Genomic DNA, 51413 nt, shown 5'->3' with positions numbered 1-51413 from the left:
GCACCTCACAGCAATTTTCTGAAAATCTGCTGTTTCCTCGTGACTTCGTTTACGGTTGATCTAACTCCTGCGAGTCCGATCGTCCTCAAAGAAAATGTACAAATCCTACTACGGTGAAGGTTTGGGTCATGAATATTAATTAGGTGTCGTTCGACCAGTTGGTCTGATTGGTCGCAAAGTCAAGGATAGTAAATAATCGCCGTTGGTTCCTGAATATTCATTGGGAGGGGTATCAAGCAACGTAGGTATGCTTTAATTAATATTCATGAGATAGTTATTCACCATAGTGGGATTTGTAATCTTGTCACTGCAGATAAATTAGTTTGATCAGTGTGAAAAACAAAAAAATATTTATGTAAACGCCTTTCCTATTAGGACCCTGAGAGCCAATCAGAGTGAACTAAGCTGCTAAAGCGGGGGCGGGCGCTTATGTTACAGTAGGAAATGAAGGGTTTACCTCCTCCTTGTTGTACAAGACGTTGACATGTGCGTGTTAGAAAGTTACACAACAGTTTATAAAATAAATGTCTCGGACCGGTCGCAGGTTATGCGTGGAGTACCAGTGTTCAGCTGAACTGCAGGGAGGATGGCTAACGATATGGAGCCAATAAACAAAGATGCGAAAAGCAACCCGGCCGCAACAGCTAATCTCTTCTCACAGATATTTTTCTGGTAAGCCTTTACGAATCTATAAAGGAGAGAAAGAGAGGGACAGATGATCAGTTTATAAGCTATTTTGTGTTTTCTGTCGTGAAATTTAAAGCCTTAAACAGAGAATTTAAGCTTTGTGGTTATTGTTTCCTTATGTGTATTGTCTCAAACTAAAGATATTATTAGTTCAACCTATTAAAGCTTTTCACACTGATGATAAAATTCAGTGAACTTTGTGTTCATGTTGGTTCAAAGCATTTCTGAAAAACGTTTCTAATTACTTACTACACAGACACACACTCACACACACACACATATATATATATATATATATATATATAAAAAATGTATACTTATAAGATATCAGGGCGAAAACAAATGACCTGCTTGTTGGTTATACCAGACTGACTTTGAATTGTTGGATAAAAGTCTTTCAAATAATATTTTAAAGTAGAATTTCTCGACTGTTTTTTTTTTTAAGAAAATAAATAATTAAATTAAAGTTTCAAACAAAAAAAATATGCCTTTTAATTGGATTTTTTTATTTTTTTTGCCATCTCTGAACAGTTACACCACCTTTGGCTTTGGTAGGCATTTTTTTTAATCAGAAAATATTTTAAATAGACTTTTAGAAATTTAAATCAGGTTTACTTATCATTATGAGTCACATTTTAGTACTGTTATTCTGTATTATTTTAACTTAATAGCCTAGATCTGAAAAAATGAAGCGTCATGAGCCGTTTGGCTGTAATGTCAGTCAGAGTGGTTTTTAGGCTTTGCTTTCAAATCCTTGACTCTCAGGAACACTCTTTGCAAAGCTGATAGAGGAGAACATCTGTTACTGTCATTTTAAAGAGATTGCCTACCTGCATGTGTGTTGGTTTTGTTTAATTACTGCTTTCACTGTCATGAAACATGTGGTTTGTACACTTTGTACACACCTGTCATCATCACTCATCAATAATTTAGCATCCTTTTATACACCTTTAAAGCATTCTTTTGACCAAATCCTTTTTTCTCTTCTCAATCAGCTGGCTGAACCCTCTTTTCCATATCGGATCTAAGAGAAGACTTGAAGAAGATGACATGTTTAAAGTGCTTCCGGAGGACGGGTCCGAGACACTTGGGGAGAAACTGCAGAGGTGAGTGAGCCGCTGGGAATAAACCGATTAAACAACAGGCTGTTCTCCAACAAACCCTCAGAAGACTTATGGTGAAATATGAGAACAGAGGCTGGTGCGATTCCCATTAGATGTTGGAAAGGTGATGCTCCCACCGTTTGTGCATTGAGTGCATTATGCAATGTTGAGTTTTTGTGAAAGTCATTCACACATTAATGATGAATGCAAATTGAAATTAAAAATAATTAGTTTAGGCTGGTTTAGTACTCCTAGAAGCAGCTGTGGGTGGGCACATGGCTTAGTGGATTAAGATCTGGCCTGGTAACCCAGGAAACCGTAGGTTCAAAATCCACAAGGAATACCACAACTGTGCCTTGGAACAGGTTGCTATGGAAGGCTGTCACTGTGGGCAAAAAAGTTTCCTTGGATAATCGGCCAGGTGAAAATGTCAGATCACTTAGAAAAGCAATAGAACACCCTTTCTCAAGCCACATGATTTGATGATCATTCATGTTTGTGGCACAAAATGTGCGGGACAAGTTAAGTTACACATTAAACTTTAGTATTTAGGGTTAGGATTTTTTTAAGAGGCAATATAATGCCTTTTTACAAAGTCTGGGCTTTGTTTTTGGGGTCTACTGGAGTAGTTTTTCAATCTTGAATGTTCAAAAAAAACGTATTTTTCACATATTTTAAATTCTATCCTGTCTGTCAGTTACGCTCTGGTTATACCAAAACATCTAGATCTCAAACAGATTCATTAAAAGAAGTTATTACTTCACTAAGTGCGTGACATCATTAACCAACGTGGTTGAACTACCAATTTGCGACAGTATGGTTTTGGGAAACAGTCGTGACTAGCTAATTGATTTCTTCAACGATGCATCAAACTATGGTAGTGAAGTCACGTTACGTCGTTGTACGGGAAACACACCCCTATTAAGTTCCTGTCTGTATGAAGCCCCTCCTTCCGAAAAGCACAATGTGCTCTGATTGGGCAGCTGGATCATTGTGTTGTTTCAGATATGCCACACCCCTTACCATAACCACGAGATCCAACGCACTAATAAAGCAACTCAACCAGGCATCGTCCCTCTTTTTTTTCCCGTACACATTGGCGGGGATTATTTAAACGAGGGATTTTGTGTTGTGTTTGTTCCCAAAAAAAAGACTAGACTACAATGGAGGTGTTTCAGGGAGTCCAGAAACAGTGCTGATTGATAAAGAGAATGACACCCTTTGGTGTAACTTTGTGCTTTGTACATTTTCAGACCTATTTCATGCTCAAACAGCAGCATCACACACTAAAGTAAGTTGAACATGCAAAAAAAGCGTAATAGGTCCTCTTTAAGCAACTCTCATAATCTGTGGAGCCACAACAGAAGGGCACATAATTTGGAAGGTTTTGCTGTTGCTATTGCTGGAGCAGAACTCTTGGCAGAGGATACAGAGAGCAGGACGCGAGGTTAACAGTCTGTCTGGTTTTCCTGCTCGCTTTTGTTTTATAGTGTTCAGGAAGAACCTACTCTGAAACTGAAGCTACATGCTACTCATAATGAAAAGTAGTGCAACAGAAGTTAAGCTACACATTTGAAAAAATAGCTACAACTACAAAGTTGTTTACTACATTAAAGCTATAGCTTTTTCTAACATAATTATAGACATGTACATATACATTCATACATATTATATGTATGTATGTGCATGTGCATATATATATATATATATATATATATATATATATATATATATATATATATATATATATATATATTAGGGGTGGGAATCTTTTACCATCTCACGATTCGATTTGATTCCGATTCTTGAGGCCACGATTCGATTCAAAATCGATTTTCGATTCAAAAAGATTTTCGATTCAAAACAATTCGATTTTATTCATAATGATTTCTAATCAGGTTTCTGATCATGATCTACTCTCATCTGCTTTGCTATACAGAATGACAAACATAATGACAGACATTAAAGTGTCTTTTTCACATTTATTAAGTTCAATTCTCAGGGAAGTGCCTTTTATCAAAAACATTGAAAAAATGTTTTTACTTGGTACTTTTAAAGCAAAGTATTTATGATGACCCATAACGAACTTACTTCCAATACTTCCTATATTAATTTTATTAATAAAACAAATGGAAGTGATTTGGCAAGTCAACTGTAAGGTTACATTTGCCAGCATATGTCCCAACATTGCTGAGAACCAACAGGAAAATAAATGTGTGCTTGTACTAGCAGCATACTTGTAGTAAATTAATACAAACTTCAGCATATTCTGAATCTCTAGCATAGTAGCATTTAATAATAGACTTCTAACCAACATCCTTGTTATTTCCAATGAGCAATATAATCCTTCAGACAAAAAAAACATTTTGCTGTAGCAAATTCACAAACAGTTTTCGTTCAAAAATATAGAATTATGTACCAGAAGCTATCATAACGTATAATGCTTGTGGACATATTCTGAATAATTAGTAGCCTAACATACAAAGTCGCTCTTGACTTATACACAACTAAATAATAAAGAGTTATGACTTGAAATGTTTGCTGTATACCACAATCAAAAACAGCTTATACAAAGAAAGTGAATGAACATCTGCAGAGAGTAGGCTAACTTACAGTCAAAATGTAACTTTTTGTGACTGGCATTGCACATTTGGCGCTCAGCCATCATGCGTCCGTTATGTGCGCGTCTCTGTTATGTGCACGCCACAGACTGTCCGCGCACGTGCACGTCCGCTTCAGAGTTCCGCCTTTTGCGTTCCGTCAATGTTACGTTATTAGAATTTTTTTTTTTTTTAGAAAATCGATTTTTGACATTTGTGAATCGATTCAGAATCGTCCACGTCCCGAATCGCGATTCATCTAAGAATCGATTTTTTCCCCCACCCCTAATATATATATAATATATAATATATATATATAATAAATATATATGAATACAGGGGCGCAACTACCCAGTGTCAGAGGTGTATGCAGCAACAATTTTGGCGCCCCCCACCCCACCCCACCCCACCCCCAAAAAAAACAACAACAAAGAAATAAATATGTTGTTTACTCGTAATAAACATAAATACATTATTTTCATATTTGTTGTACATAATTCACCCGAACTACAGACAAGGTGGAAATGACGCTGAATAAAAATATTCAGTATAAAAGCTTGACTTACCTTGATTTATTTTCTTGTGCTGAAGAGCACATGTGCCTGAAGTTTCATCTTCAACTAATACATCCTTTTCACAGTTATTTCCATGATTACCAAGTAAATAAAATATTTAAGGTGGGTCTATTAAAGTGGATTTTGTTGAGGGAGGTGGAAATGACGGAAAACTTGGGGACAGACGTATTTCATTCCAAAAATAGTTTAAAAGTATGACATACATATGGAATTTCGATGGTATGACATTATTTTATTTGTCCTTAAGACAAACATGTTAAAAAATATTTTTAAATCGATCCTTTAATATAATTTTCTAACATTCAAAGAGGGCCAGTCTGGGTTGGGGACAAGCATAAAACTGCAAAATCTGCTAATAAACAGCCATGCAAAAGCATTTTTAAAAGAAAAAAGGGGCAAGATTTGGTGGTTACTAGGATGTTGGAGCATGAACTTCATAATGACAGTTTATTTGTGCACTTGTTTGTTTATTTATTTACAAAAAAAGGCCAGGGACAACAAAAGTGCCTGTAGTTGGAGAATCACCCATATATATATATATATATATATATATATATATAATCAGATCCCAACAATAAGGACTGCCCGATGGCCCGGGGTCGGTATGAAAGACGCTCGGGACAGTTGAAAGGACATCGTCATGAAAATGTATCATTTGCAATGTGTGTCTTGCCAATTTAAACATAAAAGTGATTTTAAACCATTCAAGTGCAAGAGGACGTGAAAGGGAACTCAATTCAGTATTCGACCAGAGAAGTATTTATCGGACACAAACAAAGTGTATTAATTAAACAGTGAGTGCAAAACTAGAAACCACCGTAATGTATATAACCTACGTAAAAAATAATAATAAATAGCAGCATTTGAATAAATATTAGGCTATATTACTTTGTAAAATAATTGTAATGTTCTTTAATATATTATTGCAAAAAAGGTGTAAAATGCTTTTATCTAATACTGATTTAATGCTCTTGAGGTGACTGTGCATCTTATTTGACCATGAAGTCAACGTGAAATCATACATTAGTATTACTGTAACTTAAATGTCCTCGTCTTATTGCGAGCAATTCATCAGTCTTTGTAAACCTTAATTCAAATACAGCTGGTCCACCTCGGAAACATCTTTCCTTTTTTGCTTCTATGAAATGCAGCCATTTCATAACTTCTCATTACATTACATTTGTGCGTTTGGTAGACACTTTTATCTGAAAGTGACTTAAGCTTATATTTGGACTAAACTGCTCGATTCATATGGATTAGTTTTATGATCTCTTTATTAACTTTTTGAAGAATCAAAGTGATAGTTGCGTAGCTGTCAATGGAGTGACAGAAATCTCTCAGATTTCATCAAAAAGATCTTCATTTATGTTCCGAAGATGAACGAAAGTCTTACGGGTTTGGAACGACATGAGGGTGAGTAAATGATGACAGAATTTTCATTTTTGGGTGAACCGTCCCTTTAAACTACATTCAAGGTAAACATTTTTATCAGTTCATCATGTATTCCCTGGGAGTCAACCCCATGTCTGTTTTGCCTACGTTCTGGTATTGAATGGCCCCTTTTCACCATCCAGTAAATTAAATTCCCTTTTACTTATCCAGTGTCATGTTTTATCTTATCAGGTTTTTTTTGCTCATTGAATATCCTGTTACATTCCGAAATATGTCACATTACAAAAGTAAAATGGGTTGCGTAAAATGGGTTACTTCGGTTTTCCTGGATATTTGTTACTGTGCAATCCAAGATTTCATGGTTGTTATTTTGTTCTTTTAGGCTTGATTTTACTAATTGTTCACACAGCAAATAACACTCACTGTAACATAAAGATCACTGCTCACCCATTATGATTTAATCTATCATGTTAGTGAAGGTTTTTCTTCACCTTGAGGTTTTATTACGCAAGAACAGATAAGCAGATGCAGGATTTGCTGACCCTTTGTACAGTAGTCAAAACCACTAACAATCAGCAGTCTCCCACAAAGTTCCCATATAATCATATTCTCCAGCCGTGAAAGCATTGAAATGAATGACGATGAACACAATCCCGTCGTTCATTAAAAAGCACCTCCACACACAGTGTTTCTCTAGCCTCTAATCATGCACTTTAAAATGGATCATTGCTGGTTCGTTTAGCACAGAGCTCTGGGCTACGACACTAATTAGTGAAGCTTTTGTTGCGATCAGCAGCATGGAGCCGTGGCGTAAACACAAATGTTCTGCCTTGAAGTAAACTGTTATTTGCAGATGTAGAATTTACTGCCGGACGTTGCTGCTGGAAAACATCAACTGAAGAGTCTCAGCAGCTGTTTTGAAGGAGCGCTTTAGTAGTTTTCCTGATTTGGCTAGAAATGCCGTAGTTTCTGCTCAGGATTTGTTTCTTATGTGCTTTGGATGTTGCTCATGATGTTTTTCATATGGCCTGTATGCTACAGTACATATATCATGTTGCCCACATGGAATGTACAACATACACCCATCTTATGTTACCTGTTCACCGGGTGGCCCTTGTGGTCCAGGACTGGACCTGGTTTGGTCTGCATTTTTTTCAATTAAGCTGAGTAATAAACAATCAAGATGTTTAATGTCACAGATGTCTACGATAGTTAAATCATTTTGTGGACAAGGAGTGAACAAGTTTATATGTTGAAGTAATCATATTGTTATTGTATGTGAGATGACATAATGTAGGTAATAAAGGAGAACTATAATTCTCAGATTGTTTTATGATATCCTCTCTCTGTACAGTAATACATTTTCGATTTACAGACTAAGTAACATTAGATTTAAGTAACCTAGTAGTAATTGTAATAGCTTCTCTCTCTCTCTCTCTCTCTCTCTCTCTCTCTCTCTCTCTCTCTCTCTCTCTCTCTCTCTCTCTCTCTCTCTCTCTCTCTCTCTCTCTCTCTCTCTCTCTCTCTCTCTCTCTCTCTCTCTCTCTCTCTCTCTCTCTCAGCCTTTTTAATTTAGCCTTCCTCATCTTTTTCTTTTTCCCAACAGCTGCTGGGACCAAGAAGTGGAGAAAGCAACCAAAGAACTCAGGAAACCCAAACTTACCAAAGCCATTATCAGGTGCTACTGGAAATCTTATGCAGTACTGGGAGTCTTCACTCTTATAGAGGTACGTTCTGGGGCCGTATTCACAAAGAATTTTAAGGCTAAAAGTAGCTCCTAACTGGCGAATTTAGGAGCAACTCCTAAAAATAATGGGCGTGTCACTCGTAACTTTAGGACTCCTAATTTTTTTCACTAAGAGTAATTCACGAAGCATTTTAGCCCTAAAAGTAGCACCTAAGTCTGGGACAGCTTAAAAGAAGTCGAGAGGACTCCTAACTCACTAAGACCTATTCACAAACCGCTTTTTGTGGCATTTCACGTTGCGATGTTTTGAAATGCGTATATGCGGCGGCAACAGGAGCTTCCAATCGCGAGAGAACAATTTTGCATTGTAGGCATAACTAGGGATGCAATAACGCCACCAACAACAACCAAAACTAGGCTACTCATTGCATGTAAACTAATTGTTTCATTGTGAATCAAATTAAAATGTTCTTCTCTTTGCAAACGTAGGCAGAGGCATATAGTGACAGATTAATTCAATAATGTTGCAAAGATATTGCATCAATCCATATGTTTCATTAGGCTACTAGGCTATTTGTTTTGCCTTACTCTTTATTCATGTAGGCTATTTATTCAGTTATTCATCATCTTCCGTCCTTCGCACTACTTGTGTAGCGCACGCATTCTCAGACCTGTCACCTGTCACTCATCATCGTAGGGGAGGTGTTTGGAATCATTCCCGCGTTACAATCATCAGCCAATCAAGGTGGTCACTTCAGTCAAGCTCGTGCATGAGTAATGACGTCATCCATAGCAACGAAGACTCACTCTTAGTTTAGGAGTTGTCATTTTTCTTTACTAAGAGTAGGTCTGAAAGGTGTTGTGAATAACTTTTAAGAGAAAACTCCTAGCTAAAATATTTTAGTGCGATTTAGGAGTACTCCTAGTGGTAAGATAAAATGCTTTGTGAATACGGCCCCTGATCTGGAACTTTGCATGATGTTCTTTTTGTAAATGGTGCACAAGGTAAAGGCAGTAAAACCCCGCTCTAGTTAACTACTAATCTGGTGTGTATGCACACTACATTTAGTTTAATTTTTAAACCAAGTTCGCTGGCTGTCAAATGACACACCGCATCTTATAAATTCTGTTGATGATTCACCGTCTTGCTGTGAGTCACCTGAAGTGCATCACACAGGAGTCAGTTTTAAGAGTGTTTATAGAAGATCGAGTTGAAGTACATCCATGAGATCCGAGAAAGAGTGGTCAGACATACAGGGTTTTTTCACTATTGCTTGTAATTAGATTATTTGTTCTTATTTTATCAGTCTGTTTACTTGTCTTCAGTAAGCTTAACAGTTTTTTTTTACTTGGTAGTATTATTTTTTTGTGATGTCGAAATTGGTGATGAGAATTATGAAATTTTAATGGTATCATGCATTTTGATATAACCTTATTTAAGGCAAAAATAACTATATTGTCATATATAAATATATCATTATCATTAAATAAAATTACTCCCATCGTGATCTAAGATTTTGGTCCTATCGCCTATCCCAAGGCCTTATGATTTCCATGATTCAGAAAACACAGAATCTAGTCATAAAATAGAATTTACAGTATACGCAGATTGTCACAGAATTTTCAAAAAAAAAATAGGGCTGTACTGTACACTTTTTGTACACTTGTTCTGTATGTCTTTTGTGTGAATGTTGCAATTTTGTCTCCTACACATACTCAAGCATGTATGAAGCTTGTGTTTTTAGCATCTGCCGGCCTGTCTCACTATATGAGGACAGCATCTGATAGTTTACCTCACGAGTATTTACCCATTTCATTTGATAAAACTGTTGTTAGATACACTGAAACTCAAAGGTCTTCTCTACAACCCACTAAAATAAAAGTTCGGTTTAACTTTGAGAAATTATGACAGACATATATTACTATTTTACAGTACAATGTACTTCTCAAATGAATAATAACAATATTTTAAGGAATATCAAGTCAAGTCACCTTTATTTATATAGCGCTTTATACAATACAGATTGTTTCAAAGCAGCTTTACATTGATAACAGGAAAATAATGCATTTTGTCTGTTGTTCAGCTGAAGTCAGTTCTGTCGATTCAGTTCTGTTGTAAAGATCATCGATTATTAAATTAGTTCATTCATCTGTAAAGCAGTTCTGCAAAAAATGATATCGTCATCCAGCTCAGTTTAGTTCTCCTACAACAGCTTCAGAACAGTCACATTAATAATATTGTTGAATATTAAGTGTCCCCAACTAAGCAAGCCAGAGACGACAGTGACAAAGAAACCCAAACTCCATCAGGTGGCAGAATGGAAAACCTTGGGAGAAACCAGGCTCAGTCGGGGGGGTCAGTTTTTCTCTGGCCAACGAATAAACGTGGTGTGATTATGATTCAGGATGCATCACAAGTCAGAATTTACATCGGGATCGGTAGCATTCAAATATTCATCCAGTTCCTTTTGCTTGAAGATTCCTCACGCCAGTATGGAGCAGAAGCTGGCCATAGGGTATGTGCAGAGGACTTGTCTGGTTCTTGTGGTCTTTGCTGAGGATCTGTGCCGATGGCTGTCATGTCGACGAGGCCTTCACAGGGGATTGTCTTGTAGACACGGTCTCTGCTGACATTCAGGGCTGTGTTTTGGTCGTGTCTAGGTGCAGGTCCAACATCTGATCTGGATATGGACCGGATCCGGATGACTACGGTAACCTCAGGGAAAACAGAGAGACTTATATTAGCGTAGATGCCATTCTTCTTATGATGTAACAAGAAGTACATTGGGTGTTATAGAAGGTGTTCCTGGTTCCGGTTGAACTCATTTATGCAGCCTAACAATCATTTAACTGATTTGAAATAATAGAAATTGATCATGTGTTATTTGTATGCCAGGTTAAAGAGATGTGTTTTTAGTCTAGGTTTAAACTGACAGAGTGTGTCTGCTTCCCGAACACGGCTAAGAAGACTTCCAGAGTTTAGGTTCTAAATAGGAAAAGGATCTACCGCCTGCAGTTGATTTTGATATTCTAGGTAATAATCATCTGGCCAGAATTTTGAGATCGCAGTAGACGTGAAGGACTATAATGCGTTAAGAGCTCGCTCGAGTACTGAGGGGCTAAACCATTTAGTGCTTTGTAAGTAATTGGAAAGATTTTAAAATGTATGAGATGTTTAATATGGAGCCAATGCAGTGTTGACAGAACAGGGCTAAAATGGTCATACTTCCTGGTTCTAGTAAGAACTCTAGCTGATGCATTTTGGACCAGCTGGAGTTTGTTTATTAAGCGTGCAGGGCAACCACCCAGTAGAGCATTACAATAATCTAGCCTTGAGGTCATGAACGCATGAACTAACTTTTCTGTATTTATCACTGAGAGCAAATGTCGTATTTTGGACATCTTTATAAGATGGAAAAATGCAGTTTTACAGATGCTAGAAATGTGGCTTTCAAATGAAAGATTGGTATCAAAGAGCACACCCAGGTTCCTAACTGACAACGAATACTTGACAGAGTGCTAGACAGTATTGTAGGTTATTACGTGCAGAGGTTTTTGGTCCAATAATTAGAATCTCTGTTTTTTCAAAATTAAGTAGTAGGAAATTACTAGTCATCCAATTTTTTAAAATCAACTATGCATTTCATTAATTTTGTGTTCACACAATAGCACGCAATATAAAAAAAATACAGATTTCATAGAGCCCTATACTGTACGTATGTAGAACAGGATAAAATGTCAATTATTTTACATTGTTATTATCTGATGTTATTCTCTTCCCCATTATAGGAGGTGATCAAGGTGATCCAACCAGTGTTTTTGGGACAACTCATTCGGTATTTTGAGAGCTATGACCCCAATAACATGCCAGCTTTGTACGAAGCTTATGGATATGCAGCAGGTGTCTCTCTATCCACTCTGTTTCTGGCATTACTCCACCACCTCTACTTTTACCACGTCCTAAGAGCTGGAATGAAAATCCGCATTGCAATGTGTCACATGATCTACAGGAAGGTAAGATTTTCTTTAAAAAAAAATTAAGAGCCTTCCAAAAAAAGTGCTGAAGTGTTGCCAACATACAGTGTCAGTATCATATGGTAGTACCATTATTTTATTTTTTAATTACCATATTTGTATACCATGTCTTGATTCTGAGGTTCTTCAAAGAATGGTCCAAAAAGCTCCTTTGTACTTTTATTTTATGTGTACCACATCTTAAATATATATATATATTTATTTATTTATTTATTTATTTATTTATTTATTTATTTATTTATTTATTTATTTATTTTTTTAATTTTTTTTTTTTTTTTAATAATGTGTCTGTAGATGTAAGCGATACAAATTATTTTATTTTTTTGGCTGGGCTGAGGGTAATTCCTTATCACAATTTCCCCTACAAACCTCTGGAATCTTTTCTTCTTGTAGGCGCTGTGCCTTAGTGCCACAGCTATGGGCCAGACCACCACAGGGCAGATTGTTAACCTTTTGTCGAATGACGTCAACAAGTTTGATGAGGTAGGAAATTTCCATAACTTCTTTGTCTTCCTCTTAAGTGTTATGGTCACAGGTTGTCCATTTCCTGTTTTGGAAGCAGGTTTTTATCAGTGAATTTATTTATTTATTTAAAGAATTGGACATGGCACTTGTTTGATCAGGCAATTGTTCAATTTCCAGTTAAAACAGCCAAAGGCAGCACGAGTGATTTACTGTAAAAGGGCTTGTGTTACTGGGCGGGTAGCAGATTGGCCAGCGTTCAGAGGACAAGGAGAAATCACAAATAGTCTCAACCTATTGTGCATTTACAGCCTGACTCCAGATCATTAGGAAATTAAAATTAAACTTATTCATTGTGGTTTCTGACATGCATAACTCTCCCATTAAGAGGAGTTTCCCTCAGATGGTCAATCATCAAGTCTCAACATTATGTGATGGACAGTTATGTAAAGTGTTGGCTTTGTGGCGTGCAACATTACTTTACAGCTCCATAAACCACACATGACCTCATTTTTAACCATGTACTTGCTTGCTGAGCAGTTATTCTGTCTAATCAAAGTAGGAATGTCATTGTTTTAAATTTGTCCGTTGAGGCGTTTCTCCTGTATTCACCAGCAGACATCAGAGGGGTTCTATGAAGAATTACAGGATGTTCTGTTTTTGTTCAGACCGTGTTACAGAAAATTAGATCTTTGAAGTTCAAGCTCTTTTTGTGGATACTGAAATAATCTCTTGGGCTGTTTAAAATATAGGACTACAAATGCAGTGCATTGTGTATATCCAAGTACTACACTAAATGATTTCCACGTGAACTTCAACATGCAAACGTTATGGTTGTGTGCCACTCTTTAAAAGCTTAAATAAATTAACACTGATACATTTTATTATGGCATCCAGAATTTTTTTGTTTTGTTTTTAAATAAATGTGTACTTTTATTTAAGCAAGGTTGCATTAAATTGATCAAAAGTGATAGTAAAGACATTTAAAATGTTACAAAAGATTTTAGTTTCAAATAAATGCTGTTTTTGTTTTTTTAAACTTTGATGCATTTTTTCAGGATTATTTGATGAATACTGTTTCCACAAATATTATTTATATCACGTATTATCACATTAAGCAGTACATCTGTTTTCGAGATTGCTAAAAATAAGAAATGTTTCCTGAGCATCAAAACAAAATATTTGAATGATTTATGAAGGATCATATGACACTGAAGACTGGAGTAATGATAAATATTTTAAATCTTTGAATGGTAAATGCCCCAAAACAAACATGGTGTTGCTTTAGTGCCACATCAAAACCCCATGGTAATAACATAGTACTTTTTTTGATAATGAAATAATTGTGTGCTGTTTTGTTTACGTCTGTATTCCCAGGTGACTATTTTTCTGCACTTCCTGTGGATAGGACCTCTTCAAGCCGCAGCTGTGACTGGTTTGCTTTGGCAAGAGATCGGACCATCATGCCTTGCAGGCATGGCAGTTTTGGTCTTTCTTATGCCACTTCAGACCATGTTTGGGAAACTGTTTTCCAAGTACAGGTACAATCTCAGGATTACACCTGACAGGGATTTTTTTTTTTAAATGGATCAGAAAAAAGGAATTGTGAGAAATTGAAAGGTTTAATCACAGTCACAAGATACTCCTCGTGTAGTGTCATGTAGACTTCAGAATCATATGTAAAACACATTTATTATCTCTTAAAAACCTCTGCAAAAAAAACGAATGATTGATTGTGTAAAGATGGTGTATTTTTCTGTTACGTTCTGTCCATAATGAGATGTTAGTCATCTCCAAGCAAGTCATTTATAAGAATTTACTGTGGTCAGTCTTAAGTTACACATTCAACCACACGCTCTTTCCTTCTGGGGTTATGCACTCTTTCTGTGTGAGGTCTGAGTTCAGGTTTCTACTCCATATGATTCTTGAGTTAGAGGAACTTTTGTGTCACGTAATATGATTTTAAAGAAAACATTCCTTTAAAAAAATCTGGTTACTTTAAAGGAAAAATAATACATAGATAATATTATGATAAATACTTGAGAGATAAAAGGTTAAATATTTCAGAGTTTCTTCATTTTTGACTTGGACGTTATAGTAAATTCCCTTTTATAGTAAATGAAAGTGTTAAATCAGGAAAATGTATTTTTCTTTTCAATTTAGTTCTCTTAAGAAAACAATGCCCCCAATTCTCCTGTCATTACAACCACTTCAAACATTTATACAACTTTCATTTTTCATAAAAATATCATTTAAGAAAGGCCAGAACAGGTGTCTGACAGTATACAAATCGAAAAATGTAATCTTTAGATTTTCACATCATAATCTGAGACCTTAATGACCTTAATCATTATTATTTGAACATTTTAATTCAGAATTTCTTGCACTTTTAGAAGTTAATTAGCAAGTCCAAAGCTTTTTAATTTTCTTGTAAAAATGTTAGTACCAGCACACATCGCACACAATATCAAAAATCCATTTCAATGTTGATCAAGGCCATGGTCAGATCCAATTCTAGGTTGTGTAATGTGTTTTAACAAAGATTAAACCTAATAAGATGCTCCTAATTGCAGGATAATCGTTTATGTTTTATTTAGAATATAGCCAAAAAATATTCTCTTTCTCTCTGTCTCACTCTCTGTCTGTTTCTCTCTCTCTCACAGAAGTAAGACCGCAGCCTTTACTGACAATAGGATACGCACTATGAATGAGGTGGTATCTGGTATACGTATAATTAAGATGTACGCCTGGGAGAAGCCATTTGCAGCGCTGGTTACTGATGTACGAAGGTAAATTATATACTGTGGGTTTATTTAGTGTTATTACACTGCTATGGCTCTGACATAGGTCAGCAGAATTCTTCACTGAAGCCAGCACATTGCCAAAGGATTTATGGGCTTTGATTATCTCTTTTGATTTAAAGTCTTAAAATGACTTTATTTTAAAGGTCTGTAAAATCTCAGGTCAATCAAGGGAGTGATAGAACATGCCTGTGCCGTTAAACTGGATTTGTTGTTATTCATATGGCTATATATAAACGGTTTTACTAGTTTATCCAACTTTCTCAGCAAAAGTCTTCTAAGACTGTTGTTCTGCCATGACAGTAGTTGAAATGAAAGTGAAAACTGACTATAGAAGAGAATACACAGCATATACAGTCCAGTGCCAAAACGTCACATGGCTAGAACTGGTTGTGTTCACATTCTTTCATAGCATGTTTCAGTAAATGCTAGCATGTCAAAAACTTAATGGGTCTCATTCATGAAACATTCGTTAATATGTGAGTGATTTGCGTGTAAAGAGACCTTCCCGAAAACTCTTCTACTGATTCACAAATACTTCGTAAACGTCAGATGTGATAGTGAAATGTGTGTGTGTTAATGAATTCCAATCAGTCGTAAATGGGACACACGTGCACGCTCATTCTCAATTACCATAAATCCCGCCCATTAAATCCGACTGACAACTATATATGGGCATCATATTATGACACCAAACGAAGGATTTCAACATGTCTTCTCGAAAGCGAATGAAAAAGAGAAATTTCTCAGATGCAGAAATTGACGTTTTATAATCAGAAGTTCGTTCAAAACGCCACATTTTATTTTCAAGCGTACATAGTGGCGTATCAGGTCCTAAAAAAAAGGAAGCTTGGCAGCATATTACAGATGCAGTTAATGGAGTTTCATCTGTTAATCAAACAGTCCCAGAAGTGAAAAGAGTCCCAACCCTATTGAAAGCAATTAATTATTTGATTAAAGTGTTCCGTTTGCAGATGCTATTACTGGCTCTCATAATAAAAGTAAAATGAAAAACCGTATGTAATTACTATAATATTTTTTCAAAATGCTGTGTAAATATGTACCCGATTAAGGTGAATTAAAATGCAGCCTATTAATGAGCAAAACATTCGGATGTTAAACACACTATTTACGCGTGGCTGGGAGCAGGTGTAGATTTCTTTTGTACCAACTAACATTTGGAAAATACGAACATTTTAATGAATCCGAAAATTTACGCCACAACCACTTTACACACGATTTACACAAAAATTCGTTCTGCTCGTGTTTCATGAATGAGACCCAATGTGTTTAGTGATGTGTATTAAATTTAGAAGCCATGATATCTCAGATAAGCTTTAACCTTTCAGTGCCACAAACAATACTTATTTTAATGTTATCTGTGTTATTCTGCATTTGATCTGTCTTTTTAACTTTCTTTTTAAAGGCCGAATGAATTTTTATTGTGCAAACCGTCCTTATGAAGTACTATGCAGGGCCGCCCAGCTCTAGGACGTAATATATTAGTGATTCTTGGGCATGAGTGGATAAAGCTCTTATTTTTTGTTTCTTGTAGGAAGGAGATCTCAAAAATCATGAATAGCTCTTACCTCCGTGGCCTGAACATGGCCTCATTCTTCACGGCGAATAAAATCATCCTGTTTGTGACCTTCACCGTGTACGTGCTAGTGGGCAACACCATCTCTGCCAGTCGTGTGTTTGTGGCCGTGTCGCTGTACAGTGCCGTCCGCCTCACCGTTACTCTGTTCTTCCCCTCTGCTATCGAGAAAGTGTCTGAGACTGCCATCAGCATCCGGAGGATCAAGGTACAACCTCTATCATTAGAAAAACTGTCTCAATGAAGTTACACGGTCATGGAAAACCTAAAGTTATTTCTGGGAAAGTCATGGAAATTATTAGCCTGTCTAACGTCAGACCTCTTCTCATTGAGACGTGGTCTGGGAACCACATGTTCATTTTCTCGTATTTGAGGCGTGGTTTACGAATGCCCAGAGCCGTTTATTGGGCGATACGAATGTCTATCAAATGCGCCTGTACGTAGCTCATAGCCAATCGTTTCAATTATACCAGATGACGTATGTAGAGCGACAGAAATTCGACGAGGAAGAAGACGAAATAAACTTGCGTTCTAAACTACTTAGAACACTATCTAAGGCTGCATCGAAAGGTAACTTCGCGTCTGATGCCATGTTGGATCCATAGATATAAACAAACTGCTTCGGTGTGTCGCATAGACGTCGTCATCGTCTTGCTGCTCCCTCCCCGTTCTGTGATTGGTCCCCTCGCTGAGGCGAAAATCTGGTCCATGGAATCGAGGCCTAGCAGCGTGAATAAAATCGCGCTGTGCTCAAGGCAGCATGGGGAAACCCAGTCTAGGAAATTATTACAATCTCGAAAAGAAAAACTAGAGCATACTACACAATATTGTATCCCACAATGCAATGTGTTTATCATCTCTTTTATGACTCTATTATTTTATCCCTGCCAAAATATGAGATTTTGACAACATTTTTTTATCCAAAAAGTAAATTTCCAAGTTGGCAACAGGACGCCACTAACATGCAACATGGTGTCCAAGAAGTCTCTTCGTGTTTTCTTTTCTTGATGTATTAATTTGCCATGACAATTTTTTTAAATTAAAAAATGTATTAATATGCAAAAAATGAGGGAAAACCAGATCTTGTTGGGCCAAAATTTGTAGGGCCTGGGCATTGACACACATTTAAAGATTCGATTCAGTTTTAAAGTGCCCCTATTATGCTAATTTAAAGGCTCTTAATTTTGTTTTGGAGGTCTCCTACAACAGGTTTACATGCATCAAAGGTAAAAAAAACAGTTTATATACAAAAAACCATAATATACATTGCACATCACCACATTTTTAAACGGATGACGGATGATTCAGTCTCTCTAAATCCCTCCTTCCGCGAGCTACTTCCTAAGTCCTCAGTGATTGTACACTCTGTAAAGACCATAATGATGACGTCGATTTTACCATATCAATCCGAGCGCGAATCTGATGATGAAACGGTGGAAGAACTAGTTATTCAACCTGAACCTCCATGGCAAGACGTTTCTCACTGATACGCTACTCGGTTTGAGGTTAATTATGAGTGTTGCAGCTGTTTATAAATCAATAATTATTCATACTTGCAAGTTGTGATTCTGAGGAGCGAGCTGGTCCAAATAAACTGAGTACTACTGACCCATCTTTTAAGAGCAAGCGTTTTGCGAATCTTGAACTTGCTTGTGAATCGATTCAGTTTTGATTAAAAAATATCTCGCTGAACTAATGCTGTAAAACCCTGTCAGTTGGTGCATTACTGTAATATTGAAGGTTAAAATTAACAACTGATTTGTATACAAATGTTTAAATTGCACACAAGGCAGTTTTGATTATAATAATAACTTTTTATTATAATATTGGATAACATATTTAGCAAATTTTCTAGCTAACTATTGAGTTTATGATCAATTGAATGGCTTTTCTGAGGTGAATGTAACATTACATGACATGGTTTACAAGCTGTTTTATTGCACCTTTCCGTGGTTGAAACACTGATTGAGCGATAACATGAGATATGATATGGATTTCAATAAGTTGTATCGGATCTTTCAACATTCCTACTGATGTTCAGTCATGTTTAACTAGTAGGCTAGTAAAGCAGATAAGATGATAGTTCACGTGCCACTTAAAGTACAGAGATCTGTCACGACATATTAAAGAGCCACAAAACTGTAATTATTGTTAGACTTTTGTAATAAAATTGACATAATTTGAGTTGTTTCATATCAAAAGTAACAGCACAAACCACAAAGCTTATTGTGATTTATTGGATGGGGGGGGTGCGCTACAAATAATGGGTACGTCTCAATCAGCTCCCTAGTTTGTTAGTCACTGATCAGGGAGTCGGCCATTTTACGGGCTATCTCAATTAGCCCGTACTCAATTATTCCAGTGCACTGAAATGTTTGCTCCCTAAAAAGTCCCACAATGCACTGTGAAAACCAGGGAGTATCGTTGCTCACTAGGTTCCCTTACCAGAAGTTCTGAAGCGCGAAATGTATGTCACGCGAGGCAAATAATAACACTATTACAACTAACACTAACACAACCCCTTCAGGCTGATTCAAGACCCCTCTGCTTCGCGTCAGGATCCTGATCTGCCTGTCGGGGTTGTATTCGCTATAACAACCGCCTCGCTCTTCATTATCCCTTACATAACGGTTTGTTTTTTCAAAGCCTCTATCCTGTGTTATTATGTGTAGTGTTATTATTTGCCTCGCGTGACATACATTTCGCGCTTCAGAACTTCTGTATCCATAGCAACGCTCTGTTTTTCATGGCAACGATGTGTTATACTTAGTAGCGGTCTGTTATCAAGAAATAACAGACCGCATTCTACATTAGAATTCAACCAAGCCATGTAATAAGTAAGGGATAATGTATAGTGAGCCGGTTGTTATAGTGAATAACAACCCCGACAGGCTGAACGGGATCCCGACGCGAAGCGGAGGGATCTTGAATCAGCCTGAAGGGGTTGTTATTCACTATAACAACCGGCTCACTATACATTATCCCGCTTATTACATGGCTACCTACAAAATAAATAAATAATTTGACACAAATTATTTATTTAAAAAGGAGTTTATTGATTTAAAAACGATTGTATTGCTTCCGCCAAAGAAAATAGTCCGTTCCGCGTCCATAGCAACGCGCTGTTTTTCATGGCAACGGTCTGTTATACTTCGCAGCGGTCTGTTATCAAGAAATAACAGACCGCATTCTACATTGGAATTCAGCCAAGCCATGTAATAATTTATTATATTTCAGCATAAACATACATGGCCAGACAGGTACTTAACATAATCTAGCTAACATTTATAATGAATCTATAGCTGAAATGTTACAGGTATATGTATCGATCAAAATATTTAACATAATGTACTTTAAATAACATTAAAAACATAAATGCTAGAAAAATATCAGTTATGCTGTTGTTCATAAATACAAGTAGTGACGTCATGTCACCATCAGGGTCCAAATGTGTAGTGATCAAGTGTCGTTAATGTCCTTACCGCTGCCCCAGTTTGTGTACACGATAAACTGATACACCCATAGTTTAGTGAAGTTTTGTACACATGAACTGAAAACAGCATAGACTGAAAGACAGATTCTTGGGATTTAAAGGGACTGTGTGTAGCTTTTTAGGTATTTTATTATTTAAAATCAACATTTTTATTAATAAATATGCCCTCAATGATGTACAAATACCTATGCCAATGATCAGACTAATCCTCGTAAACGAAGAATTTATTATCTTTATATACATGGGACGGGTAGGTCCACGGAGGCTTCCATGTAGTTCCGCCATCTTGAAAAACTATAATAGCAGAGAGGGACAAAAAGTACTAGGCCAACGCGTTTCCACAACGCGTTTTCGTTCAGAGCCAGGCGTCACGTGACTGAAGCCAGCAGAAGCGGAGGAGCAGAGCAGTGAGAGGCGCTTGTCACTGCCGCGGCAAGTTTAAAAGGCTGCACTGCACGGTTATTTATACACCGTTCATTCATACATATGCTGAGTCACAGGATAAGGAGTCCTCGTCGTCGAAAAAGTCCAAAATAGACCGTAAAAGGAAACGTGACCGGAGATTACAAAAACAAGGGTTAATGTGGGGATAGCTAATGCAGGAGAAAGCTTTTAAAAGAGACGCTGAAGTTGCCTGCTTTCTTCTCGACAGGTAAGTCAATGTTACGGTCTTAATTACAAGCTTTTTTTTTCATTGCTTGGTTGTGTACTTTATTATATAGACAGTAGAACATTTATAGTAAAAGTTAAACAGGCTCTTTGATGAATAGCAGCTATTGAGTAAAGTAACGTTAGAGAAGGCTCTGATGATGATGATATCTAACAATGCACGTACTTCAAAAAATATAACGAATAAAGGCGGCATTACTACTAACTACCATAGTTAATGTTTTTCACAGTCAGTAATTCATACTGTAACATTCTTTTTTCGTTGTTTCAAGTTTCAGTTTGTTTTAAATAACAAACCTGTTCACCCGAAGAAAAACTCGAAGTGCTATTATAAGACATCCTGTCATAGCTTTTTGGTACATAACGGCTACCGTAGATGCAACGCGCATTTGAAAAAGTGAGGCGCTGGAGAGCATTATTCGTTTGAATGCAAAATACAATTTCACCACTAGATGGGAGAAATTCCTACACACAGTCCCTTTAAGAATCGATTCCGGTTCATCAAAATGAGAATCAGTTAAAATCGAGAAGTCTATATTTCCAACCCAATCTTGCACATTAGAAATGAGCAGAACTTATATAACATGAATATACAACTTTCAATACAAATAACAAATAAATGAAATGTTAAGACTATTTGCCACAAGTAATAGCATACAAATCTCTGTCGTCTCTGGTTGTGCTGTTGGTATCATTTTCAGGGTTAATTTTAGATCTATTCTAAAGTTTCCACTGACGCAGCTACTGTTGCATAAGTCCAACATGAACGTGCAGATTTTGTAATCATGGAGTGTCTGTTTAGAAAAAGCTGATTATATTTATTTTGTTATGTGAACACACTGAACTCATTTCTTCTGCTTGCTGGACGATCCTAGTTTGGGTTAACCACAGAAACTCAATTACTGCAACTGCACTGCCAGTGAGTGTTATTACAGCAGTTTTTTGTGTGATGACCTTGTGTTCATACATCATAAGCGCCTGTGGTTTTTCTTTCTCGTGCAGAAGTTCCTCTTGCTCGATGAGCTTGTGAGAACCAACGCCCCCCTTTCTCAGGAGGAGAAGAAAGAGGCATCTGTGGAGATTCAGGATCTCATATGCTACTGGGACAAGGTGAGTTCAGTGTATATAAATGTATAAAGTACACACCCCTTCCCCGGAGTTATACTTTTGGAAATGCAGAACTACAAGCCGATATAGTGCCCATCAAGCAGTGCAAGTTTTATCTTGATCCCAAAAGCATAGTGTCTTTTTTTGGCTTCCTTATGTATTTTATCAAATGTTTTTGTAATAGATATTAGATCTCAATATATTAATTAGTAGATAGATATATTAATTAATAGATAGATATATTAATTAGTGTAGATGTTGTTTGTTTAAAATTTTGTTGATATTTGCAATATCATGATCAAATGATAGCAATATTGTTTAATTGACTAGTCGAATAGTCTCACACATCCCTAAATATTACGTTTATAGATATTAACACATTTATAGTCATGTATTTATTAAATACTCAATGAAATGGCTCAAGAAGTGCCGTTTTCTTCCCATTCTGTATGTTTTCAGCTGGTTAAAAAACGCTTTGCTGGACACGCGGCCTAATGAGATATCAGTGTTTTGGTCCATTTTCTTGGAAGAAAAAGACTAAATTTCTTGTTTGCTAATTTTGGCAACTTTAAGAGGTCAACTAGCCTGGTTAAAACCAGACCATTCTCAGTAGTAACTGAGTTATGGTCTGGCAAAGCTTCATTAATAACTCATTTCCAAAGGGGCGTCACCAACGGACGTCGCTCAAATGCCTCTGGGCGCAATTGGATAGACCTAAAACCAATCAGAGCGATCGTCATCGTATAAAGCCATATATGCTGTGTCCCAATTTGCCTAAGTTACACTACGCCATAAAAGTATGTACTCTTTTTGTGAAGAAAAGGTATTTACTTTTGAATATGTAGCAAAAAAGTAGGCAAGCTTTGGGACATACTACTTCGTCATCTTTATCGGACGGATCTGTCGCGTGCATCCTGTCACGTAAACTGCCCTGTCAATCATCTTGTCACAGTTAAAATCCTCTATTAAATATAATTTAATTTCCTACCTTTTCGGAGAGAAATGTAGTAGCACGTTCATCTGCCAGTGGGTCTTTCATGGAGACTGTCCTCATGTGTTTGCAATTTGAATATAATAATGCATTTAAAAGTTGGTGCGCTTCACCAACGGACGGACGTCGCTCAAATGCCTCTGGGCACAATTGGATAGACCTAAAACCAATCAGAACGATCGTCATTGTGTAAAGCCCGCCTCAACGTTTCTGATTGGTGCCGCGATTTCTATGGATTAGAAATGGGCTTGAATGAGCTCTTTGCCAGACTACTTGCAGAGCAAATCTAAATTTGCCGGAAGTTGTCTGGGTTTTCCCAGGCTAGAGGTCAACAGCAGATGACCTCAAAATTACCTTTTATAGATGTTATAGATATTGGCCTAACATTTTATTTTAATAATGAAATAAGTTCAATATAAGTTGTATATAAAGTGTATATACACAATCGTTCAAAAGTTTGGAGATAGTACAATTTTTCTAATGTTTTTGAAAAAAGTCTGCTCACCAAAGTTGCATTTATTTGATTAAAAAAAAAAAAAAAAAAACAGTACAGCAGTAATATTGTGAAATATTATTACAATATAAATGACTGTTTTCTGTTTTAAAACGGAATTTATTCCTGTGATGCAAAGCTGCATTTTCAGCATCATTACTCCAGTCTTCAGTGTCACATGATCCTTCAGAATTCATTCTAATATGCTGATTTGTTGCATTTTTGTTTAGAATACTTTGTTGAATAATAATTTCAAAAGAATAAAATGTATTTGAAATAGATATTTGTTGTAACAAAGCGTTTCACTTTTCCCCCTTTTTGCATGTTAAGACTAATATATTTTCTCCTTTCTACTTGACAGACTCTGGATGCTCCAACATTACAAAATCTGTCTTTTACTGTGAAACCTGGTCAACTTCTGGCCGTTATTGGTCCTGTGGGGGCTGGAAAGGTCAGTCACAATAATTTCATTTTTCCCAAGCTTGCCAATTAAAATAGTGATCATGTCAACCACAAGTGTTATTATTTACTAATCATGACCTGTATCCTGCAGTCCTCTCTCCTCAGCTCTGTTCTGGGGGAGCTTCCAGCAGAAAAGGGTGTTATAAAGGTCAAAGGTGAGCTGACGTATGCCTCACAGCAGCCTTGGGTTTTTCCAGGGACCATTCGGAGCAACATACTCTTCGGAAAGGAGCTGCAGCCCCAGCGATATGAGAGGGTCCTCAAAGCCTGTGCGCTCAAAAGGGTGAGATGCTTATTAGTTATTCATCCATCACACTCTTGCCTTTCTGATCTTATTCATCTACTTCCAGATTACAATCTCAGTAAGGTTCTTTATTGGTTACTTTGTTTTAAACAGGATCGTCAAATGAATTAAGTACACATGCTGATTATTTAATTTAAACAATTAAGTACATACTTTTTACATTACCTTTAAAAGTTTGGGCTCTGTAAGACATTTGAATGTTTTATAAAATAAGTCTCTTATGCCACTAAGGCTACATTTTATTTAATGAAAAATAGTACAAACGGTAAGATTGTGAAATATTATTCAAATTTTAAATGACTGTTTTCTATAATTCTAATATGCTGATTTGGTGCTTAAGGAGCAATTTATTATTATCAATGTTGATAATACACCACAATTATTATTTGTGGAAAATGTAATATATTTTTGTTCAGGATTTTTTGATGAATAGAAAGTTCACCATTTATTTGAAACTGAAATATTTTGTAACATCATAAGTGTATTTACACTTACTTTCGATCGATTTAATGCATCTTTGCTGAATAAAGGTATTCATTTCTTTCAGAAAAAGCTTACTGACTGCAAACTTTTGAAAAGTAGTGTATTTGCTGAGAGCCTCCAAAGATGACCATTCAAAGACTTTACATTTTTGTGTTAGAAGAAAGCATTTTAATAGACAATTTTTTTTTGTTGGTCTATGTACATACAGACTGGTGTATTTGGCTGTTGTGTTGTATTTTGCCTTTTTAATGTAATTTTCTATTTATGCATCGGGGTTATTTGTTAAGTGCATTAAAGCAAACATTATTGCCGTCAAATAACACTAAATTGACAGCACTAGTTTTAGTATGTGTAGCTCACTCCAAAGCTATATACTGTAAACTTTAAATTGACATCTACACCAGCATAAAGCTAAAGTTATTTTAAGCAAACTGTAGTTCTCTCTGTGTCGTATAGGACATGGAGCTGCTTCCTGATGGGGATTTGACTGTGATCGGAGACCGAGGAGCAACTCTCAGTGGAGGGCAGAAAGCTCGAGTCAACCTGGCCAGGTATCCCAACCTGTTAACTCAACCATTTTTCCTCTTCATTATTCAGTAATACAATTAAACACAAGCCCTTTCCTAACCTTAACAGTTACATTAGTGTGAGCAAAAAAAGAAAAATAATGTATATAATGCATTCAGAAGACTGCATCTTGGACATACTGATTATTTAATGTAAACAATGACACTTTGTAAGGTGTATAATATAGTGGGGAAAAAATCAAACCGTAAGCCATTTCTATATAAACAAACGGACATATATTTGCTAATAGGAAGTGTATATTTTGGAGCTGTTTTATTAGATTTTTAAGCATACCTGTTACTGTCTGTGGGTTTTAGGGCTGTGTATCAGGATGCTGACATTTACCTGTTGGATGATCCATTGAGTGCAGTGGATGCTGAAGTGGGCAGACACCTGTTTGAACAGTAAGTCTTTACTCTTCACGGATCCTGTTGCATTTTTCTGTTGCTCTTCACTCTGTTCTTTTCCATACAATAAGAGCGTTTAGTGTTTAGGGGCGGTCAAACTCAATAAAGGGCCAAATAAACCATAAAAACTTCATGAAAGTAGTTCATATGACACATCATATGATTCTTTTCCCTGAACTGGATCTTTTGAATGGTTCGTTTCAATGAATAGGCTCAAAAAAACGATTCACCAGTTTGTCTACATAATCACGCAATGACATCACGTATACAATAATGATGTGAAACGTGGATGTTTTACATGCCTCAAGCATAAAGTGAATAAATTAGTCTTAATCACTCACCTTTTTACCTAAACCATTAGAAACCATTAAAAAAACAATTTTGCTCCGTCTTTCGAGTCACCTGCTCGGTTTACGCATGCTTAGCAGCTCATCGGTTCTTCACAGACGGCTCCAACTCTGGCCTGTTTCTTTAGTTCAGTGTACAGGTGACTCGAGAACTGTTGTAACCATTAACCGACTCTTGACTCGAGAGAAATCTGCTATCCGTGTACTTTAATGCCCTGCCATGACGCTTTAAGCTTGATGTCGACTAGTCACTGTTCACGGCCTATAGAAGGCGCAACAGAATAAGAAATCTTTGAAGTCCACTTTTACGCTCCATTTTCAACTGTTAAAATGGCAAATGAATGCATACTCTGAGACTGCCCCACAAGGTATATTTGATTTTACTATCTAGATGCTCAAAATTTATCGGGTGAACTCGATAAACCGCTTATTGTACAGGGTAAGTTAAACACAGTTCTAAACTAATGCGCTGCTGCACTGTAACACACACACATACAGACAGACAGTAGCTCACGCATCCCACACAGATCGCACGCGCACAGAAACATTCAGTAGCGCAGATCAGCGCTATTTATCAATAAAACAGTTTAGAAACTGAAGTGAACTTAGTAAATGAAACCCACAGCTTCACTATTAGTATAGAGACACTGCCTGGTATAACTAATTTACACACAATCACTCACTAATGCATTCATATAAATGTTATCTTTACTGTGCTACTTTATCTGTATCTGATTTAGAAAGAGCAGAAATCTGTAAGAAATACAACAACCAAAGAACAAGACAAAAGAACTGATAAAAATAAGCTGTTATGTAGGAGCACTGTGTCATATGCCATAACTGTGCACAAGAAAACCCGAGTTCAAGTCTAAGCTCGAGGTTCAGGCTTATTTGTTCATTCATGGCGTCATCAGCGACTCGACTTCAACCACAGAAACGTTGATTTTCAAAAATGGGAAGTTGTTCAACTGCTCATTTTAAAGACAGCTCGATCATGCAGGTTTGCACTGCACAAAATCAGGAAGATCAGGCCTTTCCTAACTGAGCATGCAACACAACTTCTCGTTCAGGCCCTGGTCATTTCTAGGCTTGACTACAGCAATGCTCTTCTGGCTGGACTTCCATCATGTGCGACTAAACCTCTACAAATGATTCAGAACGCTGCAGCTCGTCCTGACTTCAACGAGCCCAAAAGGGCCCACGTCACTCCTCTGTTCATCTCTCTGCACTGGCTACCACTTGCTGCTCACATCAAGTTCAAGGCATTGACGCTTGCTTGCAGATCTATCACAGGCTCAGCTCCCTCCTACTTTCACTCACTCCTACGAGTCTACATCCCTACCAGAAACCTACGATCGGTCAACGAGCGACGGCTCGTGGTTCCATCACAGAAAGCTACAAAATCACTTTCTAGAACATTCTCATTCATAGTTCCATGCTGGTGGAATGCTCTCCCCACCCTCATCCGAACGCAGAATCCCTGACAACATTCAAAAGACAGCTGAAAACCCATCTATTCCGTGAGCATAACATACGTAACCTCATAAATGAAAAAAAAAAACAACGCATAAATAAATATAAATTCTTTCCTTTTCCTTTAATCCTCCCTTATCGGGCTTATGTTACTCTGAACAATGCCTGAACTTCATATTTTGATCACTTCTTGCGTTGTTTTTGCCTCTTCACGATGACTCGCTTAATTTAGTCCTAATTTGTAAGTCGCTTTGGACAAAAACATCTGCTAAATGACTAAATGACTAAATGTAACCGCTAGTGTACTGCTAATGACGTTAAAATGTTTCTTGAGCATTAAATCAGCATATTAGAATGATTTCTGCAGGATCATGTGACACTGAAGACTGGAGTAATGATGCTGAAAATCCAGCTTTGTCATCACAGAATAAATTATATTTTAAAATATATAAATTTCACAGTATTACTATTTTTACCATATTTTAGATCAAATAAATTCAGCCATAAGAGACTTCTTTCAAAAACATTAACAAATCTTACCAACCTCAAACTATTGAACCATGAGTATTGTTGTAGTTTTCACTCTTATGTTAACGTTTTCTTTGAGGTGATTATTAAGAGCACTGACTGTCCTTGCAGCTGTATTTGTGGTATTCTGAAGGAGAAGCCCAGGATCTTGGTTACTCATCAGCTGCAGTTCCTGAAGGCTGCCGATCAGATCCTGGTTTTGAAGGAGGTGAGCTGTGGCACTGCACACCATTCAATTTGCATTCCATCTGTGAATAAATGAGCCAAGATGTAATCGTTTTAATCTCTCACAGGGACACATGGTGGCAAGCGGCACATACTCTGAGCTTCAGCAGTCAGGAGTGGATTTCACCTCTCTGCTGAAGAAGGATGAGGAAGAGGAGGGTGGGAGTGAAAAAGGAGAGGCTCCTCGCTCCCCCCGCATTCGGACCCTCTCCCAGAACTCCAGTCATTCCCTAACTTCCTCTGTTCTATCTGTTAAAGATGAATCCGATCAGCTGCCGGTAGGTGTGCTTTTGACTTCTCCGCCACTGTCCGGTAGTATTGTGAGGAATAGTATAAAATAGTCACATTCACTCAATCTCTTGTTTTTTTTTGGGGGGGGGGGATCTTTCCCTGTACATTCACATATACAGATCAGATGGGTCAATAGCTTCATCTAGTGGATTGGTGGGATTTTAATTACTGTCTGATCATAAACAGAGACATTTTCATCTAAAATTGTTCGTAATGTGTAGATGGAGCATGTGCAAACCATGGTCGAGGAGACGCGCTTAGAGGGGACCATTGGTCTTCGCGTGTATTGGAAATATTTTCGAGCTGGAGCAAACGCCGTCATGTTGATTTTTCTTGTGCTCCTCAACCTTCTGGCACAGGTAAAAGGCATAGCAGTGCTACTGCGGTTTAGAGTTATACACTGAAAGACCTCGCTCGCACGCTGAGATTCATGCTAATGCTGTTTTCTGCTCCATAGGTTTTTTATGTCCTTCAGGACTGGTGGCTTTCATATTGGTGAGTGCTCTTTGCTGCTAAGTTACCATTTTCAGCGCATTAAAGGAGAACTCCGGTCAATTTTAACATTGAGCTCATTTTTTTGTAAATTTGGAGTGCTGTCAGTACAGAGAACAACGACAAAAATCGGTGTTGCCTACACCGTGTTATCCTCTTTTTAAAATTTGCACCCTGTTGACTTCAATGGGGCAAGTTTTAAACCTGCTTTTAGCCTCTTAACATCCTTGATGTGTCATTACAAGTGCCCAGCCATTGTGAGTGATTCCTTTAGAGTTAACACGGGTGAATCTGACTGCAGTAGATGTGAAAGATATGAATAAAAATGATGTTAATTCGGCCAGCACTCATACCTGTATTTATTTCCTGTTTTCGGTCGAAGCCCACAGTAGTCGATTGTCGAGTTCACGCACATAGGTTTAGTACCTATGATCATGCGCCCGAACTCGACAATCGACTACTGTGGACTTCAACCGAAAACAGGATGTAAATACAGGTATGTGCGCTGGCTGAATAAACATCACTTTTATTCATATCTTTCACATCTACTGTAGTCAGATTCACCGCGTGTTGACTCTGAAGGAATCACTCACAATGGCTGTGCACTTGTAATGACACATCAAGGATGTTAAGAGGCTAAAAGCAGGTTTAAAACTTGCCCCATTGAAGTCAACAGGGTGCAAATTTTAAAAAGAGGATAACACGGTGTAGGCAACACCGATTTTTGTCGTTGTTCTCTGTATTGACAGCACTCCAAATGTACAAAAAAATGAGCTCAATGTTAAAATTGACCGGAGTTCTCCTTTAAAGTACTGTAAAGCATTTTCTCCAAAAAATTATATATATTTATGCACACACACACACACATGCATATATCACACAGGGAGAGAGGATAATAGTCAAATGAATATTGACGGGTTAAGTTTAAATTTTGTTCTTTCCTGTGTTTTTTTCTGTCAGAATGTCAGAAAGCATTTTGTATTATACAATGGTTGTATTTTGTATTTTACTGTTAACACAGCCCTCATTAAATGTCGGATTCGTCTAACTTATACTTGATATTCTTTTTAGATTAAGTGATTTGTTTTGCTATTATTGGACTCCTGTCTATACATTGTCATCTGTTTTCTATAAATATGTTTGTATTGGCTAACATTTATTCAGCTAATGCATGTCCTGTTTAAAATGTGCAATGTTCAAATGCAAAGACAGCACGTCACAAATAGAAGCCCTTTTTTCTGTGGGATTTAGTATCATATTTGGGTATTGGAATAATAAATTAAGTAGCCTATCTTAAATGTACACACAATGTTCCTAGTGTTTTTTTTTTTTACTGTTTTCTAGGGGTTTCTTAATTTTAGACTAGTTGACCAGCACACATCATATGCAATATAATGCATGTACCCACCAAATATTATTATATTATATTATATTATATTATATTATATTATATTATATTATATTATATTATATTATATTATATTATATTATTTTTTATAAACAATACATTATATTCATTCAATTATATATCCTTATCTTTGCACATTTTCAATTTAAAGTCTTGTTTGTGGAAAAGTCACTCTAAAAATTGTTTGAAAAAGTATCTTAATAAATTTATATACAATAATTAAATCAAAGTAGGCAAAAATGTAAAACTCAATGGTATAACACCTAAAATGACCTTTCAATTCATTTTACTTAACCCTCCTGTTATGTGTAGATTTAAGTGATGATCAAAATGCCCCCAGACATGAATCACAGATAATTTGTGAAACAACGGATGCGGTGATGTTCTGGTTATTACTAGCTTCTGTAATGTCATTATTTTGTGATTGACAGGGCCACAGAGCAGGCAAAGCTGGACTCCACAAACATCACTTTAACCAACGGCACTAACACGACTCAACCCCTCAACCTGGATTTCTATCTGGGCATCTATGCAGGTATGCTCATGATCGAAGGCAGCCAAAGTACAAATGTATCCATGTTTCATATGTCTCCAAATTGTGTATCTTTGCTTCTCTTCATCATCAGGCTTAACAGGAGCCACCATCATCTTCGGCTTCACGCGTGCTCTGATCACGTTTAACTGTCTGGTGAGGTCAGCGGAGACATTACACAGCCGTATGTTCAACAGCATCCTGAGAACCCCGGTCCGTTTCTTTGACATCAACCCTATTGGTGAGTTCAAACATAAGAATGACTTGGTTATTATATTCCTGTGTCTGTTTATCAAGGTAGTTTGAAAGGCAGTGTTGAAAGTGACCAACAGAGGGCAGCACATCCTGTGAAATGTCCTCCTTTCCTCTTTCTTAGTCTTATGAGCAATTTATCTGTTCTTGGAAAACCTCTGCTGATGTGCAGTTACACAAACGAAATCCCTCATACACAGACTCCATATATTATCCGTCAATAATATAGGGATCAGAAGAAATACTGTGGTAGAGTGGTACCCTGGTACTTTGATAATAGATGAGGATGTTCATTATTAATGGATGATTGATTAATTTGTATAAAGTAATTTGATTAAGATTATCAATTGTTATTTAATACTCAGCTTGTAATAGTAAAGTGGACTCAACTTAAACAGTGTTGGAGTATATTTTTATAAAAATAAAAACTGTTTCCATTCACTGCGTGTGATAGTGAGTTAATATAAACATGTCAAAAGCACAGCTCATCTGTCAGTCTCAGTGTGTCATGCAGCAACACTCACCTGGAATCTCACCTGACCGGTATAGCTGTATTTTATCCATTGGATATGTACTGCGTGTTCTTATACACATCTTATACATTAAAAGTTTGCGTCGGTAATTTTTATTTGTTTTTGAAAGTCTCTTATGCTCAACAACACTGTATATTTGATCGAAAATACACTAAAAACAGTAATATTGTGAAATATTATTCAATTATTATTTCCTAATTGAATACATTTTAAAATGTAATTTATTCCTGTGATCAAAGCTGAATTTTCAGCATCATTACTCCAGTCTTCAGTGTCACATGATCCTTCAGAATTCATTCTAATATGCTGATTTGGTGCTCAAGAAACATTTTTGATTATTATTATCAATGTTAAATACATAAAACAACCATGTGCTGGTTCACATCTGTTGATTCTTTTAAAAATCAGCTGAAGACACTTCTATTTAGACAAGCTTTTATCTTTATTTTTATTTTTATTTTTATTTTTGATTGGGCTTTTATGTTTTATGTTTTGTTTTTAGCTCTGATAGTTTTATCTGTGTTTTATTGTTCTTTTATTTAAATTGTTGCACTTTGTAAAGCACTTTGTGATTTCTATCTGTGATAGGTGATATATAAATTAAGTTTACTTACTTAAAATAACAGCCTTTATTTAAAATAGAATTTAATGCATCCTTGCTGAATAAAAGTATATATGTGTATATATGTTTATATGTGTGTGTATATATATGTATATATGTATATGTATGTCTGTATGTATGTCTGTGTATGTATATATATATATGTATATGTGTGTATATATATATATATATATATATTAATATACACACAGTGAGGAAAATAAGTATTTGAACACCCTGCTATTTTGCAAGTTCTCCCACTTAGAAATCATGGAGGGGTCTGAAATTGTCATCGTAGGTGCATGTCCACTGTGAGAGACATAATCTAAAAAACAAAATCCAGAAATCACAATGTATGATTTTTTTAACTATTTATTTGTTTGATACAGCTGCAAATAAGTATTTGAACACCTGAGAAAATCAATGTTAATATTTGGTACAGTAGCCTTTGTTTGCAATTACAGAGGTCAAACGTTTCCTGTAGTTTTTCACCAGGTTTGCACACACTGCAGGAGGGATTTTGGCCCACTCCTCCACACAGATCTTCTCTAGATCAGTCAGGTTTCTGGGCTGTTGCTGAGAAACACGGAGTTTGAGCTCCCTCTAAAGATTCTCTATTGGGTTTTGGTCTGGAGACTGGCTAGGCCACGCCAGAACCTTGATATGCTTCTTACAGAGCCACTCCTTGGTTATTCTGGCTGTGTGCTTTGGGTCATTGTCATGTTGGAAGACCCAGCCTCGACCCATCTTCAATGCTCTAACTGAGGGAAGGAGGTTGTTCCCCAAAATCTCGCAATACATGGCCCCGGTCATCCTCTCCTTAATACAGTGCAGTCGCCCTGTCCCATGTGCAGAAAAACACCCCCAAAGCATGATGCTACCACCCCCATGCTTCACAGTAGGGATGGTGTTCTTGGGATGGTACTCATCATTCTTCTTCCTCCAAACACGTTTAGTGGAATTATGACCAAAAAGTTCTATTTTGGTCTCATCTGACCACATGACTTTCTCCCATGACTCCTCTGGATCATCCAAATGGTCATTGGCAAACTTAAGACGGGCCTTGACATGTGCTGGTTTAAGCAGGCGAACCTTCCGTGCCATGCATGATTTCAAACCATGACGTCTTAGTGTATTACCAACAGTAACCTTGGAAACGGTGGTCCCAGCTCTTTTCAGGTCATTGACCAGCTCCTCCCGTGTAGTTCTGGGCTGATTTCTCACCTTTCTTAGGATCATTGAGACCCCACGAGGTGAGATCTTGCATGGAGCCCCAGTCCGAGGGAGATTGACAGTCATGTTTAGCTTCTTCCATTTTCTAATGATTGCTCCAACAGTGGACCTTTTTTCACCAAGCTGCTTGGCAATTTCCCCGTAGCCCTTTCCAGCCTTGTGGAGGTGTACAATTTTGTCTCTAGTGTCTTTGGACAGCTCTTTGGTCTTGGCCATGTTAGTAGTTGGATTCTTACTGATTGTATGGGGTGGACAGGTGTCTTTATGCAGCTAGTGACCTCAAACAGAGGCATCTAATTTAGGATAATAAATGGAGTGGAGGTGGACATTTTAAAGGCAGACTAACAGGTCTTTGAGGGTCAGAATTCTAGCTGATAGACAGGTGTTCAAATACTTATAAATAGTTAAAAAATCATATATTGTGATTTCTGGATTTTTTTTTGTTTTGATTATGTCTCTCACAGTGGACATGCACCTACGATAACAATTTCAGACCCCTCCATGATTTCCAAGTGGGAAAACTTGCAAAATAGCAGGGTGTTCAAATACTTATTTTTCTCACTGTATATAACCCCAAACTTTTGAATGGTAGTTTAACTTAAATTTAAAGTCAAAGTAATGTCCAACACATTTCATCATCCACAAAGTCAAATGTTTTAATGAAGTTGTATGTGTATTTTCAATTTTTACTTTATATAAAGTAAAAATGTATATAAATGTATATACTCTGTATGTATTACACATGGTGTTTGGAATCCTCAACATATTTTGTGTTAATTGTTCCTTTGAATGACATTTAATTATGAAAATCCCTGAAAATGTACATACCAACTACTGAATGATACCATTTTTATAAATATAACATAGTGCTAGCATTGTACTCCAATAATACCTTGCTATTACCACTATACCTCTTTATAAAATAATATAGTTACCATGGTACTTTGTGGTATGTCTGTAAGTGTCTATTGCTTATTGGGTTTTCTTTTGTGTCCTGAAAATACCATGGTACATTTCCAAACGAAACATGTTACTGTAATTCCATGGTAAATTTAGCTACTTATGTTTTCCTTTTGTACGGATTGTGGCTATTGAATGTTATTGCACTTAGTGCTTCTGGGTACTGGATGACATTCATCTAGAAGCAGTCACAGTTTTTGAGGTGCACTTTGTCTGTTTTAAAGAGATTCCCAGACTTCCTCAGTGGAGGAGGAAAGTGTAAAGCTGTGTCTTCGATGTTTACCCTGGATTTCAGTGTTTACTCTGGAGCATTGTGTAAATGGCAGCGTTTTAGGCCTTTGCTCATGCAGTGAGGTACATTGGCTGCGTGAAGTGTAAAGTGTTTGGATTGAGGTGCAATCCTTCAGCTCTCACTGGCTGTTATAGAAATAGAAAATAGAAAATAGAAAAATAGAACAAAACAAAATAGAAAATGATGGTCTGGATTAGTAAGTCATAAAGCATTATTAGAACAATCTGAGCTGTAGCTTTTTATAAGCCTCTGATGGTTTTTATTGCACCTTATTTGCTATAACATTTGACCTGTATAGTAATTAATGAAATTATTTGGAGATACCATCAAAACTTGCTCTGTTGGAACACCTATCATTATAAAGACATTCCATGGGCGTAATGATTGTTATGCTTTATACGAAATACAGTAAAAACAATAATATTGTGAAATATTATTACCATTTTAAATAAATGGTTTCTATTTTAATATATTAAAAATGTAATTTATTCCTGTGGTGGTAAAGCTGAATGTTCTGCATCATTACTCCAGTCTTCAGTGTCACATGATCCTTCAGAAATCATTCTGATATGCTGATTTTATGCTCAAGAAACATTGGATAAATTATGAATGTACAGATGCATCAGCGTATTAGAATGACAGTTGTGCTAGATAATGGTGGTATCCAGATATGACCAGTATAGAGTAGTTTCTTCTCACCTTCTAAAGAGCAAACAGCAGACCTGGGTTCTGTCATCGTGGTCTCCTTATCGGGGTGTTACTGTTGATAACATGAGCAAAAGAGCATTTACAAGTCTCAAAAGTCTAATAGATAGTTTTTATGACTGCTGAAGAGTCAGTTGGAGCCCTTTTCCGTGATCCTGTTATCAGCAGCACACACACGAGGCGCAATTACTGCGAGATGCACTCACAGAAATCACATTTAGAACAACTTTTATGGTTGGAATAAGCTTGTGTTGTGGATTAATTGCCACAACTACTGTATCCTGTGTCTCTACGTTCTAGCCTTTATCGTTTATAATATATGGTCTCTAGTAATAAAGAATGGTTAGCACTAGTGGGTGTTTGTCTGTCAGTTCTTTGGAACTTGTAATCTTAGCATAATTAGCTGTAAACATTTCTGACAAATGACAAATAGATATCCAGCATGGTGCCATTGTTGATTGAGCTCTCCTTTGTTTGCCTTATTTGTTTAATCTGTCATTTATTATCCTTTCAGTGATTCAAATTGTAGGTTAAAGGCCTTTATGGCCAGTATTATCATAACCAGTTAGATAAGTGAAGGGCATTATGGGATTGTTGTTGTTTGTTGATAAAATAATGCAACCGAAAAGTTTGCCCAGTATGTCACTGTCAGCATTTCTACTTTTTAATTAGTGGTGCTTTCATGGTTCAGTGACAAAAGAGTGTCATGACTTCGATTCGATAAAGCTTATTCAAATATTAACAAGCAATAAAGCAGTTTTGTTAATTGTATTATTCTATTTGTCACTTTCTAAGAAATAACAATAGAAGATTATGCTTAGAAGATTTTATATTCAAGAATTTCATTGTATTAATGAGGCTTTTTTTTCTTGATATCCTTCTTCATGCTGTCCTGTCTAGCTCATTAGATGTTCTGGAAGCTGTTGTGTTTGCTAAATGGTTTTTCTCTTTTCATTTCAGGAAGAATCCTCAACCGGTTCTCCAAAGACATTGGCCAACTTGATTCCTTACTTCCCTGGACATTTGTGGATTTTATCCAGGTTTGCTATTGCTTAGTTTGCTTAGAAGTATTTCCTAGTAAAGCAAGTTTTGTAGTTGAGCGTCTGTTAAACACTGTGTAATTTGCACACTGGTAACGTGGCTATATTAGAGCACCCATCACTTGTGGCCATACGCATTATTATTCGCTCTGGTAAACCAAGTGTTGTAGTCTAACAACATATTGTGGCTTTTCCCCTGGCAAATGACAATGTGGTCAATGCGTGGGGGACAGGCGTCACTTTATGTGCTCAGAGCGCTATTGTCTGAAGCTTGACAGACTGAGTGGAAGTACAATAGTCTTTCTTTTAAGGAGCTTTTCATTGTGTGGGGCAGCAGAATCTTTCTTGTTCTCTCTCAGGATGAGAAAACTCTGCAGTCACTTAGCCTTTCCCACAGTCCTCTCTCACTATTGGTTCCCTTTAGTGTGGCAGCAAAGTCAGCATGCATTGTTGAATACTTCCTAAAGAATAGCATACCACTGTCCTGCTTGTACTATTTCTCCAGTGTTGGTGGCTTCAAGTCGGAATGATACATACACTGGTGACACATATACAGACACAAGATACCAGTGTCATTATCAACAGTGGGGAAACTTTGACTTTGAGATCGACACATGTAGTTTAAGGAATCGTGAAGGAAGTTAATATAATTTGTTTCATTTTCTCGTGCTAGTGCCAATACACTTTTTGTGTTCCTCTGTTTAGTGAAAGTGAAGATGAAAGAAACTTTTCCCAATGCATTCATTTTATTTTTAGTAAAATCACTTTTAAAAAAAGTTTGCCGATTTTGAACCCAATTTGTGTTGTTGCAATGTCGGTAGTATATGTAAATGAACAATGTTTACTCTTTCTCTGTGTTACCTGGGCCTTGAAATTCCTGTTTATTTGTCTATAAAAGTCTGTTGGATGTTGCATAACGTGTTTTTCGGCTGACTTTTGTCAGCTCTAGGGCTTCTATGAAAACTATAGATTGTACTTCTGCATTTTTGTATCCCTACTCATTAGACAGCCAGATCGACTGAGGGTTATTAACAAAACAGTTGTTGCAAGAGTAGGTTTTTCACTGAAAATTGTATCGTACTTTGTCAACATTGTAAACAGCATTATGGTAAAAATGGAACACTATGGTAACAGCTCTTTTACCTGTACGCGACAGCGTTTTACTTCGGCCGGGTTGAGCGGAACTGACAGAACGGCAGTGGCTTTCTGTTATTTTCCCCTGTGTTTTGCCTAAAACAGTGTCCGTTGTCATCCAGTTTGAAATGTTGACTACAAACATGGATGTTTTTCCAATTTTCTGCCACAGAGTTCTCTTCATGTTTACGAATTCACATGTCTGGAATTCCTACAACGCACTGGATCTTTCACTGGAAACTGAAAATAACTCGCTCCCACTAAATGTTTACTCTTTGAATGCTTGCACCCGGTAACACTACAAGTCGACACCATTATGATGACTAAAAGTTTGCTAAGATTTCCTATTAAAGCAAGGTGATTTTTGACTGGTCAGGTGCAGGGTTTGAAATTAACTTTTTCACTCACCGGCCACTTTGGCTACAAAATTTTTAAGTGACCGGGCATTCAGAACTTCTACAAGCCAAAAAAGAAGAAGAAAAACCAGATTAACTACGACAGCTTGACTCTGTGTTGGCAAAATCTGGTACATTTGATGTAATGACAACTTTTTTACAATTTTAATCTACGGGCAACATTCCTAGTTTCTGAATATTTAAATTTCAAGATTCTAGAAGTTTTAAGATCTGAATGTTTTTCAATGTGGGACTCTTTTTAATGAATTGCAAGACTTTTCCAGTCGTTTGTGATTAACTGGATAGGAATTAAAGAACGTTTTATTCTAGCTTTATGCATTTTTTTAATCAACACTTGAATGTGGGTAAGTTTCATAAAAAAGCAACATTTTGAGCAAAAAGCTAAGAAAAACACGTTTTTGTTAAAGACTACATCCAGATCGGATTCAGGACGATGATCAAAAAATGGATTGCATAGATCGAGTCCATCAACACCCCCAAAGCTTCACCGTCCTATAGCTCATCCTGTGTCGACATTTCATTCAGTAACGTGTTAAATGTTGATGATCACGTTATTTTACCTATGCCTCTGCTTGGATATGCTATTGCTTGTTCCTGCATCTTCTTCAACTGTGTTTTGATCTGGAGATTCAGTACTCTTTCAGAAGATGTGTAATAGCGCCCCCTACCGTATAACAGTGAAAACACGGAAAGCCGGAAAATCCAGTCAATGGCGGGGAAAGAGTTAAACTACCTTACCTATCCCTTTTTTCCAAGTCCATGAGAATCGTGGTGGTGGTTCTATATAAAAAAAAAACTTAAAATTACTTTTAGCTTATATTAATACTTGTTTTTCTTATTTTAAGGACAACTTAGAAGTTTTCGGCTTGCTGAGGCCCCCTAGTGGGCTCCGGCCCCTGTATTGAGAACCACTGGTATACATATTGTATAGACACCCCTACTGAATGCCACTTACTAAATTAAACATGCGACATGATGAGGGCATGTGACAGCAGCAATGCATACCACTTTTTGGAATTGTTGTAACTACATATGTATGTACTACTATTTTTGTGAAATAGTAGGCATACATTGTATAGTGCACACACAGTATTCTCATATTCCATTACCTGAACATGACAACGCTGGCATTTTGACCAAAGCGTTTTCTTTAAATAGTTTTAAAGAGGGAGATCTCACTCTGACGTTATTGTGGATCTTCTATGTGGCGAGTCCCAAAATCACGAGCACAGTAATGCTTTTGTCAGTTTGTATTCTGCCATAGTCTGTGGTCATTCCCATACTAACCTTAAATTGTTAACATGGTTGCAGGGATTATGGGTAATTTGAGTGAGATCTCACTCAGAAAGTGTCGAGTCATGCTGTCATGGCAGCCTCACTGTTTTTCTTCCGTGTTCTTTGATTAATGTTTGTGGTCAAAAGTAGCAGCCAAAACCACAAAGTGCTTTTAATGAGCCAGCATTCAACCACCGTGACGCAGTGTTTCTACAGCTCTCTTTCCATTTGGAACACTTTATACTTTATTTTACTGTATTATAAATTAAATGTATGTTTCAATTTTTATTATGTATATCTCTCCCTTTTTCATGCTCTTATGCACTACAGGTGTTTCTTCAAATCATCGGAACCATTGCTGTGGCTTGTTCAGTCATCCCTTGGATCTTGATTCCTGTGCTGCCCCTATTGATATTCTTCCTGTTTCTACGCCGCTACTTCCTGCGGACATCTCGAGACGTCAAGCGCATTGAATCCACTAGTAAGCATCTTCAAATGTCTTCTGTCAAATCTGAGAATAATATCGTCTTCGGTAATGTTTCTTCAGAGCATCTTTCTTTGTGTGTCCTGTACGTTTAGTCGTTCTGATGTTGATGACCGTGTGTATTTGCGTTCCTACAGCTCGAAGTCCTGTGTTCTCCCATCTGTCTTCCTCACTGCAAGGCCTCTGGACCATTCGTGCCTTTAAAGCCGAGGAAAGGTTTCAGCAAACGTTTGATGCCCATCAAGACCTGCACTCAGGTTAGTAAAGGAGTCGGTCACTTTCAGGACTCAGATTAGCTCTTACCTTGTAAGTGTGTTGTTTAAAAGGTGATGTGTACTCCTACAGAGGCCTGGTTCTTGTTCTTGGCCACTTCACGCTGGTTTGCAGTGCGCTTGGATGGAATGTGTTCTGTGTTTGTGACCATCACAGCCTTTGGATGTCTTCTTCTTAAAGACAGTGAGAAATCCAGATCAAAGCATACACACTACACACTAAAACACAATCCCCGGCATTCATGGTGGCAGTGCACTGGATCTTGAGTACTGAGACAACACAAGCTGCACAACTAGGGGGAGAAATATTATAATTATTATGCATTTCATAAAGATCTAATGGGATTGACAAAAAGTAGCTGTGAAATTAAACACTTTCATTTAAATTTAAATGCATAATGTTTATATAAAAAGTATCTTTGTTTCGAAAAAAATATTCAGTTTTTAATCTTGAGCATCAAATCAGCATATTAGAATGATTTCTGAGGGATCATGTGACACTGAAGACTGGAGTAATGATGCTGACAATCCAGCTTTGCATCACAGGAAAAAAATACATGTTAAAATGTATTAACATAGAAAACTGAAATATTATTCAAATTTAAAATAACTGTTCTTACTGTGTTTTTGATTGCGTTCATACATTTATTCTATACGAAGTCAAAATGTTATGTGGGACGTGTCTCAAGAATTAATGGTCTTTGATGGTCATATAGCTTCAAATCACCAACTTTCATTGAAAATAAATTTGTAATTGATGTTTCAAATCATTATCAGTGGAAACATCTTTTTTTCCCTAGGATTAATGTCAACCGTTTCAAGCTCATGCGTTTACAGTTGTGTACCATGTACCAGCTGAATCTTTTTTTTTTGAGACCAGTTTGTGAATGAAGTGTTGATCATGTCTGACTCTCACAGGTATGAGGGCGGGAGATGTGGGATTGGCCTTGTCTTATGCACTCACCCTAATGGGAATGTTCCAGTGGGGCGTTAGACAGAGTGCCGAGGTGGAGAACATGGTAAGAACCTTGAAGTATTTGAATTTACTGAAATATCCATTTCATGAAACTGCCTCAAACTTTGGTAAATCAAATAATCCTCCTGAACTACTATTCATAATTATTTTGATTATATAAATTACTTTTAAGAAACTCTCAATAATGGTCAATTGAATGCTTGTTTTATTTAGTAACGCAGAGTTACTGAAAATACTGTTCTTATAGGAGTATTGCATTGTTAGCTTAGCAACATGAGAACATCAAACTCATCAATTGGGAGTGCTATTTCTGTAATGTGCATGCAAGTTGCTTTCTATATGGTGCATTTTAACTCGGTTATGAAGTACCTTGCGGGTTGATGCTGATGGTAAGAATGCTGTCTATGGCTCTGTTTACACCTGGTGTTTTAATCCGTCTCTTTTGTCCACTTTCAACCACTTCTGTCCTGATTTCTACGGGCGGGTAAATGTATGGGTTTTTTCAGATCTTTTGATCTAAAAGACAAAATAAGCTTGTGCAATTCAACATATGAATGCACCGAAGGCGACGGAAAAATATTGTTATATCAAATATTGTTGTGGACAATGAGGAGCCTTGAAGTCATAATGGTTGAGATCCACTGACGTAAACCTCTCATTGTGTGTGTGTGTGTGTGGGCATATTTACATAAATTGATCTGCTTTCTGAACGATGTGTCCTTCTAGATGACGTCAGTGGAGAGAGTGTTAGAGTACACAGAGCTAGAAAGTGAAGCACCTTGGGAAACCAAAAAACGCCCCCCTCCCGAATGGCCAAATCGGGGCCTTATAACCTTCGACAAGGTCAACTTCTCTTACAGTTCTGATGGACCCGTCATCCTCAAAAACATCTCCGCCATGTTTAGACCTAGAGAGAAGGTGAGCCCAGCACCAGCTCCAGTTTATCATACGAGTCTGTCAGGACATTTGCACTGATGTTTGCTGCTCTGCATTGATCAGGTTGGAATCGTTGGACGGACCGGTGCAGGGAAAAGTTCCCTGATTTCAGCACTGTTCCGTCTGATGGAGCCAGATGGTAAAATCTTTGTGGACGGAGTGTTGACCTCAGAGATCGGCCTGCACGACCTCCGTCAGAAGATGTCAATCATCCCGCAGGATCCCGTACTCTTCACAGGAACCATGAGGAAGAACCTAGACCCCTTCGGCCAGCACTCAGACCTTGACTTGTGGAACTCTCTGGAAGAGGTGAACATGCACACACTCGCGGTAATAGAGACCTGCAGCAGGGATGACATAATTTTTGTAGGCCAAAACCCGAAAACGAGTTTACATTTTAGCACTTCCGATTCCATCGCTCTGAAGTCAGTGGGGTTTTTTGGCTAAATGGGACTACAGAGGTTATCAGGAACATTAAAAATCATCACATCGGATTGAACAGGAAAACTCATCAAACTCACTAGTTCGCTTTTACAGCCTCATCGTGTTTATAATTGCACTCTTTTAACCTATTCTAACTCCAAAAATTTTAGGGAAACTAAACTGTAAAAAAAACCAGTTGCTGCCTTAAATTAAGTACAATCAACTTGGTGTTTAAGTCATTTCAACTTAAATTACATTAAACATCAAATTGCTTAACTTTTGATGAGTTAAAGCAATGTAAACACATATGTTGTCATAACTTATTGATTAGATAATTTTTTTACTGTGGATTAAAAAAAAAAAAAAAAAAAAGACTGAAAGAGTTGTCCGAAGCTTAATGGTGCTGACATTGAAGTCAAGCAATCGTGGTGTAGTTCGCCTATAGCCTACGTTTAGCTTTTTACTCCTGCCGATTGTATTTAGGCTTTAAAATTCATAAAAGGTGTGTACATTTGTGAGAATTATCATGATAAACAACATGTGTATGAATCATAAACTTTTGTTGGTCATAGAGCTTATTGCCTGCAATAATCCAAAAGCCAATGGAAAAATAATTTTGGGTTTTTGTGGCCTGAGAGGTTTTTAGCTGGTTTTTATATCGATTTTGAGTGGAACGACCCAAGATTGTTCTTTTGTAATGGGCCCATAGATCCATTTTTCAGTGTGACCTTTTACGCCAGTAGATTTACATTAATTATTAATTACTTATTACATTAATAAGTGATCTCTGACTTATGACATATGCGGTCTGCTCAAAGGTCCAGCTGAAGGCTGCTGTGGAGGAGTTGCCTGGTAAGCTCGAGACAGAACTGGCTGAGTCAGGATCAAACTTCAGCGTGGGCCAACGGCAACTCGTCTGTCTAGCTAGAGCTATTCTGAGGAAGAACCGTATTCTCATCATCGATGAGGCCACTGCAAATGTGGACCCTCGGTGAGTCCTTTATTTGCTTAGCTCTCAGAGTGGCTTTATTTGATTATAAAGGACCTTCAACAATCTCAGGTATAGCTTTAAATGTATGTCATGTGCTCTACAGGACAGACGAGCTGATCCAGAAAACCATCCGGGAAAAGTTCAGGGAATGCACCGTCCTCACCATCGCACACAGACTCAACACTATCATAGACAGTGACCGCATCCTGGTGAGTGCAGAGATGGAGAGCTCTATCACAATGCATTCAATCCATTATGACCTAGAAGAAGATGCATAGTTTTAGTACAGAAAACAATATTGTAAATGAGCCAAGGCTATCAAAATGCATGTAATTCTTAATTTTTTGGAAAAAAAATGTCACAATTTACAACAAAAAAAAGTTTACACCTTTTACAGTAGAGTCCATTTTATTCAAACATCAACTGAGTCTTTACATATGATGTTATGCAAACTTTTTTTTTACTTGTTCGATTTGCCTCAAATACTTAAAAAAAAAAATATTTAACTCTCTGGTGCTGAATTTTGTTGATAAACATAAACATTCTTGCCAACTGATGAACCGTTACAGCATGAAAAATGTATCATCTTTTATCTGAAAGTGAAAGATTATCCCAATAAAATAAGTATATTTAATTTGACTCAATTGTTTTTGAGCAGTCAATTTGAGCAGTTAATGTTGAGAATTATGAGAAATTTTCTGTAATTTATGTTAAATTTGAAATTTCTCAATTGCTTAATTACAAGAATTAAAAAAAGGGGGTAAAGGTAGTAATAAAGTGGTAATAAGTAACATTCAAAACTGTTTTTTTGTGCATTCACTTATTAATGAGAAGTTATTATTCAGAGGCAGTATGGTTTCAGTTGAAAAATATTAAGTTATGAAAATCAAATGCAGATTTTTAATGCATTATGAGGGTTAAAGAAATAGTGAAAAATAATTTCTCACCTTCATATCTTTCTAAACCTGCATGGTTCTTACATGAAATTTAAGTTTTCATCCTGCTTTTTTCCATACTACATTAGTGTTTATTGGGACCTACAGTATATAACCAGGAGCCATCAAGCTTATATTACTTTACAGTACTTTTTATGTGCAATTTGAAGTCTTACAAGCATTAAATGCACATATCACAATAGCATGTTCTTCGTTTTGAGTCGAACATGATGAAAGTAGTCAATAGACCAACTCATGACTGATCTTTGAGTCCTTTTTCTTTGGTTCATTTAAAAGAACCAGATCATAAGTCATTCATTCATGAATCGGACTTCAGTTACCGGATCCTAATGTCACAAATCATTTGGTTCCAGTATTTATTTATTTATTTATTTGTTTATTTTTCTCTCAGGTTCTGGACGCTGGTCGGATCCACGAGTATGACGCCCCCCACGTTCTCCTACAGAACCAGAACGGGATCTTGTACAAGATGGTGCAGCAGACGGGAAAGGCAGAGGCATCCTCGCTCCTCCAGACCGCCAAACAGGTGAGCAGATCACCGGATGTCCATAGGACAAGTCCAAGTCGCCGGTCCATGTCGCCCTGTCCCATCGCCAAATATGTGCCACATGTACCTGTGCCAGAAACCCACAATACGCCGTGTTTCAAAGAGCCCAGGCCTTTGTGCTGTCAGTCAGTATTAGTTTCCCCCTCCTCAGCGGCATGTTGTTCTCCCTTCGGATCGGGTTCCTCTCCGCCTCGTTCAGCCGGTGAGCTCATTCTCTGTGCCGGCCCCTCTGGAGCTGACCGCCGGGGCTTTCAAGCACACATCTACCTGATATTAGACCACTCCGCCTTTGTGCGCTCTGAATGCCGACTCAATTGAGAGTATATCTGATAGTGTGGCCAACTGTTTGTCGGCCATGCTTTGTGTTGTCGGGACTTTTCTCGGTGTATCTGCGGGGGGTGTGGGTCGGAACACCAGGTGCTTTTTCTTCTTTTTGTCTTTACGCTCATTGTTAGCCATGGGTGCTTTTAAATACAATGAGAGGTTTTGATTACTGCATAATAATGATATTAAATAAGGGGGGATTTTTACTTCCATTCAGCCTCCTGTGTTCCGTCCCCTGTGTTTAGGAAAGCATTGTCAGGGAAGGTTTGGGAAAAGAGTGACGCCTTTCATCCCTTTCCAGGTCTCATTAAAAGGTCATATACACAGTGCTGGGTAGATTACTTACAAATTGTAGTGCGTTGCATGATGAAAATTGTAGTTAGTAACGTAATCGGTTACATTACACATTTTTGGTAATGTATTCTGACTACTTTTAGATTATTTTGGATTAGTTAGTGCTGTCAAATCGATTTAATCACGATTAACCGCATCTTACGAAAGTTTTTGTTTACATAATATATGTATGTGTGTGAGATAGATAGATAGATAGATAGATAGATAGATAGATAGATAGATAGATAGATAGATAGATAGATAGATAGATAGATAGATAGATAGATAGATAGATAGATTAAAAATTTAATATTTAAACAAAAAAATGTATGTTTAATTGCAATTAATCGATTTGACATCTCTACTTTTGACCCAACTCATATATCAAATTGATTTAAATAGGACAATTTTATTGATACCATATTGATATAAAAATGTAAAGAGAAAGAAAATGTATTCCACAATATTACATTTCTATAGTTTGTGAAGTGCAGGGGGTTAGTAAGCTCATGAAAGTTAATAATTAAATCATAAAAATGTCCAATTTAAAGTAAATCAATAAAAACAAATCAACACATATTAAAAAATATTAAACATTTTATTTGTTCACCTGCATGTGACCATTAATCAACATCAGAGAACCGTGAATATGCGGATGTGTTCAATTATTTACTTGAATATATATAGTGTTCAAGTGCTGTTGCCTCCCTGAACTAGTGGCTTGTGTGTGCAATTCAACAAATCGAGAAGACTTTACCAACATATACAGTGAGGAAAATAAGTATTTGAACACCCTGCTATTTTGCAAGTTCTCCCACTTAGAAATCATGGAGGGGTCTGAAATTGTCATCGTAGGTGCATGTCCACTGTGAGAGACATAATCTAAAAAACAAAATCCAGAAATCACAATGTATGATTTTTTTAACTATTTATTTGTTTGATACAGCTGCAAATAAGTATTTGAACACCTGAGAAAATCAATGTTAATATTTGGTACAGTAGCCTTTGTTTGCAATTACAGAGGTCAAACGTTTCCTGTAGTTTTTCACCAGGTTTGCACACACTGCAGGAGGGATTTTGGCCCACTCCTCCACACAGATCTTCTCTAGATCAGTCAGGTTTCTGGGCTGTCGCTGAGAAACACAGAGTTTGAGCTCCCTCCAAAGATTCTCTATTGGGTTTAGGTCTGGAGACTGGCTAGGCCACGCCAGAACTTTGATATGCTTCTTACAGAGCCACTCCTTGGTTATCCTGGCTGTGTGCTTCGGGTCATTGTCATGTTGGAAGACCCAGCCTCGACCCATCTTCAATGCTCTAACTGAGGGAAGGAGGTTGTTCCCCAAAATCTCGCAATACATGGCCCCGGTCATCCTCTCCTTAATACAGTGCAGTCGCCCTGTCCCATGTGCAGAAAAACACCCCCAAAGCATGATGCTACCACCCCCATGCTTCACAGTAGGGATGGTGTTCTTGGGATGGTACTCATCATTCTTCTTCCTCCAAACACGTTTAGTGGAATTATGACCAAAAAGTTCTATTTTGGTCTCATCTGACCACATGACTTTCTCCCATGACTCCTCTGGATCATCCAAATGGTCATTGACAAACTTAAGACGGGCCTTGACATGTGCTGGTTTAAGCAGGGGAACCTTCCGTGCCATACATGATTTCAAACCATGACGTCTTAGTGTATTACCAACAGTAACCTTGGAAACGGTGGTCCCAGCTCTTTTCAGGTCATTGACCAGCTCCTCCCGTGTAGTTCTGGGCTGATTTCTCACCTTTCTTAGGATCATTGAGACCCCACGAGGTGAGATCTTGCATGGAGCCCCAGTCCGAGGGAGATTGACAGTCATGTTTAGCTTCTTCCATTTTCTAATGATTGCTCCAACAGTGGACCTTTTTTCACCAAGCTGCTTGGCAATTTCCCCATAGCCCTTTCCAGCCTTGTGGAGGTGTACAATTTTGTCTCTAGTGTCTTTGGACAGCTCTTTGGTCTTGGCCATGTTAGTAGTTGGATTCTTACTGATTGTATGGGGTGGACAGGTGTCTTTATGCAGCTAACGACCTCAAACAGGTGCATCTAATTTAGGATAATAAATGGAGTGGAGGTGGACATTTTAAAGGCAGACTAACAGGTCTTTGAGGGTCAGAATTCTAGCTGATAGACAGGTGTTCAAATACTTATTTGCAGCTGTATCATGCAAATAAATAGTTAAAAAATCATATATTGTGATTTCTGGATTTTTTTTTTAGATTATGTCTCTCACAGTGGACATGCACCTACGATGACAATTTCAGACCCCTCCATGATTTCCAAGTGGGAGAACTTGCAAAATAGCAGGGTGTTCAAATACTTATTTTCCTCACTGTATATGCGATGAGCTTTTTTTAAAAAAGAAAAATTCAAAAGATAAAAAAGATTTGGGAAGAATCAATAAAAATGTTACTGGATTATATTCCGTTTTAACATTCCCTTAAACGGAATACAACTACAAGTACTTAATTTTTGTAATCTGATTATGTAATCGGTTACTACCCAGCACTGCATATACGTCACACTAACCGTGCTCTGTCTCTTCTGGTTTACAGGCCTACATGAACCACAGTCCGGCCCACCAGCTCAACGGTTTCGCCACCACTGGAGATGGCAGCTTGATTATCTTCGAGACTGCCCTGTAACAGCCTGGAGAGTGGATGATGTACACGGGGCACGGCTATCCCAGCATCCTCGGCTTCTGCGGAAGGCAACAGCCACAAGTTCTGCCTCCCTCGCCCAAGACACCAGGCTGAGCGGAGCAGGAGACGCGTACACACGCCAACATCTCCAGAGAGGACAGGCTGCAGTCACACGAGAGGAAGACCCAGTTCAGCTCTACACCAGCGCTCTGATTTCTCCAGCGTGATAGCACTTGGCTGTACACTGTATATTATGATTATGAATACGTGCCTTAATGTGTTAGTATAGTACAGGACTGCTATGGGTCAAAGAGATTTCTTGCCTTCGCTCAAATGAAACACTATGCTATGATCTAGACTAATTTAGTTTTACCGGTGCCTTTATACTCCATGATCCTTAAAAAGCTGCTGATTCTGACGACACGATAAGGCCTTCTGAATATTAAGACAACTCTGCTCTGAGAGGGCTCTTGAAAGTAGTCAAGTTTTAAAACAGCATCTGTTTCATTATTATTATTATTATTATTATTATTATGACACTCCATTTGCCTTAATCAAAAACAATAAACACTTTGTAGAGACAGCTTATAGATAAACATATTTGCTGGAAAACAATCTTTCTGAAAATGTCTTTTTTTTATAGAATGTAAAGACAGTTCTCTGCTGAACTTTTACTTTTTTGTTAAATATATCCTTTATGTAATGCTGTCCTTGATTCTTTTCAACTTTTAAAAAAATAATTTTATTTTTATAATTTTTTTTTGTGAATTTGGAACTGTGAGAATGAAAGTGGTGTTGAGTAACAGTGAGTTGAAGAATCAGTGTTTACTGTCCAAAAGTTGCAGTTATGTTCGAATTTGTGTTTGAAATTGTGTCATATCAGATTCTTGTATTTGGATTAAACATTTGGTATTACACAAAACATGTTTTTTGTATTCATTCTTCAATCATTTTCTTAAATTGATGTTTGTGTTTTGATGGGTATTTTTATTTAATTGTCATGCTAACCAGTCAAAACATGTAGCTTGAATTGCACTAGTAGTATGAATACAGCTTTTTAGGGAATTTACGTACGGATCAGGGGCAGTGCTGGGTGGGTTACTTACACAACTGAATACAAATTACATGATAAAAATTGTTGTTAGTAATGTAATCTATTACATTACACAGTTTAGGTAATATAATCTGCACTGTAAAAAATGATCAGTTGACAACTTTAAAAAAAACGTGAGGAAACCCATTGCATCAAAATTAAGTAAAACCATGCATAATTGTAAAATAAGTTATGTAGAATTGTCAAGTTCACATCACTTAATTTTTTCAATTATGCATGGTTTTCTTAACTTAAAACAACATGGTTTGTTGCCCTTAAATTAAGTCAACTGATAACTTTTCACAGTGTGTCTACTTTTTGATTACTTTTAGATTGCTTTGCAATAGCTTTTTTTATAACATTGATTTGAATAATATAATCTTGTACCATATACAATAAAATATAAACAGAAAGAAAAATTTTATTTTTTATTATCAATAACAACATGAAGTGCATTAAACATTACATCATGTCAGAGTTTTCCTAACTAGGGTTTGGGAAGGAACTTCTGGAGGTTCATACATTTATGACAAAGTACATTTATACATTTACAAACAAAAGTTAATGATTAAATAATAAAAAAAAGTTCAATTATAAGAAATCAATCATTTGAAAATGAAAACAATCCAAATAAAACACTAACCAAAACAAAAGATTAAATATTTTATTTGTTCTTGATGTGCAACTTCTCAATTTTCTGTGTCAAAATTACAGTTTAAAAAATTTAAAAGATAAAAAAAAGAAGAATTTGGGGGAATCAATGAATTCTGAGTAATGTTGTGAATATCAATCATGTATCAATCAATCAAAAAAAAAAAACTGTAATCTGATTTATTTTTATTTTTTAAATAATGTGATCTAATTACAAGTATTTCATTTTTGGAATCTGATTACGCAATCCAGATTACATGTAATCAGGTAGGGGAGAGTGGGGTGAGTTGTGCCAGTTTTTACTCAAAGTGACTTTAAAGTGAAGCCATGGCAGTAATGCCTTCAACTTAAGGATGTACATATATTTCAGGATGTGGTGCATCCCTGAGAACAATAACTTTGGATCTGAAATAAATTGTTTCAGAAATATAGCTCTTGGAAAAAAAGTGGTCTCATGGCACAACTTGCCCCTGGTGCAGGGGAAGTTGTGCCTTTGGGGGAATACATTGGGGGTAAATTGTGCCAGTGATTTCTGAAGTAAAACAGAACATTTTAATGTTATGAACCATAATGCTATATGAAAGCAAGATAAATTCAATACAAAATGACTAATTTAAGGTTCATTTAGATATTGTCACCCTGGAATACCATAGCATGTGTTTTTCCTATGGTCAATTGCATAGGGATTTTGTGTTGAACATAACTCTGGATCACAGTGTCATAGAGACAAGGGGGCAGGCTCATTTTACTCAGACGACCAATCAGTCTCTCAGGATCATTGTGAAGCTATCAAGCTACGCCCTAGCAACCATTTAGAGCACCATAGCAACACAATATATGATATTTGTGAATCATTTCAGGCAAAAAGGCTTTGGCAATAGATGCCTGTTGACAGCGCTGTCTGTCAATTATGTAACATATAAGAATAAAGTGACTAGGCTAATTTCTAAACATCCTATTGTGACATAGGCCACTTAAAAACGGAATAAAACTTCTCTTTAATAACATAGTGCAAACTCAAAACTGAAATCAGTGTTAGCTAAATTAAACAAATAGCAGGCAGGCCTAAGTCAAACAATGATGAGGCATGCCCATC

The 51413-nt window shown here is 37.0% G+C and overlaps 1 protein-coding gene across 1 annotated transcript; it reads left to right on the top strand.

Moving 5' to 3' along the window:
- Positions 1 to 415: 415 nt before the first annotated feature.
- Positions 416 to 49327, top strand: abcc4 (ATP binding cassette subfamily C member 4 (PEL blood group)). The gene is made up of 30 exons (XM_079882905.1): positions 416 to 672; positions 1683 to 1793; positions 7964 to 8084; positions 11834 to 12058; positions 12473 to 12562; positions 13919 to 14082; positions 15205 to 15330; positions 16898 to 17147; positions 22104 to 22211; positions 24054 to 24143; positions 24246 to 24437; positions 25398 to 25492; positions 25826 to 25912; positions 28375 to 28471; positions 28557 to 28766; positions 29001 to 29138; positions 29237 to 29274; positions 31111 to 31214; positions 31306 to 31452; positions 36748 to 36827; positions 39983 to 40133; positions 40274 to 40393; positions 40482 to 40592; positions 41327 to 41427; positions 42111 to 42302; positions 42384 to 42629; positions 43562 to 43734; positions 43838 to 43943; positions 45082 to 45216; positions 48487 to 49327. Exons 1-30 carry the CDS (start codon positions 587 to 589, stop codon positions 48574 to 48576), a joined length of 3984 nt encoding a protein of 1327 aa, XP_079739031.1. The 5' UTR covers positions 416 to 586; the 3' UTR covers positions 48577 to 49327.
- Positions 49328 to 51413: the final 2086 nt, after the last annotated feature.

The sequence above is a fragment of the Squalius cephalus genome (genome assembly GCF_949319135.1).
Source record: "Squalius cephalus genome assembly, chromosome: 10".
In the NCBI taxonomy this organism is placed as follows: Eukaryota; Metazoa; Chordata; class Actinopteri; order Cypriniformes; family Leuciscidae; genus Squalius; species Squalius cephalus.
The sequence above is the reverse complement of the archived record's forward strand: the minus strand, read 5'-3'. Positions and strand labels throughout refer to the sequence as shown.

What these genes read in the sequence shown, in the direction of transcription:
- abcc4 (XM_079882905.1), top strand. Translation starts at nt 587, where the DNA reads ATGGCTAACGATATGGAGCCAATAAACAAAGATGCGAAAAGCAACCCG. An exon ending in TGTGGAACTCTCTGGAAGAG is followed by an intron (nt 42,630 to 43,561) that starts GTGAACATGCAC and finishes GTCTGCTCAAAG; the next exon opens with GTCCAGCTGAAGGCTGCTGT. An exon ending in TCCTCCAGACCGCCAAACAG is followed by an intron (nt 45,217 to 48,486) that starts GTGAGCAGATCA and finishes TCTGGTTTACAG; the next exon opens with GCCTACATGAACCACAGTCC.